General features: G+C 45.0%; 1 protein-coding gene across 1 annotated transcript; it reads right to left on the bottom strand.

Annotated features, from left to right (window-relative positions):
- Positions 1-14,210: 14,210 nt before the first annotated feature.
- Positions 14,211-42,127, bottom strand: LOC308239163 (uncharacterized protein). The gene is made up of 3 exons (XM_080651792.1): positions 42,048-42,127; positions 18,051-18,174; positions 14,211-16,795 (listed from the first exon to the last, which is right to left on the bottom strand). Exons 1-3 carry the CDS (start codon positions 42,075-42,077, stop codon positions 15,435-15,437), a joined length of 1,515 nt encoding a protein of 504 aa, XP_080507918.1. The 5' UTR covers positions 42,078-42,127; the 3' UTR covers positions 14,211-15,434.
- Between the last annotated feature and the right edge of the window lie 20,273 nt (positions 42,128-62,400).

Genomic DNA, 62,400 nt, shown 5'->3' with positions numbered 1-62,400 from the left:
TTAACAAGTATGGGACTCTTTCATGCTACACAGTTAATTTGAGGTTCAACACTAATGCTTATGTGAAAAGTTAATTACTTTTTATTGCTGAGTAGTATTGTGTTCTGTGAATAACCACTTTATCTATTGATCTGTCTAAGGTTTTTTTGTTGTTGTTGTTATTTCCAGGTTTGGTGTATGATAAATAAATTTTCTGGGAATATTCGGTTCAATTCTTTATAGAAATGTATGTTTTCCTTATCTAACTGTTGTAGGGTAGGTGAGTGTTTTACTTTTGAAGGCATTCAGAACCCTGATCTAAAGTGGTCCTTTCTTTCCTTCCCAGCCACCTACAATAATGAAAATTCTAGTTTTTCATTATCCCTGTGAGCACATGCGATGTTTAATATTTTTAAATTGTAGGCTTTAAATTCACTAGTGTAAACATGTCTTGTTTTAATTCCATTTCCCTAAGAAATTTTTATGCTGAGCATTTCTTTATGCATTTATTTACACTGTCTTTATCTCCTTTGCTGAAAAGTCTGGTCAGAAACTTTTCCCATTTTTAAAAATGTTTATGATTTAATCAATAGGAGGTCATTTCACCACCTAAAACATCTGTTTTCACCTCACTCATTCCTCAAGGACTCAACTTCTTTCTTTGCCATTTGGAACTTTATGTTTTGAATACTGGGAGGAAAATTATTTTTCTAAAATTGTATCCTATGTACAATTTAAAGCCCATTTGCATGACACACTTATAAGATTAAGTTACGTTGCTAACATTTTCCACCATTCAGTTTAAGTTGAAGCATTCCATAGTGTATTATGTGAAGTCAAGGTTTGTAGTATTTGTCAATTTTTCTGGTTGTAAATACTCTCAACATCGTCACTTTCAAATTTCCAAAGTGATAGCACTGAATATGGGCTGATGAGATATTTCAGTAGCACATCATTATATTGTATTTCCAACTTATTAATACAGTAGATACAAACATGCTCAAGAACTTTCATAATAAAATAGTAAAATAATTGGGAAGTGTCAAGTTGTAATCATTTTTTAAACTTTGATGTAAGTATAATTGATTTAGAACATACATTCAAAAATACACTGAGTGGCCATAATATTATGATGTCTGAACGCATAATAATCTGGCCACTCAGTGTGTGTGTGTATGTTAGAGGCCCGGTGCATGAATTTGTGCATGGGTGGGGTCCAGCCAGTCTGGCCAGGGGTAGGGTACATGGGCTGTTGGCCGGCCTGCCTGCTGGTCAAACTCCTGTTCGAGGGGACAATTTGCTTATTAGCCTTTTATTATATAGGCTATACACTGTGTGGCTAGATTATTATGCATTCAGAGATCATAATAATCTGGCCACTCAGTGTGTATATTTATTGATTTCAGAGAGGAAGGGAGGAGTGAGGGATAGAAACATCAATGATGAGAGAGAATCACTGATAAGCTGCCTCCTGCATGCCTCACAATGGGGATCCAGCCCACCACCTGAGCATGTACAGCCCATGATCAGATTCACTCCTAAGATTATAAGTCTGTCATACTCCCCACCCTCCACACCCATCTGCTCTTTCCACTCTTCACATCCGAGAACATACCACGCCTTCATCCCATGAAGCCACTGTCTTATATTCCTGCTGATATTTTTCTTCCCACAAAAATTAAGGCAGTTGAGAAGATAGAAGATACCTGAGGTCTGGAACCCCATGTATGTCACACTGCCTCTTATCAATAGATTGGGTGTCAAAAACATAGGTTAGAGAGGGATGTTGGCCATAAAGAGAGTGTGAGTGATTTGATACTGATAGTCTCAGGAAATAGCCTTGTGGTCCCTCTGATTGTTAGTTTAAGACACCAAAAACATGGCATCACACTTCATCAGCTTGACCTTATTCCCAAGGTGTTGAAGCCATCACTTTTCATAATCTGCTGCACATAGTTCTTTGAAAACACTTCTCTCACACAGCTTCATTCCCAGTGGCACAACTTCAAAGGTAATGCAAATTTGTCATGGTGTGGGGAAATTTTTTCCTAATCACCCTCTTTTCCAAAAATATAGGTCACCACCTCCATAATATATTTACTCTTACCCTTCTTCCTTACCCATGCATTTGGAAATGTACAATCCTGGGTAACACTGATGAATGCTCTCTCATTCCCATCAAACAGTGTGTCACTCCCAACAACAAAAGGCAGGTGGTTAGTTAAATGGCACCTGAGCTCTTTACCTAGAGTGTAGCACACAAACCCCTCTCTTTACAGGCAATTACCCTAAAATTCACCTTATTGTTACATCCAGGCACCACCAGAAATAGGCTCTTCCTTCATTCTCTCTTATGTCAGGGTGCTGTGGCCATGAATTCACATTCCCTCTCCAAGTGCACATCACTCTTTCCACCACACCTCTCTCACACCTGCACTTCCACAGCCCCGGCCCCCATACTCATCTCCTGGCCTTTTACTTATTACTCAGCATGTGTGGTCCAGAGGATGGTTGCCAAATGGAATCAGGATCAAGCACTGCCCAGACTCTGATAGTCCTCACTCATAGAGGCAGCCTTGAGTCCTGCTATGTAGGCCTCTCTCCATGGCTGTTTTTTTTCCTTCAGCCTCAACTATTGAGAACAACAATCAGATCCCAGATATCCATACTCCACCTCCTGTGATGCTGCACTTGATGTCCCTTCACCAGTCACAGCCAACATCCCTCACTTAACCTTCATTCAAGTCGCAGCCCCGATGGCCCTCTGCACCATGCCCAGGGAGTCTAAGGAGGAAAACTCAACCCTCTAAGCTAATCCACAAGACTGACTGCAAATTCTCACAGCCAGGCCACACCAAGTGTCACAAAAAAATCCTGATGAGTCGCCGAAACCGGTTTGGCTCAGTGGATAGAGCGTCGGCCTGCGGACTGAAAGGTCCCGGGTTCGATTCCGGTCAAGGGCATGTACCTTGGTTGCGGGCACCTCCTCAGTGGGAGGTGTGCAGGAGGCAGCTGATCGATGTTTCTCTCTCATCGATGTTTCTAGCTCTCTATCCCTCTCCCTTCCTCTCTGTGAAATATCAATAAAATATATTTAAAAAAAAAAAAATCCTGATGAGAGTTTAGAAAAGGTGATATTTACCAGCCCTAGCTCATCTTGTTTGAATTACTCTTCGGCCTCCAATTAATCTCAAGTCCACTCATCTTTTAAAGGCCTTTGCCACTGCAAATCCATTATCTCTTCTCCACACTCTACATGACAACGTCTGTCCCTAAGCTGTGTTGTGACACCCACCTGCCACAAACAATGGCCTCAGCAAGAAAGCCAGTCCTCAGGCTCACACTGTCCCTTCTGAGCTACCACTACCATTAACAACCTGACCATGATCCCCTGTATGTAAGTGATCTACAGTCCTGGCTGATGTGTCTCAGTTGGTTGAGCATAGACTCATGCACTGGTCAGGTCACATGCCTGGGTTGTGGGCTGGATCCACAGCAGGGTTTGTTCACCTGGTAACCAATCTTTGTTTCCTGCTCATCCCTGTTGCTCTGCCTCTTTCCCTCTCCCTTCCTTTCTACATCTAAAATCAATAAAAATATAGATGTATTTTAAAAAACAGACCTGCAGGTTCCTGACTCAGCTCACTCCTCACTCCAAGCCTTGGCACATTCTGGACCCTATGTCTGGAGGACCTCGCACTCATCACACTGGTGGCCAAAAAAAAGGTCCATATCCTGAAGCCCTACTCCTGGCCTTAGGATCTGGGCTTAGTGTCTGTTCAAAGTGCCCAGGTCCAAGGGATACGTGCAACTGACAGTCCCAGGACTCTCCTATCTCAGAGGCCACAAGTGTGTGAGGCCCTGAAATAAGCTCCACAAACCCGTACACCTAACGATTCTGCATTTGCAGGAATTTGTGCAAAGAAAACGGTCTGTTGGGAGCCTGGCAGCCACCAGGCTCTATGGCTCAGGCTGCTCAGTACTTTGCCCAGCCCCGAGGCCAGGTGCCCTCCAGATCCTGTATGATCGCAGGGCTCAGTCCTCAGTGCTCACTCTTGCCAGTTCCCTTACCATTTACAGGACTTCCCCTTCCTGTCCACAGCTGCTGTCCTCTGTCTTCTAGTCTGTTCTTCCTCTGAGCAATGTTAGGAAAAGTTAGACCCTTACCCCAGAGAATGTCCCTCTTTCTTTCACAACCCACTGTCCTGAGAATGAAAGTAAAACTCCTCACACAAAACCACACCTCATCTTTGTTGCCTTTAGACCCAAACAGGCCCGGGTTTCCTAATCCTCCCTGCTCAGTGTCACCATCACGTCCTCACAAGGTGGCACTGCAGCCTTCCACCCTCTTCCCCCGTCACCCATGTGTCACCCACGAGGGACTCACCATTCTGAACGCTGGGACCTGGGCGGCAGGACCTGAGAGGCGCGGGTCCCCCAGGCTGGAGGGTGAAGTGGGGTCAGGCTGCGGGAACGCTGTGAGCAGAGAGGAGTCCGGGAGGCACGGAGACCCGATCTCGGTCTGTTGGGGCTCAAGGAGCCTCAGACACACCCCGCACCGCAGGCAGCTGCCCCCCAGGCCTCCTCCTGCTCCCGACCAGCGCCCTGAAGCCTGTGACTCTGTGAACAGACCTAAGAGGTTAAAATGTCCACCGCGAGGAGGAAGCAGGAAGTCCCGCCCTAACCGGATGCGCAGACACCAAAATGCCCTTTAGCACCGCCCACATGAGTGCAGTTTCTTCTGGGTAATGTAGTTTTCTCAACCGCCCAGGACAGTACTGGCATCCCAGCCAATGACTTAGGTGAATAAAGATGTGACACAGGAAGTGACTCCTGGGGAGGGACCTGATGGGACCAGAGGCCTGGCTGACTGGGGCAGACCAACAGATCTCTGAGGGGAAGGAGGTGGGAGGAATGCAAGAGATCCACCAAGAATATATACAGAGGGGGACATGGGAGACATCGATAATAATATCAACAATAAAAATTACATGTATTTTTGTAAATTTTAAAATAATGTATCCCAGCTGGTGTAGCTCAGTGGTTGAGCCTTGACCTATGAACTAGGAGGTAATGGTTCTTTTCATTTTATCTTTATTTTTAAATTATTGTTTAAAGTATTACATATAGTATTACATATCACTCCTTTTCCCCCATTGATCTCTGCCCATCAACCAACATATTGCTGGTTCGATTCCACGCCTCAGCACATTCCCTTACCCCCCCCCCCCATAGTGTCTGTGTCCATTGGTTATGCTTATATGAATGCATGTAAGTCCTTTGGTTGATCCCTTTCCCTCTCTCTCTCTCTTGAATCCCCTCTAAAGTTTGACAGTCAGTTCGATGCTTCTATGTTTCTGAATCAATTTTTGTTCATCAATTTATGCTGTTTATTATATCCCACAAATGATGAGGTCATGTGGTACTGGTTCTTTTCTTGGTCAGGGCACATACCTGGCTTGCAGGCTCAATTACCAGTGTGGGAGTGGAGTCATGACCTAGGCAACTAATCAGCAATACATTCTCATAATTGATGTTTTTATCTCTCCCTCTCCCGTCCAGTCTCTAAAATCAACAAAAATACTTTAAACAAAGTGTATACATATATTCATAGGCCATGGACACAGACAATAATGTGGTGAGGGACTAGAAGCAGTGGGGGTAGGGTAGAGGTAGAAAAGAGGGGAGGAGTACAGGGAACAATTGGGCACATCTATAATAAAGTCAACAATAAAAAAATAACACTGTGCACAGACAGTGGGACTCAGTGGTTGGGTGTGTACCCATCAACCAATATATCACTGGTTTGATTCCAGGTCCAGGCACATATCCAGGTTGGGGGCTCCATCCCTGTAGGGGGAATGCTGGGGGCAGCTGGTCAATGATTCTCTCTCATCATTGATATTTCTTCCTCTCCCTTTCTCTCTAAAAAATCAATAAAGACATTAAAAAAAATGAACAGTGTTAGGATTGATTTGACTCAATAACAACAAAGTGATTGTGGGCCATCACTTTTTCTTCCAAGTCTTGTAAGCAAAATCATGCCGTGTTCTGTCTTTATACAGAATGTCTCAGGCATAACTTTTAGGGAACAGAAATATGGCTGGAGCTGGTCTGCCTCAGCTTGGCCTATAGTTTGATTTATTGACTTCATGCAGAAAAGATTTCACAACAGGAGTTCAGAGATTTTGAGGGAACATTTGTGAAAGATGGGGATAATGAAAAACATCTAGGGCTTAGCATAGAACAAGGAACAGTAGAGAGACTAGGTGTGGCTCCTTGGGCTCTCTAGAATCACTACTGTGAGCTCACTGGAGAAGCAGAGAAAAGAAGGTCTTGAGCATGTGTTCAGAGGATTAGCTCAGGATGAGCTGTTGCTGCTCATTGCTGCCTCAGTTGCAGGTGGAGCGGGATCCCTTAAAAGCTTAGGAGAGCCTGGCTGGTGTGATGAGTGGTTGAGCATTGACCTATGAACCTGGAGGTCATGGTTGCATTTCCAGTCACGACACATACTCAGGTGCTGGGCTGGATCCCCATTGTGAGGCATGCAAGAGGCAGCCTATCAGTGATTCTCTCTCATCATTGATGTTTCTATCCCTCACTCCTCCCTTCCTCTCTGAAATCAATAAGAAAATATTTTGAATGTATGTTTTAAATAAATTATACCTACATTAAAGTTTAAAAAATGATTAAAACTTGCCACTTCCCAATTATTTTACTATTTTATTATAAAAGTTCTTGAGGATGTTTGTACCTATTGTATCATTATATTGGAAAGAAAATATAATGATGTACTACTGAAATATCTTAGCAGGTCCATGTTCCGTGTTATCACTTTGGAAGTTTGAAAGTGACGATGATGAGAATATTTACACCATAAAAATTGGCAAATACTACAAACCTTGACTTCACTTAATATACTATTGAATGCTTCAACTTAAACTGAATGGTGGAGAATGTTAGCAATGTAGTGTAATCTTATAAGTATATCATGCAAGTGGGCTTTAAATTGTATATAGGATATAATTTTAGAAAAATAATTTTCTTCCCAGTGTTCAAAACATATAGTTCCAAATGGCAAAGAAAGAAATTGAGTCCTTGAGGAATGAGTTAGGTGAAAACAGATGTCTTAGATGGTGAAATGACTTTTGATTAAATCATAAATTCATTTTAAGAATTGGCAAAAATGTCTGACCAGACTTTTCAACTAAGGAGATAAAGACAGTGTAAATTAATGCATAAAGAAATGTTCACCATAAAAATTTCTTAGGGAAATGGAATTAAAACAAAACAAGTTAACACTACTGATTTTCAGACCTACAATTTAAAAATATTAATCATCGCATGTGCTCAGAGGGATAATGAAAAACTAGAATTTTCATTGTTGTGGGTGTCTGGGAAGGCAAAGAAAGGATAATTTCAGATCACAGTTCTGCATATCTTAAAATGTAAAACACTCACCTACACTGCAACAGCTAGATAAGAAAAACATACATTTGTATAAAGAACTGAACCCAATATTCCCAGAAAATTTATAATACCTCAAACCTGGAAATAACCAAAATCTATAGTCAGATCAATAGATAACATGGTTATTCTCAGAACACAATACTACTCATCAATAAAAATCAATTAACTTTTCACATAAGCATTAGTGTTGAACCTCAAATTAACTGTGTACCATGAAAGAGTCCCATACTTCTTAAAGAATAGACACATTATAGTGTTTATAACATTATGAAATATATGGGCTAATCTTGTTAAGGAAGGAAAATCAATGATTACATTTAGAGCTGGGGAAGGCAAAAAGAGAGATTATAAAAGCCACGAAGTAAATATAGGGTGTGGTAAAGTAGGTTTGGGATTGTTGGTAAGGAAATGAATACAGTAGTTAGTAAATAATAACACAAGTATAATCTCTTCCGGAGCCATTGTACTTCAGTTGCTTGGGCACCATCCCTTGCCCTGAAAGGTCACCGATTCTAGTCCAGGTCAGGGCACATGCCCACCTGGATGCCCTGTAGGTGGGGGACAGGAGGCTGCAGTTCAATGTTTCTTTCCCTTATCGCCATTTCTTTCTCTCTCCCTTCCTCTTTTTCTAAAAGGTCAATAAAAACAGTTTAAATTATATAAAAGACTTATTTAAAAAGAGAATAAACTCTGTGTTTTGCATACTCACATTTGTAAGCCTACTTTTGACCTAACCTGTATATGGGTGAGAGATACGTTTATTTCACATGTGATGTTGTTAGAGCTTTATGCATATGTCCAAGCTCACCACATAGTACAAATTAGAAAAAGTGCATTTTGTTGCATTTCAGTTACGAATATCCTATATAATAAGAAAGAAACATGTAAATTGATGATACCTCTGCTACGCTCTTAGGGATGAGTATGCAAATTAATCCAACAAAGATGGTGGGTTAATTTGCATACACGGGCACCAAGCAGCCGGGGTCCTGGGAACACCCTCGTGACCCAGGCAGCTCTGAGCCTGTAGGCCTGTGTGTAGGCCCTGAGCAGCAGGGGTTCCCAGAACACCCCTGACCAGGAGTGGCACTGGCGCCAAGCGTAAGTGGCCCGGGTCCACGCCCCCCAGCCCAGCAAACACAGTGAATGCGTGGCCGCCGGGCTTGGGGGCATGACCCTGGTGGCCGGGGACACGCCCCTAGCCCAGTGGACACAAGGCAAAGGATCCTCTGCGCATGGGCTGCAGAGGAAACACTTTTTATTTTTTTTAAAAAAATATTTTTTATTGAATTTTTTTACAGAGAAGAGTGGAGAGGGATAGACTGTCAGAAACATCGATGAGAGAGAAACATCAATCAGTTGCCTCCTGCACACTCCCCACTGGGGCTGGGCCCCCAACCAAGGTGCATGCCCTTAACAGGAATCAAACCTGGGACCCTTCAGTCTGCACGCCGACGCTCTATCCACTGAGCCAAACCAGTTCGAGCATAAACACCTTTTCTGATCGCTTATTGGCTAAGCTCCCTGTACACCGCCACTTGCAGTGTTCTTGGTAACTAGGGTAATAAGAATCCAAAAAGGTGATCTAGGGTTTTTCCACCTCACTCCTGGAGAAAAAAAACGAAGGTCCGCTGCTGGAGGGGCTAAGAAATGTCATATCCTGTCCTAGCGGTTTTCCTCAATAGATAGAGCCTCGGCCTGTCGACTGCAGGGTCCGGGTACGATTCTGATCAAGGGCATGTACCTAGATTACAGGCTCCTCCCTGACCAGTGCTCAGGTCAGGGCTCATTCAGGAGGCAACCAATCAAAGTGTCCCTCTCACACTGATGTTTCTCTGTCTCTCCCTCTCTCTCTCTTCCACACTCTCTAAAAATCAATGGAAACACAGCCTCAGGTGAGGATTTTAAAAAAAGAAAGAAATGTCATATCCTATGAAAGACACATCTTAAAAATGCCTAAAGAAAGCTGTCATTTTTTCATGATGAAGGGACTGGAATTCATGTTGATGAAAGCACCTTGGCGCCTGCAGTGGCTGGCAGTGGCTGCAGCAGCGGGATGATGGGGCTGGCGCCTTCCCCTGATCAGCCCGGTCGCCTCCCACAGAGGGAGGCCAGACTGCAGCTTAGCCGTCAGTAGGACATCCCCTGAGGGCTCCCAGTCCATGAGAGAGGGCAGATTGGGCTGAGGGAACCCCCACCCCCGTGAACAAATTTTGTGCACCGGGCTCCTAGTCCTATCTAATAAAAGAGTAATATGCAAATTGACCTTACCTCTGCTAAACCCACAAGTGATGCCTACCAGCCAATCAGGAGCGAGTATGCAAATTAACCCAACCAAGATGGCTGCAACCATGGAGTGAGCAGGAGGCTTGGGTTTCCCTGGCAATGGAGGAAGCCAAGTTTCCTGCACACCCTGGCCGGCCCTGGCCTCCACTCAAGGCTACAAAGTTTCAATTTTAGAAGATAAATAAAGCCCAACAAAAATGGCTGCGGCCACGGAGCTGGAGAGAGCAGGAGGCTTGGGTTTCCCTGGCAATGCAGGAAGCCAAGCTTCCTGCACACCCTGGCCAGCCCAGGCCTCCGCTCAAGGCTACAAAGTTTCAATTATAGAAGATAAATAAATCCCAGATACCAGGGCCTCTGCTTGGGTCACCGGGGGTGTAGCCGGCCTGCAAACCACCACAGGCCCCTTGCCCAGGCCGCCCCACGGGCACCCCCAGCTGATCTGGGACACCCTTCAGGGCAAACCAGCTGGCCCCCACCTGTTCACCAGGCCTCTATCCTATCTAATAAAAGAGTAATATGCAAATTGACCATCACTCCAACACACAAGATGGCTGCCACAAGAAGGCCAGCAGGGGAGGGCAGTTGGGAGGGAGCAGGCCAGCAGGGGAGGGCAGTTGGGAGGGACCAGGCCTGCAAGGGAGGGCAGTTAGGGCAATCAAGCTGGCAGGGAAGCAGTTAGGCATCAAACAGGGTGGCAGGGGAGTGGTTAGGGGGTGATCAGGCTGGCAGGCAGAAGTGGTTAGGGTCAATTAGGAAGGCAGGCAAGTGAGCAGTTGGGAGCCACCAGTTCTGGATTGTGAGGGGGATGTCCGACTGCCCGTTTAGGCCCGATCCTACTGGTATCCTACTGGTATCGGGCCTAAACGGGCAGTCGGACATCCCTTACGGGGTCCCAGATTGGAGAGGGTGCAGGCTGGGCTGAGGGACACACCCCATGCACGAATTTCATGCACCGGGCCTCTAGTACTTAACAAAGCCTTAAGGAGCACTTCCAAATAAAGGTCTGGATATCCCTTATTTGTTAGGAAATTAAACCAGGAACTTTACAAGGGTTCTACCATCTCCTAATATCCTGAGAAAACCAGACTTACCTCAGGGGCAGCAAATATTGGCAATCAGTGAAAGCTTTTGCCATCAGAATCCCCAGGAATGCTGACAGGTTACAAAAAATACAACCTGGGACTGATGATAGGATTATCCTTCCTCTAGCTCTGAGGTCTTGCCAGTAGCAGAAACCTTGAGGTGAACACCCTGGATGGGCCAGGGAACTCCAAAAAAATGTGTTTATTTTTTCTGCCAATGTCTTCAGCCACATAATACAGTTATGGAGGCCCTGAGAATGTTGTAAGCAAACATCACAGAAGGCACCGACTGTTGATGGTTTGTGTTTCCATTCAGAAGAGGCACTTTTCATCCCATTTACTGGTCTTTCCCACTCACTATGAATACAGTGTTTCTGTTCTAATGCTGGTTCCATTTAAACCTCAGAGCCTTAACAAGTGACACCAGCCTATGACATTTCATACATCATGGCACATGGCTGCTTTACAGTGTGTGGGGAAGAATTCTCCTAAACATTGCTGAGAATTATGTAGTACTTACTGTGAACAGAGAATGTAACTCATATTGTTCACACAGGCACAACAAAGGACTCCTATCCTGGGTGACCATTGAACTCACCAATCACAGAGGCACCAGGCTGCAAATTAGCATCACGAAGTCATGCAGACATTTTTTCAAGGCCTTGGTCAGCAGTGCAAAATAACTGAATATTGGACAAAGAGTGATTTTCTGCCATTTTTATGTGCCTTCCAAAGCACAAAAAGTTTGGAATCCCACAAATGTTGTAATAATAATTTACATATATATATATATATATATATGTGTGTGTGTGTGTATTAGAGGCCCAGTGCATAAAATTCGTGCATGGGGGGTGTCCCTCAGCCCAGCTTGCACCCTCTCCACTCTTGGATCCCTCTCATAATCCAGGACTGCTGGCTCCCAACCACTCGCGTGCCTGCCTGATTGCCCCTAACTGCTTCTGCCTGCCAGCCTGATTAGACCCTAACCACTACCCTGCCAGCCCAATTGCCCCTAACTGCCCTCCCCTGCCAGCCAGGTCACCCCTAGTGCTCTCCCCTGCAGGCCTGGTCCCCCCCCCAACTGCCCTCCCCTGCTGGCCTGGTCCCCCTCAACTGCCCTCCCCTGTAGGCCAGGTCCCCCCCCCAACTGTCCTCCCCTGCAGGCCTGGTCACCCCCAACTACCCTCCCCTGCAGGCCTGATCACCCCCAACTGCCCTCCCCTGCTGGCAATCTTGTGTCCACATGGGTCAGCCATATTTGACCACATGGAGGTGGTCATCTTGTGTGTTGGAGTGATGGTCAATTTGCATATTACCCTTTTAATAAATAGGACACATACATATACACACTGAGTGGCCAGATTATTATGATCTCTGAACACATGGATGGTTGGCTGGCCTGCCTGCTGGTTGAAATTCTCGTTCAGAGGATAATTTGCATATTAGCCTTTTATTATATAGGATATACACTGAGTGCCCAGATTATTATGTGTTCAGAGATCATAATAATCTGGCCACTCAGTGTGTGTGTGTGTGTGTGTGTGTGTGTGTGTGCGCGCGCGCATATATATATATATGTATTTCAGAGAGAAAGGGAGTGTTTGGAGATAGAAACATCAATGAAGAGAATCACTGATCTGCTGCCTCCTGCATGCCCCCTACTGGAGTTGGAGGCACAACCTGGGCATGTGCCATTGACCAGAATCAAACCTGGAACCTTCAGGCCCCACTCTCTTCCACTGAGCCAAGCCAGCTAGGGCTAATTTTCTCTCTTAAAGGAAACATTAAGAATTAAGGTGCTTCCCTGTTCGGGTGGCTCAGTGGGTTGGAGCATCCTCTCACAAAGCACCCCGCTAAAGGATGGTGTCTTTGATTCCTGGTAAGGCCACATAACTGGGTTGCAAATTTGATCCTTGTTTGAAAAGCATAGAGGAACAATTGATCCATGTTTTCTTTTGTATTGATGCTTCTCTCTCTCTCTCTTTCTATCTCTAAAATTAATAAGCAATCCCCTGAGAGAGAATTAAACAATTAAGGTGTTGATGCTTCAAGTACATATGGTTAAATCTAAAGCTATCTTTCTAGAACAGTTATCAGAATCATCTGATCTCAGTGGAAGTCTGTCTCTGGTCATGTAAGAGGCTAAAGAATCAGTATCAAGGAGTTCAGAGAAACCCGACACTATTAGTGTCATAGTCATGATCCCCACCTTGTTTTTATTTAAGCCCTAAAATCTTATGGTTTATGATTAAAGTCACCTCTTTTTTAACTTACGTTAGTCTTTGAGTGATAAAAAATAACTTTCCATGGGAGAAGATATTTCTGAGGGTTTCCAACATAACTTTAGAAACTGGAGTGAGCAGAGCCCATGGTGAACTAGAAATTGTGCTTTCCCCAGTGAAACCCATGTGTTAATGTCTATAAATACTGCCAGTGACACAGGAGGCACAAGGCAGCCAACCTGCAGTCTTTCTTAAAGCAGAGAATCCTGTGGGGATCACATGGAGGCTGGTGTTTGGATGCTAAAGATGATTTCCTGAGACAGATGTATTATAATGTCTAAGGCTGCTCAGGATCTCACATAGTATTCCATCTATTGCATATCCTGCCCCATTACTGCGTCGTCCAGCCAATATTTTGAAATTCGTGGAAGCTTACCATCATCACTGTCTCCTTGTACATTTCTGTGTTTGTCATTTTCCTCTGGAGAACTATCCTTGTGGTGAGTAAACTAAGGCACCTTCCAGATGCTCTTTTACTCATAAGAAAACATTTTTAAGGCCGTGGATGCTTTATGTGCATTCAGGACTGTAAATTTCCCTCTGGCAATGATTTTTCTAAAGGGACTGCCCATCAGCCCTTCTGAAGGAAGCCTGGCAAACTGTGAGGCCTCCTGAGAAGGTCAAGTCCTGCCACAGCATCCACATACCAGCCAGGACTTCCCTTTCTAATTTTAGTTGTTCAAAACAGCTATAGTGATCTCCCTTGCGCCCCCTCCCCCGTGTATTGGTGACAGATAATCATATCTCACGTGTGACAGTTCTAGTTTTATCCTTATGTCAAAGCTCACCAAGTAGTACGCATTAGAAACGTGCGCTTTGTTGCATGTCAATTCTCATTTCCTGGGCGGAAGAGCTTTGCCTCAGTGGCAGCAAATACTGGCAAGCAGGGAAGAGTATTGCCACCAGAACCAACAGGTATGCTGACTGGCTACAAAAGACACATTCCGAGACTGATTATAGGATTATCCTTCCTCTAGCTTTGAGGTCTTGACTGTTGAGCAAATTTTGAGGTGAACAACCCATAAGGGCCAGGGGAATAAAAAAAACACTGTTATATTATATTTTTCTGCCCATGGCTTCAGCCACAGGAAACAGTTATGGAGGTCCTGAGAACTCTACCCAAAGATAACACAAGCCAAAGACCTGTGATCATTTGTGAAAAATGTTCAGAAGAGGCACTTTTCATCTAAGTCACTGTCGTCTTTCCCACTCACTATGAATACAGTGTTTCTGTCCTAATTCTGACTCTATCTAAACATCAGAGTCTTACAACAAATAAAACCAGCATATGAAATTTTCTACATCATGGTATATGGCACCTTTACAGTATATGGGGAGGATTTCCCCTAAACATTGCTGAGAATTATGAAATACATACTGTGAACAGAGAATATAATTCACCTTGTTAACAGAATGATAGCAAAGGCCTCCTCTTCATGGAGAACATTGACCTCACCAATAAAAGGGGCACAAGACTTCAAATTAGAACCAGAAAGTGATGCAGTCTTACTCTCAAGGCCTTGGGCAGCAATACAAAAGAAGCCAACATTTGACAAAGAGGAATGTTCTGCTATCATGCTGTGCCTTCCAAACCACAGAAAGTTTCGGAGCCACCATTTTCATTTAGCTATACATGCTGACAGGTCACGTTTTCTTTCAGTCATCCCAGGGAGTGAATAGAACCAACGAAACTAATGGTACAAAAGAAAAACAAAAACAAAACAACCCTTTACAAGAAGATCATAAACCAGAGCAAAGGACAGCAAGTGGTTTTCAGGTTAGTGGATTGGAACCTGAAACAATTCATCACAACATGATGTGAGAAGCACAATGTCCCTGACAGAGGTAGCACTTCTTAGCTAAGGACAGGTGCCCTGGATGAAACCTGGGTCAGATCAATTCTCTAGTCATAGAGAAAGGAATGAAGATCCAGCCAGGAGCTTAGAGTATTCATACTTTTCTCAAGCACTACTCCTGAACATGCAGGGGTTATGAATGCTGAATACTCTTCAGGTGAGCCAGGTGGTAGAGGTGAAATAGATTCTGCACAAATATTCCCAGTGACATCAGTAGGCTTGTAGGTCGGAGTAGGTTAGCAAGTGCAATGCAGCTGCTTAAAGCCCACTTGTACCTGAAACTTATGAGGACTCCAGCAGAGTGTATGTTCTGACGAAAAAGGGTTTATATTCAGGTAAAAGGGTCTAAAACCTTCTCCTTCGATGTTGTTATCCTGAGTGAGAAGGATAGAATACTCCCTGCCCATTTAAAGCTTTTCTCCAGTGTGAACTCTATGATGTTTAATATCACTGAAGTACTTCCTACAATCATTGCACTCCTAAGGCTTTTCTCCAGAGTGAACTCTGCGGTGTTGACTGAGGGCAGAACGTTGTCTAAAGGACTTCCCACAATCACTACACTCGTATGGCTTTTCTCCAGAATGAACTCTGTAGTGTTCAGTGAAGGATGACTTGTGTCTAAAGGACTTCCCACAATCACTACATTCATAAGGCTTTTCTCCAGAATGAACTCTGTAGTGTTCAGTGAAGGAAGACTTGTGTCTAAAGGACTTCCCACAATCACTACACTCATAAGGCTTTTCTCCAGTGTGAACTCTGTGGTGTTGATTGAAGGAAGACTTTTGAGTAAAGGACTTCCCACAATCACTACATTCATAAGGCTTTTCTCCAGTGTGAACTCTGTGGTGTTGATTGAAGGAAGACCTTTGACTAAAGTACTTCCCACAATCACTACAATGATATGGCTTTTCTCCAGTGTGAACTCTGTGGTGTATAGTGAAGCTAGATTTTTGAGTGAAGAACTTCCCACAATCACTACACAGATATGGCTTTTCTCCAGTGTGAACTCTGTGGTGTACAGTGAAGTAACGCTTTTGACTGAAGGACTTCCCACAATCACTACACTGATATGGCTTTTTTCCAGTGTGAACTCTGTGGTGTGGAATGCAGGTAACCTTTGTCCTAAAGGACTCCCCACAATCACTACACTCATATGGCTTTTCTCTAGTGTGAACGCTGGGTTGTTTATCGAGATCAGTATTTTCACTGAAGAACTTCCCACAATCAGTATACTCATGGGGATTTTCTCCAGTGTGAATTCTCCTATGTCTATTGAGGTTAAAGCTATGTCTAAAAATATCCCCACACCTGCTACTCTCATAATTCACTATGCCAGTACAGACACCCTGACGTTGAAGAACCTTCTGGTTGTGGCTGGCAGCTTTTTCACATTCACCGCACTCATGATAACTTTTTCCACTGACAAATTCCCGTGAATTCTCACTACCACATGGTGGCTCCTCAGGTTGGAGAGGGAGGGCCCTGATGCATGAGAAGCTCTGAGATGGCTGGGATGTTTTCCTCAGCTTCCCCACTGGAGGCCTTTCCATATCATCCTTCCAGGGCTTCTCTCCAATGGCATCCCTCTGTTGCTCCTGAGGGTTTGCACTGAAGCAGAAGCCTCTCACACATTTGTCACTGATGAAGGTTTTCTGCTCAAAGTATGCTGCGTGTAACTCAGTTAAGTGCAAAATATTTTTTAACACTGAGAAGCACCGCTTACAGAGATGGTTCTTCTGGGTTGCTGGAGCTGTCTTAGAAGCCCTGACCTGTGACTCTCCTTCTACAGATACACTCTGATCAGAATTGGACTCCTCACCATCCGTTTTATGCCAACAACCTGAAAAGGGAAAAATGGTGAAGACATAAATGTTGACTGTGGTGTCAGGTGTAAGTCCCTTTACAAAAAGTGTATTGCACATAAGACATTGGTTCCATTTAATTGTAAGAGAAAACAACAACTGTGGGAAGGATGAGGAAGAGGCTGCTGTGAAGTCTGGTCCACTGAAGATCACAAAACAAAGAAGATCTCAACAGAAATATGACACAAACATGGCAAGCACCACATGGAAGGGAAGCAGCACCTCCAGCTCCTTATTCTGCTAACAGCATTCAGCAGGGCTTGTCTGCTGGTAACATGGGTAAGTTGTGCAGAAGGTTGGTCACATCTTATTTCAATAAACATGTTGCTGTTGGTTTAGGATCACTTAGGTATGTATGTTGGTTTAGGATCACCTCGTAACACATGTTCAGGTCCATGTCAGAGAATACAGCAGAGGGAGCAGTGAGGAGGAACAGGTGATGAAAGAAGGCCGCAAAGGTGAAAGTAGACAAAAGCCAGCCAGTCACAGATGAAATGACATGTCAGAAAAGTGTCAAGTATGGGAAAGAAAAGGTACAAATGTATTTTGGCCACCTGCACCTAAACACTGTTGGACACAAGCAGGTTCCTGGTATGATAGAAACAATACCCTTATGTCATACTTTCCCCCGGTTTCCTACAGCAGGACCAGGTTTCCTCTGAGACCATCTGGCATGTTCACTCTGTAAAAAAACAGAGTTCTCTCTGCACCTCCTCCTCTACAAATATATAAAACCTAAACATTCTGAGTAGTTATAAAAGATGGCAGAAGTGAGTAGCCAGTACTAGCCCAGAGCAAGTCAGCATGCAATAATACTGAGGGAAGAAAATATTACAAATGATATTAAGGAGGTCTTACAAGCACACCCCATGGCTCATGTAATTAAAGACTACCACATGGCACAGGTGGGCACAAAGAACCTTTAGCTAAAGGAAGGGGGCAGAAGGGGAAGTCATTGATGTGGATGTAGGAAATATCCCAGGAATAGGAAGAGCAAGAACTCATAAGGTGTCTGTAAAAGTGCTGACTCACAGAAACTGCCTGTACTTTGTGAGACTATGGGTGTCAGCTCTCTCCACAGAGTTCTGCTCTGGCAGCCACAGCATATTTGACAAGAAAATGGGTGAATTAGCACAGTCGCTGGACTGGCTGTGGGAGAGAGAAAGCTACAGGTGGAGATATAAGAAAAGAGGGCATCACCTCAGGACACTAGGAGAGATGTGACGGTCTTACCTACAGATGATACAAGTGTAAAAACTTCCAGCATCACATCGCGGTAGAGAAGTCTCTGAGCCTCATCAAGAAGCACCCATTGCTCCTGGGAGAAGGCAATGGCCACATCCTCAAAGTTCATATCCTGTCATAATGGGGGCAGAACGGCACATAATCAGATTTACTCCTAAGATTCCTAGTCTGTCATACTCCCCACCCTCCATATACATCTGCTCTCTCCACTCCACACACCAGAGAAGATACCAGGGATTCATCCCATATAAGTCACTGTCTTCTTATATTTCTACTGATATTTTGTCTTCCCACAACAATAAAGGCAGTTCAGCAGATAGAAGATAACTGAGCTCTGGGCTTCACATGTACACCACACTTCCTCTGGACAACAGAGTGGGTGTCAAGAACATAGGGTAGGAAGAGATGTTAGCCATACAGGGAGTGTGAGTGATTTGATACTGCTCTTGTTAGTCAATACCCTTGTAGTCCCTCACATTGTTCCTCAAAGACACCAAAAACATGGCATCACACTTCAAACTACAAACACAATCTCAGTGCTGAGGCCATCACTTTGCACTACCTGCGTCACATAGTTATTTGACCAACACTTCTCTCTCACCGCTTCCTTCTCAGAGGCACAACTTCAATGGTAACACAAATTTGCTGTGGCGAAAACAGGTTATTTTTTAATTACCTATTGTCCAAAATTATAGATTACCACCTCCATTCCAGTGAAGATTTCAACCCCATGTAACACTGATGTATGCTACCTCATTCCTAACAATCAGTGTGTCAGCACCCAACAACCAAAATCAGGTGGGTAGATAAATGGCATCTAAGCTCTATACCTGGCCATATGCCAAAACACCCCTTTCCAGGCAATTACCCTAAAGTTCCCCTTATTGTATCATCCAGACACCACCAGAAATGGACTCACCCTCCATCCACTCTTATGGCAATGTCAGGGACCTGTGGCCATGAATTCACAATCCCTCTCCAAATGCCCATCACTCTTTCTACCAAACCTCTCTCACACCTGCACTTCCACAGCACCAGCCCTCATGGCACTCTCCTTGGCCTCTTACTTATTACTCAGAACATGTGATGCCAAATTTAAACAGGACAAGCACTGCCCAGACCCTGATAGTCCACACTCATTGAGGCAGCCTTGAGTCCGGCTATGAAGGTCTCTCTCCATGACTGTTTTTTCTTCAATCTAACCTATGAAGAACCACAATCAGATCTCAGACACCCAGAGCCCACCTCCCCTGATGCTGCACTTGATGTCCCTTCAGCAGTCACAACCAAGACCTTTCACTTAATCGTCACTCAAGTCCCAGCCCCGAAGGCCCTCTGAACCATGCTTAGTGAGTGTCACAGATGACCACTCAAGGTCTAAGCTAATCCACACGACAGACTGCTACTCCCAACAGCCAGGCCACACCAAAGGTCACAACAAAATCTTGGTGAGAGTTTGGAGAAGTAAATATGTAAAAACCCCAACCTCCCTATCTCATCTTTCTGAATTATTCTACGGCCTCCAATTCATCGCACATGCACTCACCTTTTAAAGGCCATGTCCACTGCAAAGCCATTATCTCTCCCTGACACTCTACAAGACAACTTCTGTTTCTATGCTGTGTTGTGACACCACCTCCCACAAACAGTGGCCCCAGCAAGAAAGCCAGTCCTCACGCTCACACTGTCCCTTCAGAGCTACTACTACCATTACCAACCTGACCATGATTCCTTGTATTAAAGTGATCCACAGTCCTGGCTGATGTGTCTCAGTTTGTTGAACAGAGACCCATGCACTGGTCAGGTCACATGCCTGGGCTGTGGGCTGGGTCCACAGCAGGGGTTGTGCAGGTACCAACTGGTCCTTGTTTCTGGATCATTAGTGTTTCTCTGTATCTCTCCCTCTCCCTTTCTTTCTACACATTATATATATATGTAAATACCTGCCGATTTCAGAGTCAGCTCCCTCTTTACTCCAAGCCTTGGCACATTCTGGAACCTATGTCTGGAGGACCTCGCACTCATCACACTGGTGGCCAAAAACAAGGTCCATATCCTGAAGCCCTACTCCTGGCCTTAGGAGTCTGGGCTTAGTGCCTGTTCGTTCACAGTCCCCAGGTCCAAGGGCTACAGGAGGGGCTGACAGTCCCAGCGCATCACTATCTCAGAGGCCACAAGTGTGAGAGGCCCTGAAATAAGCTCCACAAACCCGTACACCAAACGATTCTGCATTTGCAGGAATTTGTGCAAAGAAAAGGGTCTGTTGGGAGCCTGGCAACCACCAGGCTCCATGGCTCAGGCTGCTCAGTGCCTTGCCCAGCCCCGAGGCCAGGTGCCCTCCAGATCCTGTATGATCTCAGGGCTCCGTCCTCAGTGCTCACTCTTGCCATTTACAGGACTCCCCTTCCTGTCCACAGCTGCTGTCCTCTGTCTTCTAGTCTGTTCTTCCTCTGAGCAATGTTAGGAGAAGTTAGAAACCACCTCAGAAAATGTCCCTCTTTTGTTCACAACCATCTATGGCCCCAGCGTTCTGAGAATGAAAGGAAAACTCCTCGTGCAAAACCACACCTCATCTTTGTTGCCTTTAGACCCAAACAGGCCCAGGTTTTCCTAATCCTCCCAGCTCAGTCGCACCACCGTGTCCCTACAAGATGGCACTGCTGCCTTCCACCCTCTTCCCCATCAACCTGTGTCACCCACGAGGGACTCACCATTCTGAACGCTGGGACCTGGGCGGCAGGACCTGAGAGACACCAGTCTCCAAGGCTGGGAGTTAAATGGGGTCAGGCGGACTGAATGCTGTGAGCAGAGGAGTCCGGGAGGCACGGAGGCTGGTGCTCAAAGAGCCTCAGACACACCCTGAACAGCAAGGACGTTGCCTCCTCGGCCTCCTCTTTCTCACAACCAGTGGGCTGAAGCCTGTGAGTCCTTGAAGAAACTAAAGAGGTCAAAATGACCGCCAGGAGGAGGAAGGCGGACGTCCCGCCCTAACCGGATGCACTGCCACAAAATTTCTGATCAGACCTTTCAACAAGTGATAAAGACAGTGTAAATAAATGCATAAAGAAATTCTCACCATAAAAATTTCTTATGGTAATGTATTTAAAACAAAACAAGTTAACACTATACTGATTTTTTGGCCTACAATTTAAAATATTAAACATAGCATAGTTTACAGGGTTAAAGAAAAACTAGAATTTCCATTATTGTGTGTGTCTGGGAAGGCAAAGGGAATGACCATTTTACATCACAGCTTTGCATGTCTTCAAAAGCAAAACATGTACCTACACTGTAACATTTAGATAAGTAAAACATACATTTATATAAATAACTGAACACAGTATTTCCAGAAAATTTATTTATAATACCCTAAATCTGGAAATAACAAAAACCATAGGCAGATCAATAGATAAAGTGTAAGTACACAGAACACAATACTACTCAGCAATAAAAAATAACATTTCACATGAGCACTAGTGTTCAATCTCAAAATAACTTTGTAGCATGAAAGAGACCAATATTTGTTAAAGATTACACACCTTATAGTGCTTACAATTTTATGAAAAATATGAACTAATCTTGTAAAGGAAGGAAAATCAATTAATGCATTTAGGGATGGGGAAGGCAGAAGGTAAATACAGGGTGTGATAAAGTAGCTTTAGAGTTGTTGTATGGAAATTAATTCAAAAATAAATAAATAATAATACAAGTATAAACTCTCCCCTGGCCATTGTACTTACGTTGGCTGGGCACCATCCCTTGCCCTGAAAGGTCACTGCTTCCATTCCAGGACAGGGAACATACTTGGCTGGATGCCCTGTAGGTGGTGCATAAGAGGAAGCTATTTGATAATTCTCATATCACCAGTTCTTTCTCTCTCTCACTCTCTCCCTCCCTCTCTTTTTAAAAAATCAATGAATATATTTTAAACATATAAAATATTTATTTAAAATAGAAAATAAGCTCTTTGTTTTATATACTCACTTCTGTAACTCTGCTTTTGCCCTAACCCAGTCATGGGCAAACTACGGCCCGCGGGCCGGATCCGGCCCGTTCGGCTGTTCTATCCGGCCCGCGGAGCAGAAAGAGCGGAGGGTTCTCTTGCTCTCCCCTCCGCTCCTTTACTTTGAATTTATATTAGTTCACACAAACACTCCATCCATGCTTTTGTTCCGGCCCTTCGGTCCAGTTTAAGAACCCACTGTGGCCCTCAAGTCAAAAAGTTTGCCCAACCCTGCCCTAACCTGTATATGGGTGAGAGATACATTTATTTCACATGTGACGGTTTTACAGTTTGATCCGTTTGTCCATGCTCAACAAATAGTACACATTAGAAAAGTGCATTTTGTTGTATGTCACTTATAAATAGCCTATCTAACAAAAGGGGAATATGCTAATTGACCTTCATGCTGTAGCAAAGATGACGGTGCCCACAGCCAAGAAGGAGGGAATATGCTAATCGACTGCCATGCCCTCAAAGATGGAAGTGCCCCCAGCCACAAGATGGCGGCGCCCAGCACCCTCAGCCCCGCTGGGGTGACAGGCCCGTCAGTCCCCCAGAAGCCCAGGGATGTCTTAAGGTGCAGGCAAGCCTCGGATGGCAGCTGCCCAACCGCCCAGGGCTGCCCGAGGCTCAGGTAACCAGGGCTGGCCAAGGCTTAGGCTGCCAGCAGTGGTAGCAGCAGAGGTGTGATGGAGCATCACCTTCTCCTGATTACCGGGTCACCTCCCTCCCCTGAGGGCTCCCAGACTATGAGGGGCAGGCCGGGCTGAGGGACTCCCCCTCCAGTGCAGGAATTTGCATGCACCGGGCCTCTAGTACCAAAATAAAACCTTAAAAAGTGCTACCAAATGAAGACCTAGGTATCTCTGTCTTGCTAGAAAATTAAAATGGCAACCCTGTATGTGCTCTACCATCTCTCTCCTAATTTCCTGGGAGGACCACTCTTGCCTCATTGGCAGCAAATATTGCAAGCAGTGAAGACTATTGCCATCAGAATGAACAAGGTTGTTAACTGGTTACAAAAGACACATCCTTGCAGTGAGTACAGGATTATCCTTCCTCTAGCTTTGAGATTTTGTGATCAGGAAACCTTGAGGTGCATGCCCTAGATCTGTGGTCAGCAAACTGCGGCTCGCAAGCCACATGCGGCTCTTTGGCCCCTTGAGTTTTACCAAAGGCCGGCTTATGAGTATCCTAATTAAGTTAATAACAATGTACCTACCTATATAGTTTAAATTTAAAAAAATTGGCTCTCAAAAGAAATTTCAATCGTTGTATTGTTGATTAATCGTTGTATCTGTTGACTAATGAGTTTGCCAACCACTGCCCTAGATGGTCCAAGGGAATCCAAAAAACTGTGAGATTATTTTATTCTGCCAATGACTTCAGCCACAGGAACATTATGGAAGACCTGAGAATGTCTGTATGCAAAGATTACAAAGCCAAAACCATTGCTCATTTGTGGGATACATTCATAAGAGGCACTTTTCATCTAATGCAATCTTTACCACTCACTATGACTACAGTGTGTATGTCTTAGTGGTGGTTCCATATAAACCTCAGAGTTATAAAAAAATGACACCAGGGTATGAAATTTCATACATCACAGCACATGGCTCCTTTACAGTATGTGGGGAAGAATTCCCCTAAACATTGTGGAGAATTATGTAATATATCCTGTGACCAGAGACTATGATTAAGATGGTCCACAAAAACATAACAAAGGCTTCCTTTCTAGGGTGACCACTGACCTCACCAATAATAGGGGAACTAGGCTGAAAATTAGAACCACAAAGTCAAGAAGACAATTTTTTAAGGCCATGGGCAGCAATTCAGAAAAGCCAATATGGGACAAACTGATTTTCTGCCATTATTATGTGTCTTCCAAAGCACAGAAAGTTTGGGACCCCATCATATCTGTTCACCTCTCCATTCTGACAGATCACAACTTTCCTTTCTAGTCACCCCAGGCAGTGAATATAACCAACAAAATTAAAGGTACAAAAGAAAAAACACCTTTTCTGAAAGATCATAAACCAGAACAGACTACAGCAAGCAGTTTGTAGGTTGGTGAATTAGAACCTGAAACAATTCATCACAGCATATTGTGAGAACCACAATGTCCCTCATAGAGGTAGCACTTCTTAGCTGAGGATAAGCACTCTGGATGAAGCCTGCATCAGAAATAAAGGAATGAAGATACTGACAAGAGCTCAGAGTAATCATAATTTTCTCAAGCACAGGTGAGAACACAGAATACATTTCCTCTGAGCACACAGTGGTTGTGACTGATGCACCCTCTTCAGGTGAGCCATGTGTTAGCAGTGAAATCTCTTCAGCCACAAATACTCGCTGTGACATCAATCAGGTAGTAGGTTTGTGCGTGTTAGCATGTGCAATGCAGCTCCTTCAAGCCTCACTTTCATCTGAAACCTATGATGAATCAAACAGAGTGTATGTTTCATTAAAAGGAACTTAAATTCAGGTAAATATGTCACAAAGAATCTCCTTCAGTGATATTATTCTAAGTGAGAAAAATAAAGTATTCCCTGCACATTTAAGATTTTCTCCAGGGTGAACTCAGGTGTATAACTAGGCTAGGTTTGTGGCTAAAAGATTTCTGACATTCACTACACTTATGAGATCTTTCCCCAGTGTGACCTCCATGGTGTTCCATGAGCTTAGATCTTTGGTTAAAGGACTTCCCACAATCACCAACGCAGCTTTTCTCTAGTGTAAACTCTCTTGTGGTTAAGGGGTGAATATGGCACCTAAAAGCCTTCCCACACACACATTTTTTAAACCTTTTGTCTCTAGTATGAACCCTGAGGCATTCAGTGACATGAGACCTTCATTTGAACAACGTCCAGCAGTCACTGCATTCCTACGTCTTTTCTCCATTGTTAACTCTGTGTTGTTTAGTGAGGTGAGCCCTTCAACAAAAGGACATCCCACATTCGCTACACTCATGCGGCTTTTCTCCAGTGTGAATTATATGATGTTGAATGAGGGTAGAGCTATGAATGAAGGAATTCCAACAATCTGTATATTCATATGGATTTTTTTCAGTGTGAACTCACTGGTGATCACTGAAGTCAGACCTTTGGCTGAAAGATTTCTCACATTTGATACACATACTTTTTTTCTCCTTACTGTGAATTCTGTGGTGTTGTATGAAGGTAGATGTTTGATTGAAGGACTTCCCACAATCATTAAACTCATGTGGCTTCTCTCCAGTGTGAAATTTGTGGTAGTTAGTGACCTTTGATGAAAGGACATATCACATTCTCTACACTCAGATGGCTTTTCTCCAGTGTAAACTCTCTGATGTTGAATCAGGGTAGAGCCATGACTGAAGGACTTACCACAATCTGTAGTCTTATCTGACTTTTCTCCAGTGTTATCTCTGTGGTATTTAGTGAAATAAGACCTTCAGGAGAAGGAATTCCCACATTAACTACACACATATCTCTTTTTTCAGTGTGAATGGTATCATGTTGAATGAGGGTAGACCTTTGACTGAAGGCCTTCCCCCAATAGATATATTCATATGGCTCTTCTCCAGTGTTTAATGAGAGCAGTGTCTTACTATAGAAATTCTTCCAACCACTTCACTTATAGAGCTTTTATTCAGTGTGAATTCTCCTGTTTCTAATTAAGTTAAAGATTCTTCTAAAAACATTCCCTCAATTTTTACACTCATAATTCACTTCTCCAGAGCAGACATCCTGCTGTTGAACAACTTTCTGGTTGTGTCTGGCACTATTTTCACATTTACCACTCTGGTGAATACTATTTCCATCAATAAATTCTTGTGAAATCTCACTGCCACAGTGTGAATCCTCAGTGTTAAGAGTTGCCTGGTGCTTGGGATGATGCAAGATGGTTGAGAAGTCTTCCTAAGTCTCCTTACTGGTTGAAGGCACCCAAGGTAAGGAGAAGCTGGTCTTGGACTCAAACAAAGCCCTGTCCACATCTTCTTTCCAGGGCTTCTCTTCACTAGCATCCCTCTGTTGCTGGTGAGAATTTGCACTCAGAGAATTCTTTCACACATGAATCCCTGAAGAATGCTTTCTGCACAATGTATGCTGCTTCTAACTCGGTCAGGTGCAGGATATATTTTAACATTGAGAAACAACACTTACACAGAAGGGCATTCTGGCTTGCTGGAGCTGTGTTAGAAGCCCTAATCGGTGACTCTCCATCCACAGATACACTCTGCTCAAAAGGTGCCACCTTACTTTCATTTTCTGACAAAACCCTAAAAACAGATAATGATAAGGAAATGAATGTTGACTGTGGTGCCATGGGAATTATCTAATACTGCTAGGGTTCTTTTCCCAGCCTTACAAAGTGTTCAGCATTCTGGAGAAAGGGGCTGCATGTAGATTCACGAAGGAATCCAAGGACTAAAGATAATTTTGAAAGGCATTGGGGGTCAGAGGATCTTCAGCTGAAGGAGCTAAAAACTCCCTCCTTGACCAAGGACCTGTGCTTTTATTCAAAACAATTTGTCCTAAGGCAAGATAGAGATATACACTTCAAAGGGTAGGGTATCAAAGGATACAGAAGCATTGTCAGTTTGGGGAATAGCCTGCAGCTGGTCAGGTATTTGGCCAATAGGACACAATAAAATGCCCTGAGCTGTCTGGCAGTTAACAATCCTATTCAGGTTTGGGGGAAGTGCCATTTATCTATTTCCAACAGGTAAACTACATATGTGGCTAACCCTTGTTGAGCCGCCCAAGCTTCACCAACCTTTTGGTGAAACTCTTGTAAGTATTACATGCTGGAATTGGTTCTCGGCATAATACAAAAGTGTATTCCGCATAATACACTGCTTCCATGCAATTATCTGAAAGTAAGACGAATGCAGAAAAGTTAACGAGAGGTTCCAGTGTCCCCAGGTCCAAGGACTAAGACAGCTGTAGGACAGTCCAAGTACACTGTTATTTTAGAGGTCAGAAGAGTGTGAGGCCCTGAAATCAGCTCATAATCCAGCACCCCTAAGCATTTCTGCCTTGGTAGAAATCTGTGGAAATAAAAAATTTGTTAAGAGCCTGGCCACCACTGCCAGGACCCATGGGCTCAGGCTGCTCAGCACCCTTGCCCAGCCAACGGGGCTACATGTCCTGGAGATGACCACATTTCTTCAGGACTCAATCCTCAGTGCATACTCTTGCCAGGTACCTTATCTTTTTTTTTTTTTTTTAATATATTTTATTGATATTTTACAGAGAGGAAGGGAGAGAGATAGAGAGCTAGAAACATCGATGAGAGAGAAACATCGATCAGCTGCCTCCTGCACACCTCCCACCAAGGATGTGCCCGCAACCAATGTACATGCCCTTGACCGGAATCGAACCCGGGACCCTTGAGTCCACAGGCCGACGCTCTATCCACTGAGCCAAACCGGTTTCGGCACCAGGTACCTTATCTTTGACAGGACTTCTCCATCCTGTCCCCAACTTCTGTCTCCTCTCTTCTAGTCTGTTCTCCTAAGCTGATTTGGGAAAAGTTGAGAACCATACCTCACACAATGTCCCTCTTTTGTTCAGGACCATCCATAGCCCCAGTTTCCTGAAAATCACAGTACAACTACTCATGCAAAACTTTAGTCACAAAACAAGGCCAGTATTCCCAAATCCTCCTGATTCATACACAATACCATGTCCTTACAAGGTGGCATTGCAGCCTGTCACAATCAACTCACAGTTCTAGATGCTGTGACCTGGGATGCAGGACCTGAGAGGCGCCCACATCCCAGGTTGGAGGTTTACATCAGGCGAGGCTGTGCCAAGTTCAGTAAGTGGAGAGGAGTCTGGGAGGCACAGAGGCCCCATTCCCCGCCTGTTTGTGCTCAACAAGCCTCACACACACCACTGCACAGGGTGATGCAGCCTCTGATGCCTGGATTGACAGGAGGCCTGGTGCTCTGAAGCCTCTGACTCTAGCGACATACCAAAGAGGTCAACCTGACCACCAGGTAAAGACACAGGAAATCCCGCCCTCACCATGTTCACCTGGATAATATGCGTCTCCACTGGCTTTCATTGGCTAAAACCAGCCATCACTAGGTGCATTTCCTTTTGTGTAATATTCTGTTTGAGGCCTCGTAGGTAGAATTTGGATGCCAGTTTATAAGGGTAATGGGTAGCCACAGATTTTTCCATGGTCTTGTCTTGAGAAGTCAAAGAATGAAATCACAGAGAACATTTCAGCAAAATTTATTACAAGCAGATTCAGACTCCCTGCGTGGGGAGGGTGGCCCAATAAAGAATTTCCCATGAAGACTTGTGGTCTAGGGGTATATATTTGCTACAAGCCTGCTCTCTATCTATCCTTGTCATCACCTAATTGATTCCCTCTATTATTATTTCCCAGCAAGGAACCTGCACTTACCCTGTTTCTATGCCCCAGTTCACCTGATTGTTTTAGACCTTCTCTAGTTTCCCACGCCTCCTGCTGTGAGTCCAGAGACATTTTATTTCTCCATGCTTGGTTCCTGTGATTAGGCTTGCTCAAACTGCCATGTCTGCCCCTGCCTGTTCCACCTGACTTTGTTTTGCCCTGGAACCCTGCGCTGTCTGCCTGTGGGTCAAGCTATCTTCTCTCACAGCCACTCACTGACCATTGGGAATACTGGTGTTTGGGAGCCTGAGTGATGCTGGGAACTGACAATATTAGGCTTCAGCGGCTGGTGGCAGGTGTCTGGGGAGTGTTGTCTAAAACTGACTTTTTGTTTTGGAGACATTATTTCAGATTCCGTGAAGCTCAGAATGCTCCTTGAGGTGAAAAGTATTATTTCAATTATTTCCGAAGACTACAGATACTAATGATTTATATAGTAATATTTTCATTGACTTTTAAGGAGAGAGGGAGGGAGGGAGCGAGCAAGCGATAAATACTGATCAACTGTCCTCTGCAAGCCCCTACACTGAGGACTGAGCTCGCATGGCCCCCTTCCCTGTGTCCTCACTGGGAATCCAACTGGAAACCTTTCTGGGAATGGGACCATGCTCAACCAATTGAGCCATTCCAGAAGGCCCATTTTTTATTTTAATAAAAAAATATCACATTAGTAAGAGAAAAAGGCGGCTATGAGAGAATATACATAATCCTATTTGTTTCAAAACAAAATTTGAAAGGATACAAAAGAAACAATTTGACATTCCATACATGGTTAGATTATTTGTAGCCAATACAAATTGTGAAGCTATGGAGCTAACAGTTACTGAATGTTTACTACAGGTGCCAGGCCCTGGATTCAATGCTTTACATGCATTAATCCTCTCTACAACAAGAGATGGTTTAAACATCTGTCTTATAGAGAGGAAACTCAGGCTCAGAGACTCCATGTAGATTTCCTGATTGTAGAGTAAATAAAAGGCAGGACCAGAAGTCAAACCCTTATGTCTCTAACCACAGCAGTCTGGCCTCTAATGCTAGGCTCTTCTGCCTCCTAGAGGGTAGAGTTTCTACTTCATAGGATTAGCCAGATTTCACACCCCTAAAGCTTTAGTGGCTTTTTGTAAAGTAGATATCTTTCTTGTTCATACCACATGTCCACCCTGGTTCTCCTGGGACTGGAATAAAGGAGGAGCCACCAGGTAGGTACCTGTTGACATTATCAGAGAAAGACAGGAAAGGTGGGAAGTCTCAGTGGTTCCAGAATCTTCTGTTAGTGGTGACAGGCTTCACTCCCACCACATTTCATTGGTCAAAGCACATCACAGAGCTGCAGCCAACCTCAGGGGGTCAGCAGCAGAACTGGTATACTTGATGGGCCTCATTAGGGCGACCATATGGTGCTGACCTCTTGTATGCTGTGCAAGAGCAAAGGAGAGGAGTGGGGACTGGTAGGAAATGACAGTGGTGACCAGTCAGGATGGTTCGCTCTCTCCTCATCGAGATGGATTTTCAAGATTCAAAGGAATGAACTTCCCAAAAAGGAGTTTGGGAAGTTGTCATGGGCAGCAAATTCAAACCAATTCTGAGTGTGACTTTGGGTAAATCCCTGGCTGCCTGGATTCCCTACTATGGTCAAGGAGAATACCCACATGTTAAGGATGTTTACTGCGAAGGGTACAGGGCTGCAAGCATTCCAGCATCCCTGTTCTTTTCCATTAACATCAGTCAGTACCTGCTTCCAAGTCTCCTTATCTTTTGCATTGCCCTGCTGAGTGCTCCCAGTGAGGATGATGGTGAGAAATGCTGACAACATCAATGGCGATCCTGTGCTTTCCATTTGTTCTGTGTCTGACCCTGTGCTAAAGGGTCGCTGGATGGTTCTCCACACTGGTCCTAATTCTCCCTCCTGGCCCGTGTTGGGTTAGCCATGCACACCCAGTAGATGACCAGAGCCCAGAAGTCCAGGAGTGATGCTCCATGGAGCCCCAGGCACCTTCCTGTATTAGTTGTCAGCCTAGGTCTGACATGGCAAGGGACACCCACTCCTGGGATGTCCAGTTCCTCATTACCAGTGGGGACTTCGGAGCCAAGAAGTCTTCCCCCTCAGCTTTTCCCCACATGTATCCATCCTCATATTCCTTCACAAGGATCCTGGATTCTCCAGCTCCTTCACAGAGACTAGTGTCCTTTCCAAATGTTCCCAGTCCACACTCTATATTTCCTGTCTGTCATCAGAGTCTTCCCCAATTCCCCACCTTCCCACAGCCTGGGACTCTCTGAACGGACCCTATGCTTAATCCATCCTTGAGAACCAAGATGGGACCTGCATAGGGACACCAGATGCCTGGAAGAGAAGAAGGGGCTCACCTGGGGGTGGGGAAGAGGAACATATTGATATAGAGGAAGGTGCCACTACAACGCCTCTCCGGAGATTGCCTATGCACTTGCCCATGATGGGGGTGCACAGACTCAGAGAGAAACATACAGAGAACATGAGCACAGAAACACGCAGGTACAGAACACTCGCAGCCTCTGCTGGGCACTCAGGTACTGGGCTTATGTCCAGGTTTACACAGTCCCACACTGTAGACATGCCAATACCCTGAGGAACACACACACACACACACACACACACACACACACACACACGGAAACAAACAATTGGGGCCACCCAGAGTGTGCCACAGGACACGCACACAATGGGCACTCCCCCATATGCAAACAGGAAACCCCATCACCAATCCTGTCCCAACACCCCACCTCTCTGCCTTCAACCTCGCATCCCACAGTATATTGTCCCTCAGAGTCCAGGCTCCATCACCTCATTGAGGAGCAAGGGTCTGCTCAGCACAGGCCAAACTTATGGAGGGGGGAGACCACCTGTAATGGATCCCCCAATGTAGTATCATGTTGAGACTAAGCCTCTCCTTCTGGAAATGCTTGTATAGCAGAATGGGCTCACCATTGAATAAAACACAGCACCATTTACTGGAGAATCCATACTACCTCCGGGACAGATTGGGCGGTGGTAATTTTAATGAAATGAAAGTGGAAAATTACCCAGAAATGCAAAAGTAGAAAGATTCCAAAAATGCCCATGGGGCTCAGGGGAGTGTGTGGGCTGCTGAAAAGTAGGTGAACTGATTTGAGGGCCTCAAGTAGCAGGAGCTGCTTTGGAACACCTGGGAGGGATCTGGGCTCCTCAACGACCTGAATCCAAAATAGCTCAGTCTCCACCCCTGGCTGGAAGGTGCTGAGACCACAAGGCCCACGTCCAGGCCCAGAGCTTTTCCCAATCCCTTAGGGTTTAGTCTCAGGGAGCACAGATGTCATAATTACTTGTGTCTGTGCAGCTCAGCCCCAGTTCCCCACCCGCCACACTGACAGCAGGGGCCCCTCCCCTCCTGTTCTCTCCTTCACTGTGTGCTCTGCCCTCATGAGAACTCTTATGGCTGGTTCCCCACAGGGTCCCTGGTCTGTGATGGTGTTCACATTTGTTGACTCATTTGGTAAAACAACACAAATGTATTGATTAGAGAGAGATAGTATTGGGGGGGGGGGAGAGAAACTCACACTTGTTGTTCCATTAATTTTATACATTGATCATTTGATTCTTGCATGGGCCCTGAGTGAAGACAGAACCTGCAACCTTGGCGTTATTGATATGTTGCTTTAATAAACTGATCTCTCTGGCCAGGGCCAAATTCATCAGGGGTTTTAAGTAAAATGAGTCACTAATGTATCTGAGAATAGGTAGATACCAGAACCACCATGACGACAGATTGTGACTGGGATTCATGAAGTTTCCTAAGTGTTGTCTTTATATGGATGTATTTGAAATAAGCTGTTACAAAGGTAGATTATGTCTTTGCAGCAGTAATTTCATATGCCAATTAGGAAGCACTGAAAAGGGGAGGAGGATTTCATTTCAGGGAGACAGGCATGTATGGAAACATAAAAGTGCTCGTTAAAAAGTGTGTTTAGCCCAGCCAGAATAACTCAGTGGTTGAGTAATATGAACCATAGGCAATCTCCGGTTAGATTGTGGTCAGGGCACAAGCCAGGATTGCAGGCTTGATACAGAGTGTGGGGCATGCAGGAGGCAGCTGATCAATGATTCTATCTCATCGTTGATGTTTGTAGCTCTGTCTACCTTCTCTGAAATCAATAAAAGTGTAAGATATATATATATATATATATATATATATATATATATATATATATATATATATTCTGTTCAAATTGGATACTTTAAATCACTTACACTTTTATCAAACTTTTAAAGATGTTTAACACTTGCCACTTCCCAATAATTCAGCTGTTTTATTATAATTTTTCTTGAGCACACCTATTGCTACTTGATCAGTATGCTGAAAATGAAATATAACGATGTACTACTGAAATATGTTATCGTGTCCATGTTCCATGTCATCATTTTGGCAGATTGAACCTGGTGATGATGAGAGTATTTACACCAGGGAAACTGAGAAATACTACAAACCTAGACTTCACTTAATGTGTTATTAAATACTTAGACTTGAAGAACACTGGTGGAGAATGTTAATAATGCAGATTAAACTTATAAGTGTATTGTATGAGTGGGTATTAATTTTCCATAGGATAAAAACTGAGAAAACAATTTTCCTTTTAGATTTGAAAACCAAGAGTTCCGTATGGCAAAGAAGTCACTTGAGTCATTGAGGAAGGAGTGAAACTCAAACACGTGTCTTAGATGCTGCACTGTCCTCCTATTGGTAAGAATGATAAATTAACCGACAAAGTAGGCAAAAGATCCTGAGCAGACATTTTAACAAAGGAGATAAAAACAGCGTCATTTAATGCAAGAAGAAATGCTCACCATCAAGAATTCTTAGGGAAATGTTATTAAAACAAAAACAAGTGAACAGTATACTCATTTCCTGGCCTGTTACTTAAAAAATAACCATCCTATGTGCTGGCTGAGTAACGTAAACCCTGGAATTTTCACTACTGTGGGTGGGTGGGAGGCAAAGGGAATGACCATTTTAGATCACAGACCTGCCTATCTTAAAATCTAACACACTCACTGACACTGTAACAGTTAGATAAGTAAAACATACACCTGTAGGAAGAACTGAATGCGATATTCCCAGCAGTTTTATTTATAAAACCCCAAACGTGGAAATAACCGAAGCCATAGACAGATCAATGGATAAAGTGGTTTTCCATGGAATGCAATATTATTAGCAATAAAAGATTAACTATTTACATAAACATTACTGTTCAATCTAAAAATACCTGTGTAGCAAGAAGGAAGCCAGTGCTTGTTAAAAATTATACACCTTATAGTGCCTGTAAAATTATGAAAAATATGAACTAATCTATTGTAAGAGGAGGTAAATCAATGGCTGTATGGAGGACTAGATAATTCGAAAGATTGTAGAAGGGCAAGAGGTAAATACAGGGTGTGCAAAACTAGGTTTAGAGTTGTTAGTATTGAAAATAATACAACTCTTAATAAATAATAAAAGTATAAAGTCTCCCTGGCTACTGGGTCTTATATTGTTGGGCATGATCACGTTCACTGAATGGTCATTGGTTTGATTCCAGATCACGGCACATGCCCGCCTGGATCTGCAGTAGTGGGCGTGCAGGAGGCAGAAGATTGATGTTTCTCTCCCTCTGCCCTTCTCTATAAAAATCAATAAGATACATTTAAAAATATATAAAACTAGAGGCCTGATGCACAAAATCTGTGCACGAGTGGGGTCCCTAAGCCTGGCCAGTGACCAGGGCCAATTGGGGCCTCTGGCTGCCAGAAGGGGCATTCCTTCCCAGGCTGCCAATTGGGACCTTCCTTCCCCAGCTGCAGGCGGCAGGCCAGAGCCTTCTTTCATTCTGTGACTCTGCCTGGTGGTCAGCATATGTCATAGCAAGCGAATGAACTCCCACATTCCCAAACTACCAAGGGGACAGAGCATATTAGCCTTTTATATATATAGACTAGAGGGCCGTGCACGAAATTTGTTCATGGGTGTGTGTGTGTGTGTGTGTGTATGTGTCCCTCAGCCCAGCCTGCACCCTCTCCACTCTGGGACCCCTCGAGGGATGTTTGCCCATTTAGGTCCGATCCCATGGCAGTCAGTCATCCCTCTCACAATCCAGGACTGCTGGGTCCCAACTGCTCACCTGCCTGCCTGCCTGATTGCCCCTAACTGCTTCTGCCTGCCAGCCTGATCACCCCTAACCACTCCCCTGCCAGCCTGATCTACGCTGAACTGCTCCTCTGCCGGCCTGTTTGCCCCTAACTGCCCGCCCCTGCCGACCTGGTCACCCCTAACAGCCCTCCCTTGCTCACCCGGTTGCCCCTAACTGTCCTCCCCTGCAAAACTGGTCGCCCCCAACTGCCCTCCTCTGCCCTCCCTTGCCAGCCTGGTCACCCCCAAATGCCCTCCCCTGCAGTCCTGGTCGCCCCCAACTGCCCTCCCCTGCTGGCCAGGTCACCCCTAAATTCCCTTCCTTGCCAGCCTGGTCGCCTTAACTGTCCTCCCTTGCTGGCTTGATTACCCCTAACTGTCCTCCCCTGCAGGCCTGGTCGCCCCCAACCGCCCTCCCCTGATGGCCCAGTCACCCCTTACTGTCCTCCCTTGCCAGCCTGGTCACTCCTAACTGCCCTCCCCTGCTGGCCTAGTCATCACCAACTACCCTTCCCTGCAGGCCTGGTCACCTCCAACTTCTCTCCCCTGGAGGCCTGGTCCCCCCAACTGCCATCCCCTGCTGGCCTGGTCACCCCTAACTGCTCTCCCCTGCAGGCCTGTTTGCCCCCACTGGCCTCCCCTGCATGCCTGGTTCCCCCCACACCTGCCCTCCCCTGCAGGCCTGGTCACCCCTAACTGCCCTCTTCTGCTGGCCTGGTGGCCTCCAACTTCCATCCCCTGCTGGCCTGGTTGCCCCAAACTTCCATCCTCTGCTGGCCCAGTCACCCCTAACTGCCTTCCCCTGCAGGCCTGGTATCCCCCAACTGCCCTCCCCTGCAGGCCTGGTTGCCCCCAACTGCCCTCCCTTATAGGTCTGGTACATCCCAAATGCCCTGCCCTGCTGGCCTGACCTCCCACAACTGCCCTCCACTGCCGGCCATCTTGTGTCCACACGGGGGCGGCCATCTTTGACCACATGGGGGTGGCCATCTTGTGTGTTGGAGTGACGGTCAATTTGCATATTACTGTTTTATTAGATAGGATTATATAGGATAGTTATTTAAAATAAGAAAATAAATTCTATGTTTTGCATACTCACAACTGTAAGCATACTTTTGCCCCACCATGGGTATGAGTAACAGAGAAGCATATTTCACATGTGATGGTTTCTGAGCTTTATCGGTATGTTCAACCTCCCCAAACAGTACACATTAGAAAAGGAATTTTCATTGCATGTCAGTTATACAAATACCTAAGTAAAACTTTAAAATGTGGTTCCCAATAAAAACACAGATGTCCCTGTTGTTAGAAAATTAAGATGGCAATTCTATATAGACACTAGTGGCCCGGTGCATGAAATTCGTGCACTTGGGGGGTGGGCGGTCCGTCAGCCTGGCCTGTGCCCTCTTGCAGTCTGGGAGCCCTGGGCGGATGTCCACGGCTTATGGGCCTAAGCCATCAGTGGGACATTCTTAGCATTGCCACGAAGGCGGGAGAGGCTCCCACCACTGCCGCTGTACTCGCCAGCCATGAGCCCGGCTTCTGGCTGAGCAGCGCTCCCCCTGTGGGAGCACACTGACAACCAGGGGGCAGCTCCTTCGTTGAGTGTCTGCCCCCTGGTGGTCAGCGCGCATCATAGTGACCGGTCATTCCACAATTCGGTCATTTGCATATTAGCCTTTTATTATGTAGGAGGATACGCTGTAGACGAGGCCCCCTAGAATCATAAGAAATGCAAAAATTTCACTGTTAACTCATTCTCGAATTGCCTCCACTTTAAATCAAATTGCCCCCTTCCCGTGGGGTGTGTGCTGTACCTTGGGAAGCACTAGGCTTGACACTTTTCCTCTTTGAGCTTCAGATCTGAATACATATGCATATACCATGGGAATTGTAATCTCTTCTCCGCCTACCTCACTGGGTTGTCATGAGGATGTTCTGAGCTAATAAACCTAGAAATGTTTCATCAAGTAAGTGATGTCTAAACGGGAAGGGATTGTTATTTTTAAGCTCACGGGCACCCTCACAGGTAGAAGGTGCTGATTAGGGGAGGAGGGCATGATCGTTTCCTGGGACTGTAGCTATGGAAGCTTTGCAGAGGGTTCTGCAGGCCTCCAAGGAGAGGGCTCTGGCCAGAAGCCCTGCAGTGGTGGTCGGCCCTGGAGGCAATGGCGGGGGCAGGGCGTTAGGGGTTTGGCAAGGCCGAAGGGGAAGTAACTGTCAAACCTTCCCGCTTGGTGCCATCCTTTAAATTGCACATGGTTGTTTCGCAGCTGTACCTGCTCAGGGTGGGGCTCCAATCTCCTGGGGGGCAGGGGGCGCATGGGCCAGTGCAGAGCCAGGTGGGCTAGGAGGGCGGGTTCAGCTGCGCCCCCGGTGAGGTTCACCGTGCTTTCACTGCAGAGACAGTGCTGCTGCTGTTGGGGGAAAAGGTCTGACCCTGGGGGGTCGCTCAGGCCTGCCTCCACACGGGTCTGGAATTGTAGGGAGGAGAGGCATGCCCGGCCCAGCAGAGGGGGCCCACAGTGGTGGGCCGCGGGCGCCTTGGGGGCACTGACGGGTGGTCGCCAGCATACTACTGTTGTGGGTGCCCCTGGAGGGGGTGGCGGGGGAAGAGATTGGGAGTCACAGGTGTGGGCTGCAGCTACCCCCAAGGCTGGGTCTTCTCCCCGTCTGGTCAACCTCCCCATTTCCCCAGGGGTGCTGGGGTAGGGTGTCCGTGCAGGGGAATTGGAAGAGCTCCCCGTGGCCACTTCCACTTCCTTCTTTGCAGTCCGGGGTCCTGTCAGGCACTCTCCTCAGAACCCTGGGAACTTGGCTCCGGTCGCCTGCCCCCTGCTGCATGTGCAGCCTCCTGCTGGTATGTCAATATGCAAATTGGTCATTACTGGGACACCGTAATGGAAAATTAGCATATTACCTTTCTTTACGTATAGATGACCATCTCTCTCCTCATTTCCTGAGAGAATCACTGTTGCCTCTGTGGCAGCAAATATTGTCCAGAAGTGAAGACTACTGCCATCAGAATCATCAAGAATGCTGAATTGTCACAAAACACACAACCTGGGACTAATTACACAATTATTCTTCCTTTAGCTTTGAGTTCCTGCCTGTTGTGATAACCTTAAGGTGAACACCATACAGGGGCCCAGGGAATCCACAAAACCATGACATTCTTTTCACAACCAATCACTCCAGCTACAAAAAGGACAAACAAGACTCAGGACTGGGTCATTTGTGGATAATGTTCAGAAGAGGCAATTTTCATCCAATGCACTGCCATCTCTTTCACTCACTATGAAAACAGTGTTTGTCCTAATATTAGTTGTACTTCACAGTGTAACAACAAATGAAACCAGCCTATGAAATTTCATACAACATAGCACAGGGCTCCTTTGCAGTATGTAAGACATACTATGAACAGAGAATATAATTCATATTGTTCACAGGAGCACAACAAAGGACTCTTCTTCTGGGTGGTCATTGACCTCACCAATAATACAGGCACCAGGCTAAGAAAATTAGAACCAAAAAGTCATGCAGATTTTCCTTGAAGGATTTGGTCAGCAATACAAAATAAACCAATATTGGCCAAAGAGTGATTTTTTGCCATTATTATGTGCCTTCCAAAGCGCAGAGAGTGTGGGACCCCACCATATATGTTCCACTCTCCCTGCTGACAGATCACAATTACCCTTTCAAATCATCCCAGGCAGTGAATATAACCAACAAGATTAAAGGTAGAAAAGCAAAAAACACCTTTACTAAAAGATCATAAACTAGAACAGAGGACAGCAAGCAGGTTGGTGAATTAGAACCTAAATCAACTCATCAGAGGATAATGTGAGAACAATGATAGAAGCACAAAAAAGAACTCCTCTTCTGGGGGACCACTGACCTCACCAACATTAGAGGCACCAGGATGCAAATTAGAACCACAAAGTTATGCCAACTTTATTTCATTGCCTTGGTCAGTGGTATAAAATAAGTCAATAATGGGCAAAGAGTGATTTTTCTGACATTATTATACGCTTTACAAGGCACTGAAAGTTGGGGAATCCACCATATTTGTTCATGTCCCCATGATGATAGATCACAACTTTCTTATCAAATCATCCAGAGAGTGAAATTAAAAAAAAAGCTACAAAAGAAAAAACATCTTTACTAAAGATCATAAACCAGAACAGAGGACAGTAAGCAATTTGCAGGTTGGTGAACTAGAAAGTAAAACAATTCACAAAAGCATCATGTGAGACCCACAATGTCCCTGAAAGTGGTAGCACTCCTTAGCTTAGGATGAGTTCTCTGGAAAAACCGTGGGACAGATGCATTCCCTAGTCAGAGAGAAAGGAATGAAGATCCTGTCAAGAGCTTGAAGTAATCATAATTTTCTCAAGCACAAGTGAGAACACAGAATACATTTCCCTTGAGGACACAGGGTTTGTGACTGATGCACACTCTTCAGGTGAGCCAGGTGGCAGAGGTGAAATTTCCTCAGTTACAAATGCTCACTGTGACATCAATCGGGTAGTAGGTCTGGGCTCGTTAGCAAGTACAATGCAGCTCCTTCAAGCCTCACTTGTACCTGAAACTTATGAGGAATATATCAGAGAGCATGTTCCATTAAAAAAGGTTTAAATTCAGGAAAAAAGGTCCCAAAGAGTCTCCTTCAGTGTTGTTATTCTAAGTGAGAAAAACAAAACTTTCCCTGCACATTTAACACTTCTCTCCAGTGTGAACTCTCAGGTGTCTAATGAGGCTACATTTTTGACTAAAAACTTCCCACATTCAGTACACTCATATGGATTCTTAACAGTGTGAACTCTGAGATGTACAGTGAGGTGAGCCCTTAGATGAAAAGACACCCCATTCTCTACACTCATACGGCTTTTCTCCAGAGTGAACTCTGAGGTGTACAGTGAGGTGAGACCTTTGACAAAAGGACATCCCACATTCTCTACACTCATATGGCTTCTCTCCAGTGTGAACTTTGAGGTGTAAAGTGAGCTGAGCCCCTCGAGGAAAGGACATCCCACATTTTCTACACTTATAAGGTTTTTCTCCAGTGTGAATTCTCTGGTGTTGTTTGAGGTAGACTTATAACTGAAGGATTTCCCACCATCACAGCACTCATATGGCTTGTCGCCACTGTGAATTCTCAGGTGTCTAATAAAGTTAAACTTGTGGCTAAAAGACTTCCTACATTCAGTACACTCATATGGCTTCTCTCCAGGGTGAACTCTGAGGTGTACAGTGAGGTTAGACCTTCGACGAAAGTACATCCCACATTCTCTACACTCATATGGCTTCTCTCCAATGTGAACTCTTTGGTGTTGTTTCAGGGAAGATTTATAATGGAAGGCCTTCCCACAATCACAGCACTCATATTGCTTGTGGCCTCTGTAAACTCTCAGGCATTTAATAAGGTGATATTTCTGGCTAAAAGACTTCCCACAGTCAGTACACTCATATGGCTTTTCTCCAGTGTGAACTGTGAGGTGTAAAGTGAGTTGAGCCCTTTGAGGAAAGGACATCCACATTCCGTACACTTATAGGGCTTTTCTCCAGTGTGAATTCTCTGGTGTTGTTTGAGGCTAGACTCATCCCTGAAGGACTTTCCACAATCACAGCACTCATATGGCTTGTCGCCACTGTGAACTCTCAGGTTTCTAATAAGGTTAGACTTATGGCTAAAAGCCTTCCCACATTTAGAACACTCAACATGGTTTCTCTCCCGTGTGAACTCTGAGGTGTACAGTGAGGTTAGAACTTCGAAGAAAGGACATCCCACATTCTCTACATTCATATGGCTTCCCACCAGTGTGAACTGTCTTGTGTCGAATGAGGTTAAAGATTCGTCTAAAAACTTTCCTACATTTGTTACACTCAAAAGGCAGTTCTCCAGAACAGACACCCGGGCATTGATCAGCTTTCAGGTTGTGGCTGGCAGCATTTTCACATTCATCCCACTGGTGATGACATTTTCCATCAAGAAAATCCTGTGAAATCTCACTGCCACAGTGTAGCTCCTCAGTGTTGAGAGTGGACTGATGCTTGGGAAGCTCTGAGTTGTATCATAAGTCTTCCCTAACCTCCCTGTTGGTTGAAGGCACTGAAGGTAAGTAGAAGCTGGGTGTGCTCACAAAGGAAGCCCTGTCCATAGCTTGTTTCCAGGGCCCCTGCCCACGTTCATTTCTCTGTTTCTGTTGAGGGTTTGCACTAAAATTAAAGTCTCCAACACATGTGTCACTACAGAATACTTTCTGCTCAAAATATGCTGCATAAGATCCAGTCAGGTGCAAAATACCTTTTAACACAGTGAAACACAGTCTATACAGAGGAATATTCTCGGTGCTTGGAGCTGTCTTAGAAGACCTGACCTGCGACTCTCCTTTTATAGATACACTCTGATCAGAACAGGCCTCATCACCATCGATTTTATGCCAACAACCTGAAAAGTGAGAAAGGGTAAGGAAATGGATGTGGTGACAGGGGGAAGTCCCACTGCAAAAGTGTGTTACACATCACACATTAGTTCCACGCAATTGTCTGAAAATAAGAGATGTGCAGGAAGGATTAATAAGAGGCTCTTGGGACTTTCTGGGCTAATGAAGATCACAACACAGGGAGGCCTCTTCATAAATATGACACAAACATTGCAAGAACCACATGGATGAGAATATGGCTCTCCAGCTCATCCTTCAACTAACAGCATTCAGCACAGCTTGTTTGCAGAAGACAAGAGTGAGCTGTGCAAGAAGTTGGTTCCGTCTTACTCCAAGTAAAATTCAATAAAGGAGTAGCTGGTTTCAAGGACCACTTAGCACATATGTGCACCTCATAACATATGTGCAAGTCAATGTTGCATAATACTGCAGAGGCACCAATGCAGAGGAAGAGGTGATGAAGAAGTGAGCAGTCTGCACTGGGCCAGCTTGCTACAGTATTCAGGGAACAGAATATTACAAACAATTGAATGGGGGCCTTACAAGAACAGCCCATAGTTCGTGTAGTAAAGACCATAACATGGCACAGGTTGCCACAAAGAACCTTTTAAAGAAGGAGTGCAGAAGTTGAAGCCATTCATGTGGACACTGTCAGCCTCCCAGGAAGAGAAAGTACAAGCTGGGACCCATTAAGCTCACTGCAAAACTCCTTACTCCCTAACACTTCCTGTACTTTTTGAGGTTACAGGTGTTAGGGATGTTTACAGAGTCCTTTGCTCAGGGTTTCCATCCAGCTCATCCCTGGTAGCCACAGCACATTTGAGAGGACAGTGGGGGAAATTAGCAGAGGCAATGTTCTGACTGTGGGAGAGAGAAAGCTACGGATGAGGAATAAATAAAGAGAGGTCATCATCTCAGGACACTGGCAGAATGTGAAAGTCTTACCTACCGATGATACAAGTGCAAACACTTCCAGCATCACATCGCAGAACAGAAGTCTGTGAACCTCATCAAGGAGCACCCACTCCTCCTGAGAGAAGGCAATGGCCACTTCCTTAAAGTTCACATCCTGTCATAATGGGGACAGTAAAGCCCATGATCAGATTCACTCATAACATTCTAAGTCTGTCATACTCCCCACCCTCCACACCCATCTGCTCTTTCCACTCTTCACATCTGTGAAAATACCAGGGCTTCATCCATGAGAGCCACTGTCTTCTTATTTTCCTGCTGATATTTTTCTTCCCACAATAATTAAGGCAGAGGAGCAGATAGAAGATACCTGAGATCTGGACCTCCCATGTACACCACACTGCCTCTTATCAATACAGTGGGTGTCAAGAACATAGGTTAGAGAGGGATGTTGGTCATAAAGAGAGTGTGAGTGATTTCACACTGCTCTTGTCAGAAATTAGCTTTTTAGTCCCTCCGATTTTTCCTCTAAGACAACAAAAACAGGGCATCACACTTCATCAGCCTGACCCCATTCCCAAGGTGCTGAGGCCATCACTTTTCACAATCTGCTGCTCATAGTTCTTTAACCAACACTTCTCTCACACAGCTTCATTCCCATAGGCACACTTCAAAGGTAATGCAGGGCAGAGTTGAAGATGGCTTGCCGACAGGAAGACAGACTGCAAGATAGTGCATGAGTGACAGAATGAAAGGAGTGTCTAGTCGCACGGGGAGTGTTTATTTGTGAGTTGAAGGACATCTATACTCCAAGGGACTATTGGGGATTGCCAGAGAGGGTACCCCTGACCGTGCAGCCTCCACTGCTGCTGAAATCCCTCTTGGAGCAACCGGCTCTGATGCGGAGACTGCACCATCTTGAAGGGGAAAGTGGCTGTTATTGGAAGTCTAAAAATCCCGGGAATCTACAACAACAGCACTCAGGGAACAGCTGCGAACCCAGGAATACCAGACCCCAAGCAGCGTGAATACGCGGACTCGGAGGAGCTCTGCACCTTCTCATGGAAAGGTCAGATTTTGCCTAGGTAAACGTGAGGTCTGTGATCCAGGTAGGAGAGAGAAACGCGCACAGTGGGAGCTAGAGGATCCAGGGAAGTCTGCACCCCCAAAAATCCGCAGCCATTGGGGCTAGAGTGATCCGCATATGTGGAAGAGGATCTGCAGGGCTGCTAACAGAAGGGAACTCTAAAAAGCAACCCATAGCTGAACTGGGTGCAAAAGGGCAGCCTCAAAATTTTAAAAGTGTGCTGGCTGCTTAGAGCCAGGGAGAAAAAAACTACACAGACTTGCACGCAGCGCTGAAGGGTAAAATTCGCGAGTTCGCACACTTACTCTGGCTCTTTTTTCTTTTTTTCTCTTAAATCCTTGCTTTTGATTAAAGCCGAGAACATAGGATCACCCAATTGGGGACTTTAAGAGACTGCAGGGGGAAGTTGTTTTTGTGGAAGCTGGGGATCAGAGCGGGGAATAATGATGAGAGAAGCAGCTCTGGGGCAGCCCATTCCCCCAAACCAGTATTAAGTGCGACAGGGAAAACAAAATCTAAGCACTAGCTAGAGAGGACTCATAGACCTGGAGGTCAATCCAGAAACACTACCACCCAGGGGTTGAATCACAAATTGACTCTTGTGTAAACACAAATAAAGGAGTATAACAAAGAAGTACTGCCTGCTTGAAAAACAGGACTGTGGCTTACAACACTGAGGAGCAGTGGAACGCAGGGAACTTCGATACTGTCCTGACTAGGAAAAAGGCATGCCAAACAGAACAGTAGAGGAAGTGAATGACCTTCACTACTGCACATTTTTATTTTTTCATCTTTTACTTTTTTCTTTTTTCCTCACTTGATTTTACCTTTTTAATTATTACATTTCTATTTTTAGTAAGTATTATTACTACTACAATTTTACATTTTCTTAAAGTGTCATTTTATTTTCTCTTTATTATATTTTGGGATTAGTGTTCTATATTATATTTTCATCTTTCCTTTAGCATCGTTTTACTCTATCTCAACTTTACCTTTATGCCAACACTCTCTTCCTCACTTTTCCCCTTTTGTTATCCTGTTTCTCTTACCCTATTCCCGCTTTAGATTTTCACTATTCCTTCTTTTTACCCCGTTAAAAATTCATCCTACTTATATATCTAATTTCCAATCCCCTAATCTAAGTCCATACACACCTCTCTCTTCTATCAAATTTTTTTCTCTCTGTCCTTTTGTTGTTGTTTGCTCGATTGTTGATTATATTCGGGTTTTTATGCTTGTTTGTGGGAATGTTTCACTTTTTCTTTTTGTTTTGTTTTTTTTGCTTCTGTTTTTCCTCACCTCACTTGATATTAGTTGTTGTTTGTAGTTTGCATTCATCTCTAGGTATTTGTTGCTTGCATTTGTTGGGATTAGTGGCTGTTTTTTTGGAGTTTTCTCCCCATATAAATAGTTTTTTCCACTCTTATTTTTTATTCTCTTTCTTTTCTCTCTTTTTTTTTTCCCTTTTCTCAATTTCATTTTTGCAATCCTTTTTTTTTTCTTTCTTTCCCCCTAATTCTCTTTTCTCTGGTGTTGACCTTTATTTGCGGTTATTAGTATCGTGAATACATTTGTGTTCAGTGCCTTGTGCGTTGTGTGTTGTTGTGTTGTATTTTGTGCCTTTAAATCAACACAAGAGAGAGAGAACTACATAACCACACACCCGGAGAAGAGAGATCATGGGGAGAAAAAGAAACACCCTGCAAATGAAAGAAAAGGAGGCATCATCAGAAAAGGAAGTAAACGAAATGGAGACAAGCAACCTGTCAGAGAAAGAATTCAGAGAAATGGTCATAAGGTGGCTGAAAAGAATGGAAGACAAATTCAATAACATGTGTAAGAACCAAGAGAAAATGAAGAAGAACCACGAAGAAATGAAAGACGACATAGCTGCTATAAAGAACTCAATAGAAAGCATCAACAGTAGACTAGAAGAAGCAGAGGACCGCATCAGTGAGCTAGAAGACAAGGTAGGAAAAAATACCCAAGCAGAGCAGCATCTAGAAAAAAAAAATTAAAAAAACAGGAGGAGAGCCTAAGGGAACTTTAGGACAACACGAAATGAAACAACATCCGCATAATAAGGGTGCCAGAAGGAAAGGAAACTGAGCAAGAAATGGAAAACCTGTTAGAAAAAATAATGACAGAAAACTTCCCTGTATAGGGAAGAAAAAACTCACACAAATCCAAGAAGCTCACAGAGTCCCAAACAAAATGGGCCCCAAAAGACCAGTGCCACGGGATATTGTAATTAAACTGGCAAACACCAACAAGAAAGTAAGAATCTTAAAAGCGGCCAGAGAAAGACAGAAAGTTACCTACAAAGGAAACCCCATCAGACTGGCAACTGATTTCTCAACAGAAACACATCAGGCCAGAAGGGAATGGAATGAAATATACAAAGTCATGCAAAGGAAGGGTCTGAATCCAAGAATACTGTACCCAGCAAGGCTATCAATCAAAATTGAGGGTGAAATCAGGAGCTTCACAGACAAAAAAGGACTAAGGAAGTTTATTACCACCAAACCAGCAATGCAAGAAATGCTAAAGGGTCTGCTGTAAAAAGAAGAAATAGTAAGCAAAGAAGGAACACAGGGGTAAAGAATAAAAATGGCGACAAACAAGTACCTATCAATCAATAATAACTTTAAATATAAGTGGATTAAATGCCCCAATCAAAAGACATAGGGTAGTTGAGTGGATAAGAAAACATGACCCATATATGTACTGTCTTCAGGACACCCACCTCAGAAAAAAAAGACGCAGACTGATGGTGAAGGGATGGAAAAATGGTTTTTCAGGCGAATGGAAATGAAAAGAAAAAAACAAAAAACCTGGGGTAGCAATACTTACATCTGACAAATTAGATCTCAAAGTGGAGGACATAAAAAGAGATAAGGAAGGCCACTTCATAACACTGAAGGGAACAATCCAACAAGAAGAACTAACTCTGGTAAACATATACGCACCCAATAAAGGAGCTCCCAAATACATGAAAAAACTACTGGAAGATATCAAGGGAGAGACTGACAGCAAAACAATCATAGTAGGAGACTTTAGTACCCCACTAGCACCATTGGACAAATCCTCTAAACAAAAAATCAGCAAAGAAATATCAATCCTAAATGACTCACTTGATCAGATGGAATTAATTGACATCTTCAGAACATTTCACACCAAAGCCACAGAATATACATTCTTCTCAAGTGCACATGGGTCATTTTCAGAGATAGACCATATATTGGGTCACAGGCAATGTCTCTTCAAATTCAAGAAGATAGAAATCATATCAAGCATCTTCTCAGATCACAATGGCATAAAACTGGAAATCAACTACAATAAAAACAATCCAAAAAAACCAAACACCTGGAGACTAAATTGCTTGCTATTAAACAATGACTGGGTAACCAGAGAGATCAAAGAAAAAATAAAAAAACGTCATGGCAACAAACGACAATTAAAACACAACAATCCAAAAAGCTATGGGACACAGAGAAAGCAGTCTTAAGAGGGAAGATCATAGCTCAACAAGCCTACTGAAAAAAACAAGAAACAATGGTAATAAATTACCTAACGCTACAACTCAAAGAATTAGAAAGAGAGCAACAAGAAAAGCCCAGTGTAAGCAGAAGGAAGGAAATCATAAAGATCAGAGTGGAGATAAACGACATAAAGAACAACAACAACAACAACAACAACAACAAAAACAATACCAGAGATCAACAAAACCAAGAGCTGGTTCTTTGAAAGGATAAAAAGATTGATGAACCACTAGCCAGGCTCACCAAGAAGCAAAGAGAGAGGACCGAAATAAACAAAATCAGACATGAAAGAGGAGAAATAACAACAGACCCAACAGATATACAAAGGATTGTTAAAAATTACTATGAACAACTCTACTCCAACAAACTGGACAACCTGGAGGAAATGGACATATTCCTAGAAAAATACAACCTTCCAAAACTCAATCAGGAAGAATCTAAAAATCTCAATAGGCCAATAACTATGGAAGAAATTGAAGCAGTCATCAAAAAGCTTCCAGCAAACAAAAGCCCGGGGCCAGACGGCTTCACAGGGAAGTTTTACCAAACATTCAAGGAAGAACTAAAACCTATCCTACTCAGACTATCCCAAAAAAATCAAGAGGAAGGAACACTTCCAAGCTCCTTCTATGAAGCCAGCATCACCCTAACACCAAAACCGGATAAAGACAACACAATGAAAGAGAACTACAGGCCAATATCCCACATGAGCATAGATGCCAAAATCCTCAACAAGATTCTAGCAAATCGGATCCAGCAGTACATCAGAAAGATCATACACCATGACCAAGTAGGGTTTATCCCAGGGATGCAAGGTGGTACAATATCCACAAATCAATAAACGTGATACATCACATAAACAAGGTGAAAGATAAAAATCACATAGCCATATCAATTGATGCAGAAAAAACATTTGACAAAATTCAACACCATTTCTTGATAAAAACTCTCAGCAAGGTGGGAATAGAAGAAGTATAGTTCAACATAATAAAAGCCATATATGACAAACCCACAGCCAACTTCATACTCAATGGGCAAAAACTAAAACCATTTCCCCTAAGAACAGGAACAAGACAGGGATGCCCACTCCCACCACTCCTGTTCGACATAGTACTGGAAGAATTAGCCATTGCGATTAGACAAGAAGAAGATATAAAAGGCATCCAAATTGGAAAAGAAGAAGTAAAGCTGTCCTTATTTGCAGAGGACATGATATTGTACATAAAAAAAACCCCTAAAGACTCCATCAAAAAATTATTAGACTTAATAATTGAATTCGGCAATGTAGCAGGACACAAAATTAACACCAAAAAATCTATGGCATTTCTATACACCAATAGTGAACATACAGAAAGAGAGACTAAAAAAGCAATCCCATTTACCATCGCACCAAAAAAATTAAGATACCTAGGAATAAACTTAACTAAGGAGGTAAAAGACCTATACACGGAAAACGACAGGACACTGAAAAAAGAGATAGAGGAAGACATAAACAGACGGAAGAACATACCGTGTTCATGGATTGGTAGAATCAACATCATTAAAATGTCCATACTACCCAAAGCAATCTATAGATTCAATGCACTCTCATTAAAAAAACAATGGCCTATTTCACAGACCTAGAAAGAACTCTCCAAAAATTCATCTGGAATAAAAAAAGACGCTGAATAGCTGCAGCAATCCTGAGAAAGAAGAACAAAGTAGGTGGGATCTCAATACCAGTTTTCAAGCTGTATTACAAAGCCACTGTCCTCAAAACAGCCTGGTACAGGCACAAGAACAGACATATAGACCAATTGAATAGAAGAGAGAATCCAGAAATAGACCCAAACCACTATGCTCAATTAATATTTGACAAAGGAGGCATGAACATACAATGGCGTCAAGACAATCTCTTCAATAAATGGTGTTGGGGAAATTGGACAGATACATGCAAAAACATGAAATTAGACCACCAACTTACACCATACAGAAAAATAAACTCAAAATGGATCAAGGACTTAAACATAAGACAGGAAACCATAAAAATACTAGAGGAATCCACAGGCAGCGAAATCTCAGAAATATGCCGAAGCAATTTCTTCACCGATACCGCTCCTAGGGCAATGGAAACTAATGAGAAAATAAACAAATGGGACTACATCAAAATAAAAAGCTTTTTCACAGCAAAAGAAACCATCAACAAAACAAGAAGAAAGCCCACTGTATGGGAGAACATATTTGCCAGTGTTGTCATCGATAAAGGTTCAATCTCCAACATTTACAGGAAACTCATACACCATAACGAAAGGAAGATAAACGATCCAATAAAAAAGTGGGCAACGGACCTAAATAGATACTTTTCAAAAGAAGACAGAAGGGAGGCCAAGAGACTTATGAAAACATGCTCAAAGTCACTAATTATCCGAGAGATGCAAATCAAAACGACCATGCGGTACCATCTCACACCTGTCAGAATGGCAATCATCAACAAATCAACGAACGACAAGTGCTGGCGAGGATTCTGAGAAAAAGGAACCCTCGTGCACTGCTGGTGGGAATGCAGACTGGATTACTGGGTCAAATGGGAGTTTCATTTTCAGTTTTTTGAGGAAGCTCCATACTGGTGGAGAACAGTATGGAGCTTCCTCAAAAAACTGGTGGAGAACAGTATGGAGCTTCCTCAAAAAACTAAAAATGGAACTCCCATTTGACCCAGTGATCCCACTCCTAGGAATCTATCCCAAGAAACTAGAAACACCAATCAGAAAGGATATGTGCACGCTATGTTCATAGCAGCACAATTCACCATAGCTGAGATTTGGAAACAGCCTAAGTGCCATCAGCAGATGAGTGGATTAAAAACTGTGGTACATCTACACAATGGAATACTACGCTGCACTAAAAAAGAAGGAATTCTTACAATTTACCAACCTGACCGTGATTTCCTATATTAAAGTGATCTACAGTCCTGGATGATGTGTCTCAGTTGGTTGAGCACAGACTCATGCACAGGTGAGGTCACATGCCTGGGTTGTGGGCTGGATCCACAGTGGAGATTGTGCAGGTGGCAACTAATCCCTTTTTTTGCTCATCACTGTTTTTCTGTCTCTCTCCCTCCCCCTTGCTTTCTAAATATAAATCAGTAAAAATATAGATGTACTTTAAAATACATATGTGCACTTTCCTGACTCAGCTCCCTCTTTACTCCAAGCCTTGGCACATTCTGGACCCTATGTCTGGAGGACCTCGCACTCATCACACTGGTGGCCAAAAACAAGGTCCACCTCATGTAGCCCTACTCCTGGCCTTAGGATCTGGGCTCAGTGTCTGTTCAAAGTGCCCAGGTCCAAGGGATACGAGCAACTGACAGTCCCAGGACTCTCCTATCTCAGAGGCCACAAGTGTGTGAGGCCCTCAAATAAGCTCCACAAACCCATACACCTAACGATTCTGCATTTGCAGGAATTTGTGGAAAGAAAAGGGTCTGTTGGGAGCCTGGCAGCCACCAGGCTCTATGGCTCAGGCTGCTCAGTACCTTGCCCAGCCCAGAGGCCAGGTGCCCTCCAGATCCTGTATGATCTCAGGGCTCAGTCCTCAGTGCTCACTCTTGCCAGTTCCCTTACCATTTACAGGATTCCCCTTCCTGTCCACAGCTGCTGTCCTCTGTCTTCTAGTCTGTTCTTCCTCTGAGCAATGTTAGGAAAAGTTAGACCCTTACCCCAGAGAATGTCCCTCTTTCTTTCACAACCATCTATGGCCCCAGCGTTCTGAGAGTGAAAGTAAAACTCACACAAAACCACACCTCATCTTTGTTGCCTTTAGACCCAAACAGGCCCGGGTTTCCGAATCCTCCCAGCTCAGTCGCACCATCACGTCCTTACAAGGTGGCACTGCAGCCTTCCACCCTTTTCCCCCATCACCCATGTGTCACCACGAGGGACTCACCATTCTGAACGCTGGGACCTGGGCGGCAGGACCTGAGAGGCGCGGGTCCCCAGGCTGGAGGGTGAAGTGGGGTCAGGCTGCGGGAACGCTGTGAGCAGAGAGGAGTCCGGGAGGCACGGAGACCCGATCTCGGTCTGTTGGGGCTCAAGGAGCCTCAGACACACCCCGCACCGCAGGCAGCTGCCCCCCAGGCCTCCTCCTGCTCCCGACCAGCGCCCTGAAGCCTGTGACTCTGTGAACAGACCTAAGAGGTTAAAATGACCACTGCGAGGAGGAAGCAGGAAGTCCCGCCCTAACCGGATGCGCAGACACCAAAATGCCCTTTAGCACCGCCCACAGGAGTGCAGTTCCTTCTGGGTAATGTAGTTTTCTCAACCGCCCAGGACAGTACTGGCATCCCAGCCAATGACTTGGGTGAATAAAGATGTGACACAGGAAGTGACTCCTGGGGAGGGACCTGATGGGACCAGAGGCCTGGCTGACTGGGGCAGACCAACAGATCTCTGAGGGGAAGGAGGTGGGAGGAATGCAACAGATCCACCAAGAATATATACAGAGGGGGACATGGGAGACATAGATAATACTATCAACAATAAAAATTACATGTATTTTTGTAAATGTTAAAATAATGAAGCTGATGTAGCTCAGTGGTTGAGCCTCTTCCTATGAACCAGGAGGTCATGGTTCTTTTCATTTTTAAATTCTTTATTGTTTAAAGTATTGTATGTAGTATTACATATGTCTCCTCTTTCCTCCATTGGCTTTTCGCTGGTCACCCCCACTCCCCAGCACATGCCCTCACCTCCCTAGTGTCTGCGTACATGTGTGCTGCTTATATACATGCATACAAGTCCTTTGATTGATCTCTTACCCACTCCCTAAATCCCTGCCTTCCCTTTGAAGTTTGTTGGTCTGTTCGATGCTTCTATGTCCCTGAATCTATTTTTGTTCATCAATTTATGCTGTTCTTATATTCCACAAATGATGAGGTCATGTGATACTGGTTCTTTCCTAGTCAGGGCACATACATGGGTTGCAGGCTCAATTACCAGTGTGGGGGTGGAGTCATGCAGGAGGCAACTAATCAGCAATTCTCTCTCATCATTGCTGTTTTTAATTCTCCCTCTCTCTTCCACTTTCTAAAATAAACAAAAATATTTCAAACAAAGTATATACATATATGCATAGGCCATGGACATAGACAATAATGTGGTGAGGGACTAGAAGCAGAGGGTGCAGGGTAGAGGGAGAAAAGTGGGGGGAGAAGTATGGGGGAAACTACAAACATCTCTAATAGAGTCAACAACACTATCCAATAAAGAGACAGTATGCAAATTGACCATCACACCGTCACAAATATGGCAGTGCACATAGCGGAGGGGGGTTGTTTCTATAACACAATATTGCTGTGTCCACAGCGGAGGCGGGCTTTCTGTAACATAAGATGGCTGCACCCACAGTGGAGGCTGAGTTCACGTAAGGAGCCTTAACTAGCTATCAGCAGAATCCTGAGGCTTCATGGTGCTGGGCTAGGGCAGGGGACCTCAGGTTGTGCCCCCCTGCCTGGCGGGCCTTGACAGGGGGCCTCAGGCTGCACCCAGGCCCTGGCTCTTGGCCAGGAAACCTGAGGCCACACCCCTTGCCCTGGCGCCGGGCCAGGGGACCTGAGGCTGTGTCCCCCCCACCCCGGCGTGGCTTGACAGGGGACCTCAGGCCACACCCCCGGCCCAGTGTTGGACCGGTGGATCTCAGGTGCTGGGCCGGGGGACCTGAGGCCATGCCCCCTGCCATGGCACCAGGCCAGGGAACCTGAGGGTGGGCCGAGGGACCTGAGGCCATGTCCCCCGTCTGGCGGGGTTTGACAGGGGAACTCAGGACACACCCCACACCACAGCATCAGGCCAGGGGACCTCAGGACACGACCCCTGCCCCGATGCTGGGCAAGGGGACCTGAGGCTGGGACCCCAGCCACAGTACCATGCAAGGGGACCTGAGGGTGCACTGGGGGACCTGAGGCTGCGCCCCCTGCCTGGCATGCAGCAGGGGGCCTGAGGCCATGCCCCCTGCCCAGTGGGGCTTGACAGGGGAACTCAGGCCATGCCCCTCACCCAGCAGGGCTTGACAGGGGCTCTCAGGCCACACCTCCCGCCCCTGTGCCGGGCCAGGGACCTGAGGCCATGCCCCCGGCCTGGCAGAGCTTGATGGGGTACCTCAGCCCATGGCCCCGCCTGGTGAGGCTTGACGGGGGACCTGAAAGGGCACTCCCTGATCTGGCCCCGGCCTGGAAACCGCAGGTCGAGCCTCCCATCCCAGCGTTGGGCCAGGGGACCTCAGGCCGTGACCCCTGCCCTGGTGCTGGGCAGAGGGACCTGAGGCTACAGCCCCCGCCACAGCACCAGGCTGGGGGACCTGAGGGTGCGCAGGGGGAACTGAGGCTGTGCCCCTGTCCAGTGGGTGCCCGGGGACCTGAGGCTGTGCCCCCGTCCAGCGGGGCTTGACAGGGGTGGGGCTGGCCGCCTCTGGATCTTGACCAATGGAGGTGGGGCCGGCCGGGTCTGTGTCTCTCATGATTTCAAGGCGCAGGTGGGTGGGTGGGTCCTTGACTATGGGTTCCGCAACGCATCCCAGACTCTGACAGGAGGAAGATTTTCATATACATTTTACTAATTTTCTTTCATCTCTGACATTTCTGTTATAGAGAAAGGGCAAATAGCAATATTAAAATATTTCCTCTAATTAATTCCCTTTTAATGTGCACGAATTTTATGTACCAGGCCACTAGTAAAAAATAGTGTGCACAGCCGGTGGGGCTCAGTGGTTGGGCGTGTACCCATCAACCAACATATCGCTGGTTCAATTCCAGGTCAAGGCACATACACATGTTGGGGGCTCCATCCCAGTGGGTAGAATGCTGGAGGCAGCTGGCCAATGATTCTCTCTCATCATTGATGTTTCTTCTTCTCCCTTTCTCTCTAAAACATCAATAAAGACATTTGAAAAAATGAACAGTGTTAAGATTGATTTGACTCAACAACAACAAAATGATTGTGGGACATCACATTTTCTTCCAAGTGTTGTAAGCAAAATCATGCCTTGTTCTGTCTTTACTCAGGATGTCCCAGGCATAACTTTTAGGGAACAGGAGCGTGCCTGGAGCCGGTCTGCCTCAGCTTGGCCTATAGTGTTTGAGTTCTTGACTTCATGCAGAAAAGATATCACAACAGGAGTTCAGAGATTTTGAGGGAACATTTATGAAAGATGGGGATAATGAAAAACATCGAGGGCTTAGGAAAGAACAAGGAACAGCAGAGAGACTGGGTGGGGCTCCTTGGGCTCTCTACAAACACTGCTGTGAGCTCACTGGAGAAGCAGAGAAAAGAAGGCCTTGAGCTCAGGTTGGAGGATTAGCTCAGGATGAGCTGTCGCTGCTCATTGCTGACTCAGTTGCAGGTCCAGCAGGATCCCTTAAAAGCTTAGGAGAGCCTGGCTGGTGTGATGAGTAGTTGAGCATTGACCTATGAACCTGGAGGTCACAGTTGCATTCCCAGTCAGGAATCATGCTCAGGTGGTGGGCTGGATCCCCGTTGTGAGGCTTGCAGGAGGCAGCCTATCAGTGATTCTCTCTCATCATTGATGTTTCTGTCCCTCACTCCTCCCTTCCCCTCTGAAATCAATAAAAAATATTTTAATGTATATTTTAAATCAATTATACTTACATCAAAGTTTAAAAAATGATTACAACTTGCCACTTGCCAATTATTTTACTATTTTATTATGAAAGTTCTTGAGTATGTTTGTATCTACTGTATCAATAAGTTGGAAATACAATATAATGATGTGCTACTGAAATACCTCATCAGCCCATATTCAGTGCTATCACTTTGGAAGTTTGAAAGTGACGATGATGACAGTACTTACACCAGAAAAATTGATAAATACTACAGACCTTGACTTCACTCAATCTACTATTGAATGCTTCAACTTAAACTGAATGGTGGACAGTTTTAGCAACCTAGGTTCATCTTATCAGTGTATCATGCAAGTGGGCTTTAAATTGTACATAGGATACAATTTTAGAAAAATAATTTTCCTCCCAGTATTCAAAACACATAGTTCCAAATGCCCAAGGAGAACTGGCATGCCTTTCCGCTCCTCTTTTCATAGCCACTTTGCTTGCATTGCCCACGCGGCCCAGGCCTCACCTGGGGAACAGACTGTGGGTGCGCTTCCAGGGGCTGCGAAGTGTGTGGCCAGCATGCTACGTGCGGCCTGTGAGACGTGACTCAGTCTTAAAGCGCTTCCCAACCTTCAGGTTTACGTCCTGTTACAATTCACACTTCAGATTCATACACTGTCACTGTCACACCCAGAAGAGACACACATATTAATAACACTGGGAAAATGATTACGTACTGATGGTCTGAAGATGACGTTAAATTTCTTCAGCCTTCCACCCAGGAAATACCATCTGGAACACATGACAGATGTATTAGTGGAACCTCTGTGAATTTTGCCAGCCAGCATTACTGCGCCGTCCCAGTATGTCAGTGAGGCCAGAGGAAAATTGCCACAGGGGATTTATGGAAGGGGACGAAGGCTCTCTTCCTGAAATGTCCATTCAAAGGCCTGGACTTTAAAGTTAGAAGTAGCCTAGTGCCCTTGCCTTGGTTAAGCCACGTTACACCCCCAGCAACAACATCCTGGGGAGGAATGAACTCATGTGCCCTTTCCCTCTATGTGACTTCCTTTCCTCTGTTACTCCATTTCTCTTTCTCTAATGGTCACATTAAATGTTCTTTTTGAACCGCTTTGCTGTGAATGTCTAGGAAACAGCACAGTTAGCCTTCCACCTGGTCTGAATAACAAGAAACCCCTCCCCAGAGGAAAATGAGAGGTACACTGAGCAAAGTTTTCAGTGGGACCCCAGCGCTGAGGCCCTCCAGGACATAAGGCATCGTATTAATTTCCTTCATGCTATAAAACCACACTCTGGACATTAATTTCCAGCCAAGTTACAGAACCTCTGCCTGGTGTCCATATTCCCCTCTATCTTACTTTAAGACGAAAGAGACAATAACTCGAAAGAAAAGCTATGTTTAAAAAGAAGGAACAGTTGTCTGAAAGTTTTCAAGGAAGGACCTCAAATTCTGGAGGACCTGCATTTCATCAACAGCGCCCAGAAACCCCTTCCAGTTGGTGGGGCTCCTGGACCCGGTGGACAGGCAGCGGTTCCTCCCGGTTCCTCATGGGAACTTGCAGCAATTTTCTGGGCAGGAAATCCGTCCAATCTGATAAAACCGGGCGCGGGGAAGTCCAGCCTCAGCCCCAAACTCCCAGGGAGCTGGGTCAACGGTGGACATCAGTGATGGGACCCTGGGGAGCGGGTCTAAGAGGGGGTGGGGGCCCGTGTTCCTCCGAAATGCTGTGTGAGGCCTGGGACCCCAGAGACACAGGTTGAGGGGGCAGCCCCAGGGTGCTGGCTGCAGCTCCCGTTGCTCCCAGGCCTGCCTGCAGTGCTTACATCCAAGGCTGTAGGGGACCTGGTGGGGGGTGGCAGGGTGCTGGTCGGCCTAGGGACTCCTGCTGGGGAGGCAGAGGTGGACTAGGCTGCACCCAGCTGCGGCCCCTGCCGTGGGAGGAAGTGGCGTCAGCGCTGCTTCTCATTCTGGTGCAAGGGGGTCGCCTGGCTGCAGACACACCCGGAGAGACAGACGGAGAACCACGGGAAGTCAGGGCAGATCTGTCCTCCTCATTGGATTTGTACCTCATTTCCTCTTACTTGCCCCTTCTACCCTACAACCTCGATAACCTGGAAGAAAAGAGGTGTTTTATTCTTGTTTGTTTGCTTGTTGTTTTAAAATTCTGGTAAAAGCTGTGCCTTCTGGCTCACCCCTCCCTTCCTTGCACTAAGCGCCCCCTTCTCTCAGGAGGGACCCCTGGTGAACTGACCCCTCTTCGTCGCCTCAGTATTAGTGGAAAATGGCCAAGGGATTTGGGGCCCGAAGACAGTTTGACCACAGCCCGAGAACCAGATTCTTTCTAAACTGTCTTTCTCAGTGTTTACTTCCGCCCTTTCTGCGCTTCCTCTGTGTGGCCAGCTGTGCCAATGCCCTTCCTGGCTGTGCCATCCCACCCTGGGGCAGGCAGCATCAGAGTGGGGGGAGGGGAGCAGCCCACGCATTCCTCCTGAGCCTGGGGTGGGGACTCACCTGCTGTGCCTCTGCCCTCTGTTTGGAGTTCAGCTTGCCTTTGCGGGAACCAGGGAGTGGGTGGAGGGATTGGAGTAGGGGTGGGGACAGGTGCACTCAGCAGAGGCCATTATTTAAGGATCAGATTGACAACCTTCTCAGCCCCAAAGCTTAACCACACTCAGATGGCAGGTGAGGCTGTACCCTCTCACACATTTGGTGGAAATCCAAAATGGTAATGGCACAGCCCTGGAGGTGGGGGTGGGGGTGGGAGTGGTGTTAGGCAATAGCTGTTTAATTTACATATGGAATTACCCTTTGACCCAGCGAATATTCTTCTAAGAATATATTACCAAGATTAAGTGATGAAAAGAAGTAATGCATATGCACAGGGCCTTTCTGAGCCCTCCTATTTTTCACAGCCAAGGACTGACTGGAATAACCCCAGTGGCTTTGGGGACAGGAGTCTCCGGAGAGAACGTGGGGAGATCTGAAAATACAGCAGTTAAAATCCATTACGATTTATAAATAGGGTTACATGAACCTCCTCTTCCCCTATACAGCTGTCTTCAAGTATTTCTATGTGGAGAGGTGGTGGAGACATAAAGATATAAATTAGACATATAAGTTAGGCAATTTCATAGTTTAGTCATTTAGTTAATGAGAAACTATTAAGCATCTACTCTTTTGAAGCAATGCAGATAAATAGTGAAGAAAATAGTTCGTTTCTCACGGATGGCACATTCTAGTTGGCAGAAAGTAGACAATAAACAAATACTTAATGGTCAAGTGTGAGCAAGAAAGTGACCACATCCTAAGCCTGACGAGCTCAAGGGAGGTGCCGGCAGCCCTTACAAACTCAGAGACCTAAAGTCACCACACAGTGTTATCAGAGGAAGCGGGTTATCCACCGGTGGAAGTGGGTCTCCCCTTCCCCACTGGGTGCTTGGAGTTGGGTCCTTACAATATCTGGAGAAAAAGAAATGTCTGAGACTCACACAGGAGGAGGAGTGATTGACATCCCTGGGTTTGCAAAGTCCCGTTTCCCTTCATCCAGGCCTGGAAGCTGTGCCGCTGGGGATTCAGCAGAGCTTGAAGCAGAGCCAGTGTCCAGTTTCCTTTCCATGGTGGAGCTGGGTCCTGCCTACCTCAGGCCAGTTGCAGTCCACTCGTCCATCGTGTGGGGTCCACACGGCCTTGGGCTCTGTGGGCAAAAGCAGAGCAGGAGAGTCCCGCAGGCCTGGAGCGTGGGCCTAGCCAGAGAGAGCTCCTTGGTTTAGGACAGGGGTCCTCAAACTACAGCCCGCCGAGGACATTTATCCGGCCCGCCGGGTGTTTTTGCCGCCGCTGCCTGTCCTGCTTAGCAGCCGACTCGTCCGGGGCCCTCAGTGCGCATGTGTGGAATGTGCGCCGCACTCTCCGACTCCCCTCCTTCTCTCTGTCTCTCGACTCCTCCTCTCAGTCTCGGGTGTGATCAGAGGAGTCATGAGCTTGCCTGTGCAGAGCCTGCTGCTGCCTGAGGACCCAGGTAAGAACAACTTAGGATTTATTTATTTTTTTTTAAGTTAGGAGGTCTATTTTTATTTTGCAGTTAGTAGGGCCTTTTTTTGCGGTTAAGGGGGGCCTTTTTTTCTGAAGTTAGGAGGTCTTTTTTTGCAGATGGGGGCGCCCTTTTTTTAAGTTAGGAGAGCCTTTTTTTTTAAGTTAGGAGAGCCTTTTTTTTTAAGTTGGTTAGTTGGTTGGGGGTGGTTTCTAGGGGGTTGCATTACAGTGATAACGCAAATAGTCAGTGCTCAGTGCTAATGCAAATTGCCAGTGCTCAGAGGTAATGCAAATGGTCAGTGCTCAGAGGTAATGCAAATGGTCAGTGCTCAGAGGTAATGCAAATGGTCAGTGCTCAGAGGTAATGCAAATGGTCAGTGCTCAGAGGTAATGCAAATGGTCAGTGCTCAGTGGTAATGATAATTGAAAGTGCTCAGTGTTGATGCTCAGTGTTATCGAATGGGGGCCCCAAACTGGTAATCTGCGTAGGGCCCCATGGGAACTTAATCCGGCTCTGCAGACAGCCGAGGACTAGGAAACCCAATTTAATTGACAGTAAGTGCATTTATATTTGATTGCTATTCAGTTGTGTATGATGTTGTATGTTGTGTGCTGTGTAAGCCCTGGTTCACACTGTTGTGATCTCTGAGCAGTGAGAGTTCAGCCATATGCTTGTATGGCTGAACTCGCATTAGATTCGGAAGAAATAAGGCATACGTGCCTTCTTTTTTCCTGCAGTGGAATCTGATTGCATGGGTCTTCTCACCCATGCGATCAGATTCCTGTGCGAGTTCACATATCGCAGTGTGGTTCGCACAGGGTAGTGTGAACTGGAAAGGTGGTGGAGGAACCGGCTCTGTAATCGTGCCGGTTCCCACACCGCACCAGTGTGAGCCTGAGGTAAAGCGGAGTTCCACCAATATGGGCACTGGTGAGGCTGAAATGATGTGGACTGGCAAGGCTGCATTGATGGACACTGATCAGACTGCATTGATGGGCACTGATCAGACTGCATTGATGGGCACTGATCAGACTGCATTGATGGGCACTGATCAGACTGCATTGATGGGCACTGATCAGACTGCATTGATGGGCACTGATCAGACTGCATTGATGGGCAGTGCAGTCTATATGTCTCTGTGTGGGCAAAGTTATTGCTGGTATATTGTTTTTGTAGCGCTGTATATATATATTGGTATTTTACTAATAGCAATTTGGAATTCCTAGGAAACAATGATATCAAGAAAGAGAAAAATTGACTCGAAGTGTAGGATATTCAAAGAACAGTGGACCTATGATTACTTTTTCATGCAGTACAAGGAAAGAGCTGTGTGTTTGATATGCCAGAATATAGTGTCTGTGTTCAAAGAATGCAATTTGCGTCGACACTATCAAACTCAACATAAAGATAAATATGATTGTTTGGTCGGAGAAGTGAGAAAAGATAAAATATTAAAACTGAAAAATACATTGACAACTCAGCAAAATACTTTTGTGAAGCAGAAGCAGCTAAGTATTTCATCACTGCGAGCAAGTTTTCAAGTTGCCAAGCTAATAGCGTGCACTGGCAGACCATTCGTGGAGGGAGAATTTGTTAAAGAATGCTTTCTTTCTGTTGCCAAAGAGATGTGTCCAGAGAAGGCCGATTTATTTAGTACAGTGAGTCTTTCAGGACCTACAATTACACGAAGGATTGAAGAAATGGGAGACAATTTGCATCAGCATTTGCAAAACTCCACAAAAAAACTTTCCTATTTTTCCTTGGCACTCGATGAAAGTAATGATGTTCGTGATTCTGCACAACTTCTAATTTTTATTCGTGGGACAAATGACTATTTCGAAGTCACAGAAGAGCTTGCTGCACTGCAAAGCATCAAAGGAACAACTACAGGAGAGGATATCTATGAAAAGGTTTGCCAAACTGTGAATGGTTTGGAGCTGGACTGGGCTAAACTAGCCAGTGTGACAACTGATGGTGCTCCTAGCATGGTAGGGTCTAAGAAAGGAGTAGTTGCTCGCATTAACCAAGAGATGGACAAACATAACCATTCTCATCCAATAGCCATACACTGCCTCATCCACCAACAAGCACTGTGTAGTAAATCACTGAAGTGGGACTCTGTTATGAAAATTGTGGTATCTTGTGTTAACTTCATTAGAGCTAATGCACTAAACCACAGACAATTTCAGGAATTTCTGTCTGAGCTAAATGTTGCCTATGAAGATGTTCTGTACCACACAGAAGTCCATTGGCTGAGTCGAGGGAGAGTTTTGAAACATTTCTATGACTTACTTCCAGAGATTACAGCATTTCTGCTTTCAAAAAACAAAGAAGTACCAGAGCTCAATGATGCAGAATGGAAATGGCACCTTGCCTTTCTGACAGATGTAACAGAGCTACTCAACAGTTTCAATGTGCAACTTCAAGGAAAGGGGAAGCTCATATGTGATATGCAATCACATGTGAAAGCATTTGAAGTAAAATTAGGCCTCCTCATCAAACAAGTGAAGGAGGAAAATTTCTGCCATCTCCCCACAACTGAAAATCTGTTAGCGGAAAAACCATTGGTTGCATTCCCAAACAAAACATGTGTGGATTCACTGGAAAAGTTGCAAAAGGAGTTCCAATTTAGATTTAAAGAGCTTCATCTCCATGAACAGGACATACAGCTTTTCCGTAACCCGTTTTCTATGGACATTGAAAATGTGGATACAATTTACCAATTGGAACTGGCTGAACTGCAGAATTGTGACTCTGAAAGATGCATTCAAGTCAAGCAGCCTTCCTAATTTCTATGCATCTCTCCCCTCTGAGACATATCCTAATCTCAGGAACCATGCACTCAAAATGGCAACCATCTTTGGCAGCACTTATGTCTGTGAACAGACTTTTTCCAGAATGAAACATCTGAAATCTCCAACCAGATCTAGACTAACTGATGCACACTTGCATCACTTGTTACGACTAGCAGTGACAAATATGGAACCGGACATTTACCATCTCATTAGCCAAAAGCAGGCCCATAGTTCCCATTGAAATACTGGTAACTTTGTTGATTTAACTTTACTTGTTCTTCATTTTAAATATTGTATTTGTTCCCGTTTTGTTTTGTTTTGTTTTGTTTTTTACTTCAAAATAAGATATGTGCAGTGTGCATAGGAATTTGTTCACAGTTTTTTTTTTTTTAAACTATAGTCTGGCCCTCCAATGGTCTGAGGGACAGTGAACTGGCCCCCTGTTTAAAAAGTTTGAGGACCCCTAGTTTAGGAGGTCAGTGTCTCAAATCCCCTCACACTTGCAGCGGCCACACCTATTGTACCCAGTGACCTCTTCCCAGGTGCTACTGACAGTCAAGTACCTTCCCAGTTTCACGGAGACTTGACTGGGCATGCATCTACTCTTCCCCTGTCCGTCCCTCCCCCTGCCATCTGTGGGAAAATTGCCATTTTCTGGCAAAGCTGCACAAAGACATGCCTATAAAATGTGGCCTTCCCTTTGGTCCTCTCCAGCTATTTGTACCTGGGCTTATTACAGGTGCCCCTGATGCAAAACGCAGCAGGCAATTGGATGGATGAGAACAGAAAACCCCAAAACCAAAAACACAACCTGAGAATTTAATGCACAGTACAGTGACATTTTAAACTGGCGAGAAAAGGTGGTTTGTGACAGGTGAATAGCCCTTTTTTTAACAAAAAGTTCTTAAAAGTTAACACCGTGCTCCAAAATAAATCTTCGATTGACTAAACATTTATTTGGGGGAAATAAAACGTAAGAGTAAGAGGTGGGCCAAAGGGGAGATTAAGAGTCACGTGGAAAGAGGTTTTATTTCATCTGAAGAACAGGCACTGGTTTCCCACAAATTTGCACTTGCAGACACATATTGCCACAATCTCTGAAGCCATGGAAACATCCATCTGTTCTTGCATTGGGCACATCCCCTAGAGCTTGGCTGAGGCACAGAGGGATGAGGAAGAGAAATAAACTGAGTCACAAGGAGATTTAGAGATTTTTTAATGGGAGTTTTCTGGAGTACCAGACCTTGAGCATCCGAAGTTCCACACCACCCTAGCCCTGTCTTAGGCAAAGACTGCTTTTTCACTGGG

The sequence above is a fragment of the Plecotus auritus genome (genome assembly GCF_963455305.1).
Source record: "Plecotus auritus genome assembly, chromosome: 15".
Taxonomy (NCBI): Eukaryota; Metazoa; Chordata; class Mammalia; order Chiroptera; family Vespertilionidae; genus Plecotus; species Plecotus auritus.
Note: the sequence above shows the minus strand (reverse complement) of the source record. Positions and strands in the feature narration are given on the sequence as shown.

What these genes read in the sequence shown, in the direction of transcription:
- LOC308239163 (XM_080651792.1), bottom strand. Translation starts at nt 42,077, where the DNA reads ATGCTGGAAGTGTTTGCACTTGTATCATCG. An exon ending in TGTTTGCACTTGTATCATCG is followed by an intron (nt 18,175 to 42,047) that starts GTAGGTAAGACT and finishes CCATTATGACAG; the next exon opens with GATATGAACTTTGAGGATGT. An exon ending in TACACTTGTATCATCTGTAG is followed by an intron (nt 16,796 to 18,050) that starts GTAAGACCGTCA and finishes TTCCCTTTTCAG; the next exon opens with GTTGTTGGCATAAAACGGAT.